General features: G+C 55.9%; 3 protein-coding genes across 9 annotated transcripts in view; 2 read left to right on the top strand and 1 right to left on the bottom strand.

The window, feature by feature from the left end:
* Positions 1 to 15,071, top strand: part of EIF4E (eukaryotic translation initiation factor 4E) — a 21,872-nt gene extending 6,801 nt beyond the window's left edge. For both annotated transcript variants that reach the window (XM_060186311.1, XM_060186312.1), the window contains exons 2-7: positions 2,352 to 2,458; positions 5,297 to 5,392; positions 7,216 to 7,279; positions 7,800 to 7,913; positions 9,667 to 9,806; positions 14,043 to 15,071. In XM_060186311.1, the coding sequence (XP_060042294.1) occupies positions 2,352 to 2,458; positions 5,297 to 5,392; positions 7,216 to 7,279; positions 7,800 to 7,913; positions 9,667 to 9,806; positions 14,043 to 14,157 (636 nt within the window). In that variant the 3' untranslated portion in view covers positions 14,158 to 15,071. The remainder of the gene's footprint in view (positions 1 to 2,351; positions 2,459 to 5,296; positions 5,393 to 7,215; positions 7,280 to 7,799; positions 7,914 to 9,666; positions 9,807 to 14,042) is intronic.
* A 10,884-nt stretch (positions 15,072 to 25,955) lies between these two features.
* On the top strand, positions 25,956 to 59,634 carry TSPAN5 (tetraspanin 5). Of its 4 annotated transcripts, XM_060186307.1 has the most exons (9): positions 25,956 to 26,186; positions 39,692 to 39,742; positions 40,063 to 40,209; positions 44,327 to 44,497; positions 48,570 to 48,650; positions 50,108 to 50,169; positions 55,234 to 55,281; positions 55,355 to 55,471; positions 58,183 to 59,634. In XM_060186307.1, the coding sequence occupies exons 1-8, from the start codon at positions 26,106 to 26,108 to the stop codon at positions 55,428 to 55,430; spliced, it is 717 nt and encodes a 238-aa protein (XP_060042290.1). In that variant the 5' UTR covers positions 25,956 to 26,105; the 3' UTR covers positions 55,431 to 55,471; positions 58,183 to 59,634. The 4 variants fall into 4 exon arrangements, with proteins under 4 accessions (XP_060042290.1, XP_007538514.1, XP_060042292.1 ...); XM_007538452.3 differs by lacking the exon at positions 48,570 to 48,650 and having other exon boundaries at positions 50,044 to 50,169; XM_060186309.1 differs by lacking the exons at positions 44,327 to 44,497; positions 48,570 to 48,650 and having other exon boundaries at positions 50,044 to 50,169.
* A 3,214-nt stretch (positions 59,635 to 62,848) lies between these two features.
* Positions 62,849 to 68,533, bottom strand: part of PLCXD1 (phosphatidylinositol specific phospholipase C X domain containing 1) — a 10,707-nt gene continuing 5,022 nt past the window's right edge. For all 3 annotated transcript variants that reach the window (XM_060186306.1, XM_007538458.3, XM_016194952.2), the window contains 5 exons: positions 67,065 to 67,197; positions 66,400 to 66,528; positions 65,469 to 65,624; positions 64,450 to 64,633; positions 62,849 to 63,641 (listed from right to left, as the gene is read on the bottom strand). In XM_060186306.1, coding sequence (XP_060042289.1) covers positions 63,403 to 63,641; positions 64,450 to 64,633; positions 65,469 to 65,624; positions 66,400 to 66,528; positions 67,065 to 67,197 — 841 coding nt within the window. In that variant the 3' untranslated portion in view covers positions 62,849 to 63,402. The remainder of the gene's footprint in view (positions 63,642 to 64,449; positions 64,634 to 65,468; positions 65,625 to 66,399; positions 66,529 to 67,064; positions 67,198 to 68,533) is intronic.

Here is a 68,533-nt window from a genome sequence, read left to right as displayed (position 1 = left end):
GGAGTAGGTAGCATAATGGCTATGCAAAGAGACTCTCCTGCCAGTGGCTCCAAAGTCTCAGTTTCAATCCCCGACACCACCACAAACGCTGAGCAGTGCTCTGGTTTAAAAAAAAAAAAGTTACTGAACTAGAAAAGCACTTTAATGTTTAACTTCGATCTTTGTGGTTATTTTGAAATGTTGAGTCTTGGTAGCATCCCGCCTAAGCATTAGCCCTGACGTTCTACTACTCACCTTGGCTGTTGTAGTCAGCAGCTCACACTTGTCACCTCATCTGTGGTGGGGATCAGCCATTTTCCTCAGTTTCCATATGGGAGGTGCTGGGGGGCCTTTGGTTCAAGAGGCCCCAGGAGTGTGAGCAGTGAGGAGGTCTGTGTGCCTGTCTCCCTAGCTGGGTGTCAGGCTGCCTGTGCCGGTTGGCCCGCACTAGGGGCACACGGTGTTGTCATCGTGCCCCGGGAATTGTCGGCATCTGCTTGTTTTGGAAGCAGTTAACTAAAAACCATTTTTGCTTTATTGAGAAAAATAGCTTGTGGGAGTCGGGCGGTAGCCCAGTGGGTTAAGCGCACGTGGCGCAAAGCGCAAGGACCGGCGTAAGGATCCTGGTTCGAGCCCCCGGCTCCCCACCTGCAGGGGAGTCGCTTCCCAGGCGGTGAAGCAGGTCTGCAGGTGTCTGTCTTTCTCTCCCCCTCTCTGTCCTCCCCTCCTCTCTCCATTTCTCTCTGTCCTATCCAACAGTGATGACATCAATAACAACACAACAATAATAACTACAACAATAAAACAAGAGCAACAAAAGGAAATAAATAAATAATTTTTTAAAAAAAGAAAAATAGCTTATGTGGTAGAAGAACTGAGACGCACCACATGCATGGAGTGAAATGCCCGCCCTCCCTCCGTCTCTAGAAGGTCATTTGTGGGAAAGTATGTAAAAGCTGAGAGCAGGAAACTGTTACACTGGGCTCGCTAACCTAACGGCTAAAAGCAACAATGTAGTGCTGAGACCTTTCTCAAGGTTTCAAATACTTAGCAACAGTGACTCCCCCAAGAAGACTGGCCGGGACCACAGGGACAGACGCTTGAGCGCTGGAAGCTTCGTCTTACAGTCTGGTGTGCCTGTACAATATTAAGCTCAGAGGCGGAAAGTCTTTAGTTGTTTGTCAGTTCAGTGTATCCGGTACCTGTGTGGCTCCCTGCTCCTAGCAGCCTTTTTTCTTGTTTGCTTTCTGGTGCTTGGCCACCCTGCCCTTCCCTGGTTTCCCTGCCGCCGGAATGACTGTGTGGAGACCACTACTTGTAAGCTCGGGGGCCGGGTAGCATTTGGGATCATCACTGCCTGAGACTCAAGCGGGGCCGTGTGGAGAAGGTGCCGCTGAAATGGTGTTTCGAGGCATCATTTTAGAATAAGTTAAAAAAAAAAACAGCCACTAAATGAATGCTGTGCTTCAAGTTTTAGTTACACAGCTCAAAATGTCATTGAAGGCTGTGCGATCAGCATCTTGTCACAGATGGAGCCTCCAGCGCTCAGCTGCTTGTCCAGGTAGAGCGGGGAGACGCCACAGCACGGAAGTGGACCGGACCCGGCAAGCTGCCTCGTGAAGTGCCCTCCTTGCGGTCTGCACCGTGGCCGCCGGTCTAGTGGCCGAGGGGAGGTGGACTGGGAGGCAGAGCTCCCGGCCCCGGGCAGGAGGAGTAGTGCTGAGCCCACCTGCCGGTCTCCCGAGCTCACACGATTCTGACCCTCGAGGCGGCTGGGGTTTGAACCAGCGTCGGGTTTCTGAGTGCTGATCTGAGCACTAGCGGCTTTGAAGGGTTTCGTAGTGAGTGTATGAGACACAGGCACAGAGTGACATGTAGTTAGTTAGCTGGAAGAGGAAGCGCCTCACCCGTCGGCCAGGCGTGTTTGCAGAAGCAGCACCGGGATGGAGCTTGGAGTCGTCTTCCCAGTCTGAGCGAGGCAGAGGGCCTCACCTGCCCGGTCCTTCGCGTGCGCCTTGCTGTGACTGCAGGCTGCCTGTTGGCGAGAACGCGCGGGAGGGGTTGGGACACCTCACCCCACAGGGAGGCGGCGGCATTTGCTCAGGGTGAACTCGGGGTGGAAGCTGCCGATCGCTTGGTCACTGGAGGGTAGGCAGACGTGCCCGTGAGAGCGCTCACCAGGTGGGGTGTCGCAGTTCCTGGCTCTGCTGGTGAAAGTGAAGGTCAGAGGTTGAATTGTGGCCTTTTTATTTAATGAAATGCTTCTGTACTTTTTCTCCTTGAAAAGGTGAAGGGTCAGCAATACTGGTTCAAGTTTATTAGATTGTTTCCATCATAGGGACCTACATTTTAAATGTGTTTTTCCCCACTAGGAAACCACCCCTACTCCTAACCCCCCACCTTCAGAAGAGGAGAAAATAGACTCTGCTCAGGAGCTTGCTAACCCAGAAAACTATATTAAACATCCACTACAGAACAGGTAAGCTGCCACATGGGGGCGCAGTGGTCTTGACTGCGTGCCGACGGTCTTGGCGCCAGCCTGGGAGGATGGGCTGGGGGTTCTTACAGGGAGAGGCCAAACACAGAGCTTTCTTGACCAAGGAGAGAGTCGAGTGTCGTGCTGAGAGACTAGAAAGCAGTTGTGTTCAGAGTGAGACAGGCGCCTGGGGGTGGTTTCGAGGAGGGAGGGAGGAGGTTGACGAGAGGCGGTTTGCGGGGTTTGCGGCCGGGTCTCCCTGGCTCAGGTGGAGAATATTGGACCCCACTGCTGCCGCCTCCGTGCCTCTGGGAGCCTTTGAGCTCCTCTTTTGCCTTTGCCATCAGTCTGCGTCTCCTCGCTGAGAGCACTTGCCCTTTACAACTGAGGTGCCTCTGCCTTTTCCTTGTGAGGCTAGAGGCGCCGGCCGGCCTGGCGGTGTGGGAGCTGGCTGAGCACCTCCCGCGGGGACAGTCCAGCCTGCGCACCCCGGCGGCCAGCTAGGCAGGAAGATCACATCACAGCTGAGTGTTGCCAAAGATTCAGCCTGTGAATCTGATTGATACTTCATTTTCAAATAGAAAATCAAGTGAAAATGCTTCAGCCCCAAACATTGCGCTTACTGAAATAGATTTTCCCCGTGGGAGGTAGGTTGAGCGGGTCCTCTGCCTATGCTAGTGCGGCCATGTGGAGAGCAACAGCTCGGCGGGCTGCAGGCGGCTCTCTGTCTCCTCCCCTCTCGGTTTCTCACTGTGTCCGTCCAATAATAGACGAAAAAGAAAAGAGTGGCTGGGGGGGGTGTGCGTGTCCAAGGGGATCTGCTGCATGACAGCGAGTCGGCGGTGCTGATGTCACCGTTAAACTGCCAGTCTCTCTGAGTTGTGAGACTCACGTCGGGACATGCGGTGCTTTTCCCTGTCTCTGCTAAAAGCGCAGATGCTGAGCGACAAGTTCACTGCCCGGTTTTCAGGACAGTGAACACGTCTGTTTGTAGCCACGTGTTGTCGGACAGTGGTGACAGTGCGTGTTGAGCGCAGTGCAGGGTGGCTAGTGGGCACGATAGATGCACTTTTCAGAGGAAGGGCCGGGCTTTGCCCACCTGCTTGAGGGTACAGCTCACCCACCACCCTGCCCTGCAGAGGGAAGCTCTCTCTCTTTCCTCTTCCCTCTGTCTCTGAGAAAAAAATGACTAAATAAGGGTCTAAGTGGTGGTGTGCCAGTTGGGTGCACACATCACCATGTACAAGGACCCCGGTTTGAACCCCTGCTCCCCACCTTTGGGGAGAAGCTTCACAGTTAAGGAAGCAGGCCCAACGGTGTCTTCTCTTCTCCCAGCCTCTCCTTTCCCTCTCAATTCCTCTCTATCCTGTGAAATAAGAGGAGGAGAAGAAATGGCCTCTGAGAGCAGTGAATGCTTTGTACAGGCACTGAGCCCCGGTGGTAACCCAGAGTAGCATGTAGAAATATAAAAAATGGTTTAAATCTTTTAAATGTGCACCAAGGTAAAAGACTCTGGTGTGTGTGTGTGTGTGTGTGTGTGTGTGTGTGTGTGTGTGTGTGTGTGTGTGTACACAGGTCCAAAAAGGATGGTAAAGGACCTAGTGAGGGTTGTGTTGTTATATGGAAAACTGGCAGATGTTATGCATGTAGAAACTATTGTTACTTACTGTCGAATGTAAGCATTAATTCCCCAATAAATAAATCTTGTAAATGAAGGAAGTAGAGAAAGCACACACCACTTAACCTTTTTTAGTTGTGAATAGAAAGCATGGGAAGCTTACCCTCTTGTCTTTTTTCTTCCTTTTTTTTTGCCTCCAGGGCTATTGCTGAGGCTTGAGGAATCCATTGCTTCTGAAGGCTATTTTTCTGTTGTTGAATAGTACAGAGAAATTGAGAAAGATAGACAGCTACAGACCTGCTTCACCCTCCTGCAGGTGGGGTGCAGGGGCTCTAATTGGGATCCTTGCACCAGCCCTTGCGCTTTGTGCCATGTGGGTGTGGGTGTTTGTTGGGTTTGTTTGTTTGTTTGTTTGTTTGCGCCTCCAGGGTTATTACTGGGGCTCAGTGCCTGCACTATGAATCCACTGCTCCTGGAGGCTATTTTTTCCCTTTAGTTGCCCTTGTTTATTGTTATTGCTGTCATTTGATAGGACAGAAATCGAGAGAGAAAGATAGACACCTGTGGGAGCTGGGCAGGGTGCAGTGGGTTAAACAACAGCGTAAGCGCAGGGACCGGCGTAAGGATCCTGGTTTGAGCCCCTGGCTCCCCACCTGCAGGGGAGTCGCTTCACAAGTGGTGAAGCAGGTCTGCAGGTGTCTGTCTTTCTCTCCCCCTCTCTGTCTTCCCCTCCTCTCTCCATTTCTCTCTGTCCTAGCCAACAACAATAACAACAATGATAAACAACAAAGGCAACAAAAGGGAATAAATAAATAAATAGATTTTTTTTAAAAGACACCTGCAGACCTGCTTCACCGCCTGTGAAGCTACTACCCCCCTGCAGGTGGGGAGCTGAGGACTCGAACCAGGATCCTCACGCTGGTCCTTGCGCTTGGCGCCACGTGCGCTGCCATGTGGGCTTTTAACCTGCTGTGCTACCGCCTGGCCCCATCTTGGCACCCTTTTTACTCAGTACAACAAGCTGGAAACTGGATTCTCCAAGTTGTAACGTGTCAATGCTGCTGCTTCCTCCTCCCTCATTTAAGATGAGCTGATTCTGCAGTATATGTTGGACCACGCTTGTTCATCCGTTGCTGAATGGAGACCTGGTTGCTTCTACCTTCTGTGTTATGTTCTTCTCTGGTGAATGGTCCTTGCTACTTTGACACTAAATTTACTTTCAGGTGGGCACTCTGGTTTTTCAAAAATGATAAAAGCAAAACTTGGCAAGCAAACCTTCGGCTGATCTCCAAGTTTGATACTGTTGAAGACTTCTGGGCGTAAGTAGCCATTTTCCTTCTATGCTGCAGTCACCGCAGAGGTGAGGTGAGCAGAGAGTAGATTGACGATTTGTAGGTAGTCTGTGTGCAGAGCGATTTGTAGGTAGTCTGTGTGACCCTGCTCTGCAGATTTTATTTTATTTTTATTTATTTATTTATTTATTTGCCTTAGCGCTGACACTGCTAATCCACTGCACCTCATGGACATTTTCTTTCTTTCTTTTTTATTGGATAAGTCAGAAATTGAGAGAGGAGGGGAAGACAGACACCTGCAGACCTGCTTCGCCACTTCTGAAGTGACCTTCCTGCGGGAGGGAGCCGGGGACTCAAACTGGGGTCTTGCGCTTTGCGCCGTGTGCTTAACCTGCCGCACCACTGCCCTGCCCGCTCTACAGATTCTTCACGGCACATCTGGGACTTTTACAAAAGATAGCTGGTTTTAATGAGTTTGCTGATTTTTTTTTTTTTTTTTTGGTTTATTTTTTTAATCAGAGCACTGTTCAGCTCTGGCTTATGGTGATGTGGGGGATTGAACCTGGGACTTTGGAGCCTCAGGCATGAGAGTCTGTTTGCATAACCACTATGCTATCTACCCTCCTCCAGAGCTTGCTAATTTCATTATCTTTTTTGTGGTCATCTTCAAGAATAGTTGAAATATTTGAGATTTTGCTTGAAATTAGTAAACTGTGGTCCGGGAGGTGGCACAGTGGATAAAGCATTGGACTCTCAAGCATGAGGTCCTGAGTTCAATCCCCGCCAGCACATGTACCAGAGTAATATCTGGTTCTTTTTCTCTCCTCCTTTCTTTCTCATGAATAAATAAAACATTTAAAAAAGAAGAAGAAGAAATTAGTAAACTGCTAGGTTTTGCCTAGAGACCTCTATGGCCTCCAGGTGAGCGGTGATGCTGGAGAATCCATGTGATGTGCTTGGGAAGAGCGGCCTCGGTTCGTGGCTCCCTCTGCCTCTCTCGGTTTCTTGCTTCATTTAAATTTTCCTGTGGGTGGTGCTCCAGAGGACACCAGACTCTGAGTCTCTACATGAGACAAGACATCCCCAAGCCTGCCTGAGTGCAGACAGTTGATCTCAATTTCTACAGAGTGGCACAGCAAACTGTCCCACCTCTTTCTCTTTTTATTTTCCCTTAATATATTTTAATGAGAAGGATACACAGAGAGGAGAGTCTTTTTGCAGAACCACTGTGCTATCTCCCCAACCTTTTTTTTTTTTTTTTTTTACGGTACACAGTTCAACTTAAGTTGATACTGGGGGTTGAACCTGAGACCTCAGGGCTTTGGACGTGAGTCTGGTGTGCTACCTGAGTACGGTCCTCAGCTTGGTTGTCAGTTTATAATTACCCCTTTTAAAAAATAAATAAAAATAAAGAGACTTCAGGGGGTCAATGTTCTGGGCCTCTATCTTTTGCTCATTTGAGAGAACCAGAGTTACTCTCTGCATGTGGGGGTGAGACTCGAACCCGGGACCTCCTGCTAGTGAGGTATTTGGGCGCTATTTATCCGCTCTGTTATTAGACACTTCCCAGGACAGTGATGTTGAGATTTAGATCAGAAAGTCAGTCTTGCATTCCCTTTACGACTTGGTTTGTGGGGTGGGGGGGGTAGGCTAGAGCACTGTCCTTAAAGTGTGAGGTGCGGATTCTAGAATTGACTGCTACTAAAGTCTGCTTGGCGCTGTCAGACGAGCTTCATGGAACGAGTCAGCGTGAACTGAGCCGCACTCATTCTCCTGTCTGAGCATCTCCACAGCACAGAGTTCTCACGCTACCCGTCAGTGTTTATAATGGTGCTTCTCTCTCTCCCCAGCCTCTATAACCACATCCAGCTGTCCAGTAACTTAATGCCTGGCTGTGACTACTCACTTTTCAAGGTAGGCTTCACCCAAGGTTTGGAGAAAGGGTGTCGCAAACTTGGGACTGTGCATGCCTTGATGGAGAACGGCTATTTCCTTCTTCTGGTCTTGATCTTTTAATGTGCTTCACCGTACTTACCGCAATAATAGGGCTCTCAGTGTTAGCCCAGAGTCATTCTGTGGCTACTTGAAGACTTTACCTCGTCTCTTGGAGACCTAAGGCCCAGGGTCTGCTGTGATGTCACCTGGCTGGGGGCCTGGGTCCTTGAGGGCTGGGCTGCACGTGGGGAATGATAGGAGCTCCAGAAAGGGCGTTGTTTTGCACGTGCTACCTAGATGTAGACACAGCCCCTTCTCTAAGGGTCTGCTGCTCAGATCCTCCAAGTTAAGTCAACGCGAGAGTTTCATGACTGTTGACGTACTTGTGACAGACACCGTGTTGCTGGCTGTGGGTCCTGCCCGTCACCCCTGGGTGGGGCCTCGAGGGCAGCCTAGCAGGTGGTCCTGCTCCCTCATCACTGAGGCTGCTTCTCCTCAGGACGGGATCGAGCCCATGTGGGAGGATGAGAAGAACAAGCGCGGAGGCCGCTGGCTAATCACGCTCAACAAGCAGCAGAGACGGAGCGACCTGGACCGCTTCTGGCTGGAGACAGTCAGTAGAACTCCGCTGCAGATCTGGGGGTGGGGGTGGGGCTGCGGGGGGGGCTCCATTACAGAGACCTGGGGACTCCAGGGGCTGCGGGGGGGGGGTCTCCATTACAGAGACCTGGGGGCTGCGGGGGGGTTCTCCATTACAGAGACCTGGGGGCTGCGGGGGGGTCTCCATTACAGAGACCTGGGGGCTGCGGGGGGGGTCTCCATTACAGAGACCTGGGGGCTGCGGGGGGGGGGGGTCTCCATTACAGAGACCTGGGGCCTGCGGGGGGGGTCTCCATTACAGAGACCTGGGGGCTGCGCGGGGAGGGGTCTCCATTACAGAGACCTGGGGGCTGCGGGGGGGGGGGTCTCCATTACAGAGACCTGGGGGCTGCGGGGGGGGGTCTCCATTACAGAGACCTGGGGGCTGCGGGGGGGGGGGGGTCTCCATTACAGGGACCTGGGGGCTGCGGGGGGGGTCTCCATTACAGAGACCTGGGGGCTGCGGGGGGGGGGTCTCCATTACAGAGACTTGGGGGCTGCGGGGGGGTCTCCATTACAGAGACCTGGGGGTTGCGGGGGGGGTCTCCATTACAGAGACCTGGGGGCTGCGGGGGGGTCTCCATTACAGAGACCTGGGGGCTGCGGGGGGGTCTCCATTACAGAGACCTGGGGGCTGCGGGGGGGTCTCCATTACAGAGACCTGGGGGCTGCGGGGGGGTCTCCATTACAGAGACCTGGGGGCTGCGGGGGGGTCTCCATTACAGAGACCTGGGGGCTGCGGGGGGGTCTCCATTACAGAGACTTGGGGGCTGCGGGGGGGTCTCCATTACAGAGACCTGGGGGTTGCGGGGGGGGTCTCCATTACAGAGACCTGGGGGCTGCGGGGGGGTCTCCATTACAGAGACCTGGGGGCTGCGGGGGGGTCTCCATTACAGAGACCTGGGGGTTGCGGGGGGGGTCTCCATTACAGAGACCTGGGGGCTGCGGGGGGGTCTCCATTACAGAGACCTGGGGGCTGCGGGGGGGTTCTCCATTACAGAGACCTGGGGGCTGCGGGGGGGGTCTCCATTACAGAGACCTGGGGGCTGCGGGGGGGTCTCCATTACAGAGACCTGGGGGCTGCGAGGGGGGGGTCTCCATTACAGAGACCTGGGGCCTGCGGGGGGGGGTCTCCATTACAGAGACCTGGGGGCTGCGGGGGGGGGTCTCCATTACAGAGACCTGGGGGCTGCGGGGGGGGGGTCTCCATTACAGAGACCTGGGGGCTGCGGGGGGGGGGGTCTCCATTACAGAGACCTGGGGCCTGCAGGGGGGGTCTCCATTACAGAGACCTGGGGGCTGCGGGGGGGTGTCTCCATTACAGGGACCTGGGGGCTGCGGGGGGGGTGTCTCCATTACAGAGACCTGGGGGCTGCAGGGGGGGTCTCCATTACAGAGACCTGGGGGCTGCGGGGGGGGGTGTCTCCATTACAGAGACCTGGGGGCTGCAGGGGGGGTCTCCATTACAGAGACCTGGGGGCTGCAGGGGGGGGTCTCCATTACAGAGACCTGGGGGCTGCGGGGGGGGGGGGTCTCCATTACAGAGACCTGGGGACAGGGCGTATGTAAAGCTGATGTCCTGGCAGGACAGAGCTCTGCATCGCAGTTAGGTGCTCACAGTCATCTGTTGGCTCTTAGATGGCTATGTCTGAACCTGTGGCTGCCAGGCCTTGGGTGCCCTGACCTGTGCTGCCCGTGCGCCCTCCTGACTCCCCCTGGTCTTGCAGCTGCTGTGCCTTATTGGAGAATCCTTTGATGACTACAGTGACGACGTGTGCGGAGCTGTTGTCAATGTCAGAGCGAAAGGTGACAAGATAGCGATCTGGACCACCGAGTGTGAGAACAGAGACGCCGTCACGCACATAGGGTGAGCTGAGGGCTCTGGTTTGCGTGTGGTCGCTCCCTCTGTCCGTAGGGCACTCACAGCTGGAACCCCTCTGCTGGTGTCAAGATCTTGTTCACTTTGCATTCCTGTACTCACTCTTCCCTGGCAAGGAATCATGATTTGCTAAACACCCCCCATCTAGAAGTGACTGTTTTTTCCCTACTTTAAGATTGTGCTGTGTCCTGGGAGGTGGCTCAGTGGATAAGATGCTGGGTTCACAAGCATGAGATCCCAAGTTCAGTCCCAGGCATCACATGTGGCCGGAATGATGCTTATGGGATATGGTGTGTGTGTGTGTGTAATTTTTTTAAATATTTATTTTCCCTTTTGTTGTCCGTGTTCATTTTTATTATTGTTGTAGTTGTTGTTGTTATTGATGTCGTTGTTGTTAGATAGGACAGAGAAGTGGAGGTGAAGAGGGAAAGACAGACACCTATATAGACCTGCTTCACTGCTTGTGAAGCGACTCCCCTGCAGGTGGGGAGCTGAGGGCTCAAACCGGGATCCTTCAGCAGGTCCTTGCGCTTTGCACCATGTGCACTTAACCCGCTGCTCTATTGCCTGGCCCCCTCAACTATCGTTTTTTTTTTTTTTTAATATTTATTTATTCCCTTTTGTTGCCCTTGTTTTATTATTGTAGTCATCATTATTATTATTGATGTCATCGTTGTTGGATAGGACAGAGAGGAATGGAGAGAGGAGGGAAGACGGGGAGAGAAAGACAGACACCTGCAGACCTGCTTCACCGCCTGTGAAGTGACTCCCCTGCAGGTGGAGATCCGGGGACTCGAACCAGGATCCTTATGCCGGTCCTTGTCCTTAGCTACTACATTTATTTTTGACATATTTTTGCTTTAATAAAACGGGAGAAGCCCAAAGCCGTGCTCAGCTCCGTCTGGATTGTGGTGGTGTTGGGACTCACTGTGAATATGGAACCCCAGGCATAAGGTCTGCTGCAGAATCCTCATGCTGTCAAGTACTGGTTACAGGTTTGAGCTGCTGCTTTCTAAAATGTTCAGCCTGAACCCTGCTATAAACACTTCTGCAGTACAGTATAGGGTCTTTTTTTTCCCGTTTTCTTTTTAATGTCTTTATTTATTGGATAGTCAGCCAGAAATCAAAAGTAGATGGAGAGATAGAGAGGAAGAGAGATGCCCTCACACCTGCGTCATCACTTACAAAACTTTCCCCCCTGCAGGTGGGGAGTAGGAACTGGAACTCAGGTCCTTTTGCATTTTAATATGTGTACTGGCGAAGCAAAGGACCAGTGTAAGGATCCCGGTTTGAGCCCCCCGGCTCCCCATCTGCAGAGGAGTCACTTCACAGGCGGTGAAGCAGGTCTGCAGGTGTCTGTCTTTCTCACCCCCTTTGCCTTCCCCTCCTCTCTCCATTGCTCTGTCCTATCTAACAATGATGACATCAATGACAGTAATAACTACAGTAACAATAAAAAAAGGGCAACAAAAGGGGAAAATAAATATTTTAAAAAATAGTATGTGTACTCAACCAGGTGCGTCACCACACCCGGCCCCAGTGTGGATGGTTCTAGGTGTTATCCTGTGTGGGGCTTCTGACATCTCTTACCTGATTTAAGTTTGGTTAGTATCAGACTTGTTAGTTGAGGGGGTTTCATATTTCTTTGAAAAGAATGAAAATAAATAGGAGTTTCTTTCCCCTGAGGTTTCAGTAGAGGTTGGTGTTTTTGTTTTGCTTTGCTTTGTTCTCCAGAGCAAATCTGGCTTCTGGTGGTGTGGGGGATTGAAACTGGGACTCTGGAGCCTCAGGCATGAGAGTCTTTGCGTAACCATATGCTGTCTACCCCTCCTGTGAGAGGTTTGTATCTGTCATTATTAAAAGGTTTTTTTTTTAATATTTACTTATTTATTCCCTTTTGTTGCCCTTGTTTTATTATTGTTGTTGTTATTGATGTCATCATTGTTGGATAGGACAGAGAGAAATGGAGAGAGGAGAGGAAGACAGAGGGGGAGAGAAAGACAGACACCTGCAGACCTGCTTCACCGCCTGTGAAGCGACTCCCCTGCAGGTGGGGAGCTGGGGGCTCAAACTGGGATCCTTAAGCCGGTCCTTGCTTTGCACCACCTGTGCTTAACCTGCTGCACTACCACCCGATTCCCTATTAAAAATTTTTGAGATCTTTAAAAAAAACATTGTCCTTCCAAGTTGCCTAGTTTCGTGCTCTAGTTTTCTTTAACGTTTTTGAAGGTTAGTATACTTGGAGGGAATGCATTTCTCATGTGACTCTGGTATCAGACACCTTATTCCAGCAGAGGTCGTGACATACGTTGCTGGGGGGGGGGGGGTCCTGACTGCGGGAGGCAGGGGAGCCACAAGCCTGGGGGTCTGGGTTCAGTCCTGGTGCGACTGCCTCGGGCTTGGGCCTCTCCTGTTTGACTGGTTCCTGCCCTCCTGGCTCAGTGGGGGCTATATATTTTATATTTGTTCCCTTTTGTTGCCCTTGTTTTATTGTTGTAGTTATTACTGTTGTTATTGATGTCATTGTTGTTGGATAGGACAGAGAGAAATGGAGAGAGGAGGGGAAGACAGAGAGGGGGAGAGAAAGACAGACACCTGCAGACCTGCTTCACCATCTGTGAAGCGACTCCCCTTCAGGTGGGGAGTCGGGGGCTTGAACCGGGATCCTTACGCCGGTCCTTGGGCTTTGCGCCATGTGAACCCGCTGTGCTACCGCTGGACTCCCCAGTGGGGACTTTAATGCCGGAGCCCTGGGACTGTCTGTCCCTCCCCTCACTCACTGCCTGAGAGAGGATGAGACAGTTGGCCCATGAGGCCCTGCCCCTTTCCCGGAAATGCTGTTTTTGCTTAGTACTATTTGAAATCTGCCTTTTGCTTTTTTTTATTTTTCTCAAGATGGCACCAGAGTGAGCTGAGTGCCTAACATCCTGCTGGGGCAGCCCTGCCCAGCTCCCCTCGGTCCTAGAGATGCCAGCTCTGCCCCCATCACGGATCATCATGCCTTGGTCTTGAAACAGACTTGCAGGGGCCAGGGAGTTAGGTAGAGCACATGTTACCAAGCCGTGGGGCCCCGGGTTCAAGCCCCCAATCGCCAAGTACATGAGGGCCTTCACGAGCAGTAGAGAAGGCTCTCCCACCCTACCCGTTTATTGCTATCTCTTACCAAGAAAGGAATGGGGGGGCTGCCAGTTTTGGGGTTGCTGTGTAGGAGCTGGGCCCCCACAGTGACCTCCGTGACACAAGGGGGAAAACCAGGTCTGCAGGCCTGTGAGGGCTGCACATGAGGCGCAGGCTCAGCCCTCTGGGGCACCAGTGGTGTGATCTCTCCAGTGCCGTGTGCCTGTCTTACCGCTCTGCTTTTATTTCAGAAAGTCGGCGTTGAAATATAGCAAAGAGGGGCTGGGTGGTGGCAAACCTGATGAGCACACATGTCGCAATGCGCAAGGACCCAGGTTCGAGGCCCCAGTCCCCACGTGCAGGGACTTTGCAAATGGTGAAGCAGTGTTGCAGGTGTCTCTCTACCTCTCCCTTCTCTACCACCCCCTTCCCCCTCAATTTCTGGCTGTCTCTGTCCAAAACTAAATAAAGGTATTTAAAAAAAAAAAAAAAGAAATACAGCAAAGAAATAGACTTGTATTTTATTTGAAAAATAGGTGATGGATCAATTTATAATGGATGTTCTTTTTAAAATTTTTTTATATGTTTTCCCTTTTACCCTTTTTTATTGTTGTAGTTGTTGTTGATGTCGTTGTTGTTGGATAGGACAGAGAGAAATGGAGAGAGGAGGGGGAGAGAAAGACGCCTGCAGACCTGCTTCACTGCCTGTGAAGCGACTCCCCTGCAGGTGGGAGGCCGGGGGCTCGAACCGGGATCCTTACGCCAGTCCTTGCGCTTTGCGCCACGTGCGCTTAATCCGCTGCGCTACCACCCGACTCCCTAACTTTGAAAATGTGAATTTCTGTGCAAAGATGTGACTTGTGTGTGCGGTGTTAGATGACAGGCTGCATTGCCGTGTAGCGTGGCGTGCAGAGGAAACATTGAACTCAGAGACCTGTGGCGTGTCTGCTGGAGACGGGTCCCCTCGGCTTGCTTGTGGGCATGTTAACAGTGAGGATCGAGTCTGACTTGCTGAGCCCGGGCTTACTGGGTGAGAGAGCATTTCTGGGTCTGTGCGGTGGAGTAACAGTTGGTGTCTCTCTCGCTCTCGCTCTCTCGCTCTCTCAGGAAGGTCTACAAGGAGAGGCTAGGACTCCCTCCAAAGATAGTGATTGGCTATCAGTCCCACGCAGATACGGCCACCAAGAGCGGCTCGACCACCAAGAACAGGTTTGTTGTTTAGGAAGACACGACGTCCTGGAGGAGACTGCGTGAAGCAATCACGACGTGGGAGCTGAACCAAAGCCTCTTGAGCAGAGTGGACTGCGCTCGACGCGACTTCCGTCCGTGATGCTAAGATCTAAGGAGTCCAGTCGCCTTTGCCTTGTACTTCTGTGTCCATGTCTGTTCTTTTCCCTCCTGCTAGTGTCCACCGTCCCCAGAGCCTGTGGCCGTGCTCCTGGCCCACAGTAACTGTTGAGTAGAACTTGCAGTACACATGGCCCCACCCACAATATTAAAAAGAACTTGGCTTTCTATACCTGACAGGAGAAAACGCTGTTTATGTCCCAGTGTGTGCAAGGAGCTTACTTGCTGGTCTGAGACACAGGATGCCAGTTGTTTCTAGCACTGTCCTTTGTGTCTGGCGGCATCTGCTTTGCTGTGCTCTTGAGGGCTGCTAGGTTTAATTTATTGTTTCTTGCTTGCTGACACAAGTGATTCTGGTTTCAGTTTTTCATTTGTTTTGCTTTTGTTTTTTCCTTTATGTAACTGGTGAAGGATCTAGGAGTATGATACAAAGGTGGAATAAACATTAATTTTGTGCATTCTTCAGTAATTTTTTTGTTTTGATTTTTTTTGTTTTTTTTTTTTTCTTTTTTGATAATACAAAGCTTTGCAAATTTATGCATTTCATTCAAATCAGTGATCTATGTGTGATTTCCTAAGCATCATTGTGGATTATAAAGATGTCGCACCATGATTACATTCCTAACTAGAGGCACTATGTGTGTTTTGTATCTTCACTCTGTATTTTAACACTTTGTATCCCTTAGGTCATTTGCTTTGGTTAAAAAACAGCTGAGTAGAAAGCGGTCCCATTCCTACAAGACAGTGTACAGAACTGTAAATAAAATGTGTACAGTGAATTGTCTTTTAGACACCTAGATTTGTCCTTTATTTCTCCCCCTCCGTGGAAGGAGTTTGTACTTGATGCAAGGAGCCTCTACCGTGGCTTCTGTAGTCTTTCCCGTCACAGCAATTTGGAACACGTCTGATGACTATGTTTACCACGGTTTTTAATTAACTGAATAGGTAGGATTATATATATGACATTAAGCTGCTGTAGCTGTCATTGTTCCTTTATAAAGAAAGGGTTAGTCCAGTCCTAGTGGATGATCAGCTCTACACATCACGCAGCACTGCTGCTGGCTGGAGGCCTGACGTACGCGTGGCAGCCGGGCAACCCGTTGGCGTGAGTGGCCGTCTCCGCAGAGTGGACACATGCGAAGACTAGGCGGGAGGATCCGTGCCCTTTGGGCCTCGCGTAGACTGGAGCTACGTCTTGCAGGTCTCACTTGGAAGCACATTGAACACATCTGTCTGAGAAAGTCTGTTCAGGTTCTGTGAGTGAAGACATCAGCTGTTGAGCAAATCTGTCTGAATGGCAGTGATGACTTAACCATTTTACAGCTGACATTTGATAAAACCCTGTGTAAAATAAAAGTGAAATTGCAGTACTGAATTCACTGATGGGTCTCAGACGCTCCTTGCTGGGTATTGGAAACGCCTGGTGCTAGGAGCTCAGAGCTGCCCAGCAGGTGCTGTCCAAGCCCCCTCTGTACTGGGGGCCCTATTCCGAGAGGCCGTCCACGCAGAAGGCAGGCTCAGCTTTGGGGCTTGCAGGAAGACTCCTAATGTCGGGGGGTTAGCGTCTCCGGGCAGCCACCAATCACACCTGCTTTAAACCGGAATCACAGCGTCTGGTCACCCCTGGTCGTTTGCCATGGCAGTGTTTCCCTTCAGATGGGGGCAGTGATGGACCCACTGGCCCTGAAGAAGAGTCATTGCTAACTAGTTTCAGAGCAGCATGGCACTGTGGGGTGTGACAGGTACTTAGAGATGTGGGGCCAGGTTGGGGTGCACCTGGTAGAGCGCACAAGGACCCAGGTTCAAGCCCCCACTCCCCTCTCAATCTCTGTCTCTATCCAAAATAGACAAAAACAACAAAATGGGGTTTGTATTTTATGCTGTCACCAGGGCTCAGCCTACGGGCTTCCACCACTCCCAGAGCAGAAGCTGGGAACGTCCCACTTGTGTGGTGGTGGTGGCTTGAACCCAGGTCCTTTGCAGGGCTCGTGGCATGCCCCTACTGAATGTTGACTGTCCTCCAGCCCTGAGGAGTAAAACAGCGGTTCCTGGGGCCTCGGCCTCAAGCAGTAGAGTCTTTTTCTTTGTAGTTTTCCACTTAATAAGAGGTGAAGAGGGAGCGCAGCGGAGTAAGCACAGGTGGCGCAAAGCGCAAGGGCTGGCTCAAGCATCCCGGTTTGAACCCCTGGCTCCCCACCTGCAGGGCTCCCCACCTGCAGGGGAGTCACTTCACAGGTGGTGAAGCAGGTCTGCAGGTGTCTGTCTTTCTCTCCCCCTCTCTGTCTTCCCCTCCTCTCTCCATTTCTCTCTGTCCTATCCCACAATGATGACATCAATAACAAAAACAAGGGCAACAAAAATTTTTTAATTAAAAAAAGGCAAAAGACCACAACACTGCTGTGTTCTGGCTAAAAGTGCTGGGGACGGAGCAGGCGGATATTGTGCAGAGCCACTGTGCTGTGTCCCCCACTGGTCTAGCCACTAGCTGTAGTCAGACTTCAGCTGTAGTGCAGACTCACAGGTGGCCATCCTGGTGCTGGGTGGCTCTGACTTACGATCAGCTGTGTCCCTCCGCGTGGCACTAGGCTGTGGTGTGAGCCCCCCAAGCTGGCCCTACCTGGCAGGGCCAGGGGGATAGCCCCTTTCTGTTGCACGGTGCAGACTGCCCCCACATACACCACATACACGGGGAGTTGAGGACATTGTGGGGGGGGGAGGGGCAGGAGTGCACACACAGGTGAGTGGGTCTTTTCATAACCAAATTGAGGTGTTTTTTTTTAGTTGTCAGGAATTTAAAATTTTTTAATATTTCCCTTTTGTTGTCCTTGTATTTTATTGTTGTAGTTATTGTTATTGATGTCATTGTTAGGACAGAGAGAAATGGAAAGAAGAGGGGGAGACAGACACCTGCAGACCTGCCTCACCGCCTGTGAAGCGAGTCCCCTGCAGGTGGGGAGTCGGGGCCTCAAACCGGGATCCTTGTGCTGGTCCTTGCGCTTTGTGCCACCTGCGCTTAACCTGCTGCGCTACCGCCCAACACACAATAATTTTAAATTTTATTCAGGAAAATTGAGAACATTCACGAGACATGAGGGGGAGAGAGAAAAATGGAGTTAATACATGATCTGGACAGAGCCCAAATTGAGTCGTTTTATTCTGTTCCCAATAAATGGCAAAGCCACATTGTCAACTAGACGAGCTGAGATTCTAAAGGAAGTTTGCATTTAGGGTAGGTGTTGTGACGATGCTTTGTTCTGTTTTTAAAATAAACGTTAATAACAAGCATCTCGGCTGCTGCTTCTGCCTGCTGGAGCCTTCGCTAAGCTGTGAAGTCAAAGCTACACGGATGCAGGTAGCTCAGGTCCACGTGAGGCACCTCGTGGTCACTGCGGTCTGGCTCTTCTCTCTTCTCGGGACAACACAGACAGACTACTGAAAACTTCCAAGTTGAGACTGACACACGTTAAAAGTCTTTTCCCCTTGTTTGTTTATTTAGTTTTTAGCGATTCACAGAAGTGGGGGTGAGGTGGCAGAGACAGCCTGGTCTCGTGGACACTGTCCTGGCACCAGCCTCCCCCTCCCTCCTTTCTTTTAGGAGAATGTGCATCTCCCTCCTGTTTTCACCCCAAGACAGAGAGAGACCAGAGCTTCCTGCCTACAAGGAGGGTGATTCACCTTTGAGCCTGTCCCTCCCCCAAAGTCACAATTTTTCAGGGAATGTGTTCCCCCCCCCCATGGCTGTTTATTTTCCTCTTTATACTTTTTTCTGTCTTCTTTTTTCTTTCTTTTTTTTTATTGGGTAGAGACTAATTGAGAGGGGTAGGGGGAGATAGGGAGAGAGAGAAATAGTCCCGGCACTGCTGCCTGCTGCACCATTCGCGAAGCTTCCCCCACAGCTGGGTCCAGTGATGAGAACACGGGCCCACACGCAGGTCAGTGTGCTTTGCCGGGAGCAGCATTGCCGGCCCCTTGCACACAGGACTTTCTTTTTCTTCATATATATATATGTATGTATGTATTTTTCCTTTTGTTGCCCTTGTTTTTCATTGTTGTATTGATGTCATTAGGAGAGGAGGGGAAGACAGGGGGAGAGAAAGACAGACACCTGCAGACCTGCTTCACCGCCTGTGAAGCGACTCCCCTGCAGGTGGGGAGCCGGGGGCTCGAACCGGGATCCTTCCGCCGGTCCTTGTGCTTTGCGCCACATGCGCCTAACCCGCTGCGCCACCGGCCGACTCCCAGGACTTTATTTTTCAGCTACCGCCAGGGTCATTGCTGGGATTCAGTGCCTACACAAGAAATCCAAGGCTCCTGGTGGCTTTGTTTTCTCTCTCTCTCTCTCAGCCTTTTATCCAGAGAAGTCCATAGAAAATAACATTAAGGGAGTCGGGCGGTGGCGCAGCGGGTTAAGCGCACGTGGCGCAAAGCGCAAGGTCCGGTGTAAGGATCCCGGTTCGAGCCCCCGGCTCCCCACCTGCAGGGGAGTCGCTTCACAGGCGGTGAAGCAGGTCTGCAGGTGTCTGTCTTTCTCTCCCCCTCTCTGTCTTCCCCTCCTCTCTCCATTTCTCTCTGTCCTATCCAACAACGACGACATCAGTAACAACAACAGCTACAACAAGGCGCCTGGCTCTATTTTTAGAGGCTGCCTGACGTTGGCTCTGACGCACCACCATGTGCTTTGTGCTGTGGCCTGATTCTGTCACTCTGCCGGAGGGTGTGAGGACGGGGGACCCACCCAGCTGCCAGGGCGGGTGCTGAGGGGACGCCAAGGAAATAAATAAAGGGAAATAATAAAAAAGGGAATGAATATTTTTTTTAAAAAGAAAATAACATGAAGCAGGAATAGATAGCATAATGGTTATGAAAAAAGACTCTCAAGCCGGAGGCTCCAAAGTCCCAGGTTCATATCCCCCGCACCACCATAAGCCAGAGTTGAGTAGTGCTCTGGTAAAAAAGAAAAGAAAAAAGAGAAGCCAGGTCCCAGATGCCAGCATGATATCAACCAGACTTCCCTGGACAGAGGACCCCACCAATGTGTCCTGGAGCCCCGCTTCCCCAGAGCCCTGCCCCACTAGGGAAAGAGAGAGGCAGGCTGGGAGTGTGGATCCACCTGTCAGCACCCATGTTCAGCAGGGAAGCAATGACAGAAGCCAGACCTTCCACCTTCTGCACCCCACAATGACCCTGGGTCCATGCTCCCAGAGGGATAGAGAACAGGAAAGCTATCAGGGGAGGGGATGGGATACCGAGTTCTGGTGGTGGGGATTGTGTGGAGTTGTACCCCTCTGATCCTATGGTTTTGTCAGTGTTTCCTTTTAATAAATAAAATTGTAAACCCTAAAAAAAGAAAGAAAAAAGAAGATCATGAAAATCTGTTTTCTTTCTGTATTCATTTTAAAAAATACATTTGTTAATGTAAGGGATAAGAGCAGAGAGAAGGAACCAGACATCACTCTGGTACATGTGTTGCCAGGGGTTGAACTCGGGACCTCATGCTTGAGAGTCCAGTGCTTTATCCACTGCGCCACCTCCCGGGCCCTTCTGTATTCTTTTTTTTTTTTTAAGTTTTTTTTTTTCCCCTCCGGGGTTATTGCTGGGCTCGGTGCCTGCACCATGAATCCACTGCTCCTGGAGGCCATTTCCCCCCCCTTTTGTTGCCCTTGTTGTAGCCTCACTGTGGTTATTATTATGGCTATTGTTGATGTTGTTCGTTGTTAGACAGGACAGAGAGAAATGGAGAGAGAAGGGGAAGACAGAGAGGGGGAGAGAAAGACAGACACCTGCAGACCTGCTTCACTGCTTGTGAAGCGACTCCCCTGCAGGTGGGGAGCCGGGGGCTCAAACCGGGATCCTTACGCTGGTCCTTGCGCTTTGCGCCACATGCGCTTAGCCCACTGTGCCACCGCCTGACCCCCTGTATTCAGTTTTAAATCTCATAGTTGACAAGACCTGTCCTTTAAAAATCTTCTCTTATTTTAACAGAGTCAGAGTTTGGGGGCTAAGGGAATGAAGTGTGAGAGAGACACCTGCAGCCCTTCTCCAGCACTCAGTAAGCACCCTCCTGCAGGAGGGGAGGGAGGCTCGAATCTGGGTTCTCCTCACCCGTGACTGTGCTGTGATTCTTGAAATGGTTCATTTCATTGATTTCATGTGTGCTCCTCTTGGGAGGCTGCAGGCATTTGGGGCTGTGTCGGGTGCAGGTGCTGGGTGCTGGGTGCTGGGTGCAGTACTCAGGCTGAGGGAGGCTTCTGGGGGGGGGGGCAGTTCTGGGTGGCAGAGCCCAGCTCCTGTGACGTCAGGTGTCCCTAGAGATGCACCTGGACCGTCAGTCCCCACACCCGGCGCCTGGCTCTATTTTTAGAGGCTGCCTGACGTTGGCTCTGACGCACCACCATGTGCTCTGCTGTGGCCTGATTCTGTCACTCGGCCGGGGGTGTGAGGATGGGGGACCCACCCGGCTGCCAGGGCGGGTGCTGAGGGGACGCCAAGTCCAGTGTGCAGGTGGCCCGGCTGCCCAACAGTGAGTGGGGCTCAGCAGTCTGTCCCTTCTCACGTCCCTCCCCCAGGGGCTTGTGGGAGGTGACAGCAGGGGAGGCCAGGCCCACGGGAGCTCTCTGTCTCTGTCACAACCTCTCAGGCTCTGCCTCTGTCTCTTTCTGCCTCTGTCTCTGACTAAGCACAAGGACCTACACAAGGATCTGGGTTCAAGTCCCCCCCCACCCCCGCCTGCAGGAGGGACACTTCACAAACTATGAAGCGGGTCTGCAGGTGTCTGTCTTTCTCTCTCCCTCTCTATCTCCCCCTCTTCTCTCAATTTCTCTCTGTCCTGTCCAATAAAATGACGTGGGGGAGGGGGAAAGGCCACCAGAAACAGTGGATTTGTAGCACTGGCACCCAACTCCTGTAACAACTCTGGAGGCAAACAAAACTAACCAAACAAACAAAAAGCCCCACAAATATCAGTGGGGGTAGACAGCATAATAGTTATGCAAAGAGATTCTCATGTCTGAGGCTGCAAAGCCCTAGGTTCAATCCCCAGCACCACTATCACCTAAACAGGGCTCTGGGAAACAAAACAAAACAAAACAAAACCCAGCTAGTAAAAGCATCATGGCGCCATGAACCTGAACAGACACACCCGGTGCGGCAGGATGCCTGGGATCTGAGCCAGGCAGTCTGAAAAGGGCTGAGGCTCATGAGATGTCCGTGAGCATGACATCCTAGGAAAAACCTTTTATTTGTTTTCCTCTTTGTTGCCCCTGTTGTTTTATTGTTGTAATTATTATTGTTCTTATTGATGTTGTTGGATAGGACAGAGAGAAATGGAGAGAGGAGGGGAAGGCAGACAGGGGGAGAGAAATATAAGACACCTGCAGACCTGCTTCACCACCTGTGAAGCGATTTCCCTGCAGGTGGAGAGCCGGGGGCTCAAACCCAAACTGGGATCCTTAAGCCGGGCCTTGTGTTTTGTGCCACGTGCGTTTAAGCCGCGGTGCTCCCACCTGATTCCCAGAGAAAAGCCTTTCAAAGGGACCTACATGGCCCAGCTGAGTGAGACCGAGTGAGTCTTTGTCAGCACTGTCAGGGAAGCCTTCTCACCAGTGTGCCTATGCAAAGCCAACTGTGGATTTCTCTCTCGCACTGAGAAGACAGGGTATTCTATTTTTTTTTTTTGCCTCCAGGGTTATTGCTGGGGCAATAGTTAACTGTATAGTTGACTGACTGTAAGCTCCATCAATTGGATCTGGGGCCCATAGTCAGTGCAGGAAGGAGCCTGTGTAACCTCTGCATCCCTGTAGGTCTGAGCTCACATTCTGTGCTCACGGCTAGAACACTCCAGGCTGCACTAATCTCAGGACCCATCTTCCTCAGGTAGTAGGTAGGATACGTTGCCCAACCTGCCTTCGGAGAGTGGAACATTCCCTACCATTGTTGATCCACATGGAGGGCCAGGTCCTGTAGGGGCCCACAGAGGGGTCCATTATGTTGTTCCTGATGGAGATGACCAGTGACAGTGGAGAGAGGGATCTGTGAGAGGTCTAGGCCCATCATATCCATGTGGGAATCCTAGGACTCCCTGACTAGGGCCCCAGGTGATGGGGTGGCCTGGTAGTGACTAAAGAGTCAGCATTAAAGTGTGCCAGTCTCTTGCCCTTATTCAGCTTTTGCAGTCCTTGCTTTGAGAAGGTTAGCTTTGCAGTGATTGAGGGACATGCAGTAGAAGGCAGGTAAGGAGGGTATCTAGGTCTAAGTAGAAACTATTTCTTTTTTTCTTTTTCTTTTCTTTTCTTTTCTTTTTTTTTTTACAGAGAGAAATCAAGAGAGGAGGAGGAAAGAAAGACACCTGCAGACCTGCTTCACTGCTTGTGAAGCGACTCCCGTGCAGGTGGGGAGCCAGGGGCTTGAACCCGGATCCTTACACAGGTCCTTGCGCTTTGCACCACGTGCGTTACCGCCGGACTCCCAGAAACTATTTCATTAGGTACCTTGTGGTGTCGTTTGGGGTCTTTCTACTTGCTTGCTACATTTACTGACTCACAGCAAACTATCGTGCACCTTTGCTTTAAGGTATATATGAATACGTGTATATATGCCCTATCTCACGGGCCCCGGTCTATGTCTAGTTTTGAGGTTTGTTAAGGGGTGTACCACCTGAACTGGAATTAAGGAGTCCTGTGAACAGGATGTAAATTTCCTAAAGGTCCAATAACTCTGGTCACTTCCAGTCACTCTCAAATTTTGTATCCCCTGAAATCAACCAACTTCCTTGTCAGTTATTTATAATTAAAACTGTAATCGTGATCACTTAAAGCTTTTGCCATTTACAGGAGTTACTTACTCCGCTGCTCAGTGATGGGAGGGATTGGCAGGAACAGACTGACAGGTGGTCCAGGCTCCAGAGGGGTCTGCGGCTGAGGCCTGACTAGGCCAGATGGACAGAGAGAAGACAGACTGCTAAGACACCAGGAGACCAACACCTTCTTTCTTTTTTTTTTTAAATTTAATTTTTTTAATTGGGGAATTAATGTTTTACATTCAACAGTAAATACAATAGTTTGTACATGCATAACGTTCCCCAGTTTTCCATATAACAATACAACCCCCACCAGGTCCTCTGTCATCCTTCTTGGACCTGTATTCTCCCCCCCACCACCCCAGAGTCTTTTACTTTGGTGCGATACGCCAATTCCAGTTCAGGTTCTACTTGTGTTTTCTCTTCTGATGTTGTTTTTCTTTTTTTTTTTTAAATATTTATTTTATTTATTTATTCCCTTTTGTTGCCCTTGTTGTTTTATTGTTGTAGTTATTATTGTTGTCATCGTTGTTGGATAGGACAGAGAGAAATGGAGAGAGGAGGAGGAAGACAGAGAGGGGGAGAGAAAGACAGACACCTGCAGACCTGCTTCACCGCCTGTGAAGCGACTCCCCTGCAGGTGGGGAGCCAGGGCTCGAACCGGGATCCTTACACTGGTCCTTGTGCTTTGCACCATCTGCGCTTAACCTGCTGCGCTACAGCCTGACTCCCTGATCATGTTTTTCGTCTTCTGCCTGAGGGTGAGATCATCCCATATTCATCCTTCTGTTTCTGACTTATTTCACTTCACATAAATTTTTCAAGGTCCATCCAAGATCGGCTGAAAACGGTGAAGTCACCATTTTTTACAGCTGAGTAGTCAACACCTTCTTTCTTTTTAAATTTTTGATAGTTTGTTTTCTTTTAAAATGTTTTATTTTTCCTCTAGTTTTTATTCATTAGTGGGTAGAGACAGAGAAATTGAGAGGGGGTGTGGAGAGAGAGACAGAGACAGAGAGACCCCTGCAGCCCTGATCCACCACTTGTGAAGCTTTCCCCCTGCAGGTGAGGACCAGGGGCTTGAACCTGGGTCCTTGCGCTCTGTAATGTGTTTGCTTAACCAGGTATGCCACTGCCTGGCCCCAAATATTTCATTTTAATGAGAGAGATACAGCGAAAAAGACACGCAAGACCAGAGCCCTGCTGAGCTCTGGCTGGCAGTGGTACAGGGGCTTGAACTGGAGCCTCAGAGTTCCAGACAGAAGAGAATTTTTTGCAGAGTCTTTGTGCTGTCTCCTCAGTCTTATTATTATTGTTACTGTTACTATTATTTTCCCAGACGCCCTGCTCAGTTCTGGCTGCTGGTGGTGCTGGGGCTTGAACCTGAAGCCTCAGGCATGAGGGTTTTTTTTTTTGCAGAACCCCTGCGCCATCCACCCAGCCTAAGGAGCCATCAGGGTGGTCACAGTCCTTCCAAGCCTGGAGCCAGGGTGTCATTCACTGCCGTTGCCAGCACACACCCAGAGGGGACATGGGGCTGATGGCTTCCTTCAGGCGGAGCTCAAGAGGGCTGCAGAGGGGGCCCAGGGCCTCCTAGCCTCCATCAGGGCAGGCAAGGCCTGGGTCCACTAAGAGGGATGGGGCGGGAAAAGGATGGCCCCCTCATCCATTTCCAGAGAAAACGCCCCCTTTTCCTAGACTTTCCTGCCTATCCCAGACCCCTGGCCAGCCTGGGTCCTCAGAGGGGGCCACAGACATCCCAGAAGACTGGTGGGGGGGGGGGGTCCCAGACACTCATAGCCCTTCAGCCAGCCGTAGCCTCAATTCTCTTGAGGGCCGGAACCTGGACCTGGGTTCTAAGGTCACTTTGGGCCACTTCCTGGGCTGCCCCTGGGACAGCATGCAGAGCTCATCTTGCTTTCTGCCCAGTTTGGTCACTGCTGGAGGAGATGAGTTTCCAGACTCCCAGCTGGAGGAGGTGAGTGCCCAAGGCTCCAGGCTAGCAAAGCGGGTTAAAAGCACAAGGACCAGGGCGTCAGGATCCTGGTTCAAGCCCCCGGCTCCCCACCTGCAGGGGAGTCGCTTCACAGGCGGTGAAGCAGGTCTGCAGGTGTCTGTCTTTCTCACGGCCCACAGGCTTCAGGAGTTGGTGCCCACTGTCACCAGGGATCCACTGTCACCAGGGACCCACTGTCACCAGGTTCCCACTGTCACCAGGGACCCACTGTCACCAGGGACCCACTGTCACCAGGGACACACTGTCACCAGGGACCCCTTGTCACCAGGGACCCACTGTCACCAGGGACCCACTGTCATCTCCCAGGTGGCCTGAGCAGTGGCCTGTCCTCCCAGAGGCCACCAGCCAGCTGCTCGGGCCTGGCGCCTCCCGCGGGGACACCCGCTGCCGCTGCAGGGTGGCCCAGGGTCCCCGCACTGGCTCCCCAGCTCCCTCCGCCAGTCTGGGCGCCTCACCCACACATGCTCGCTCGGGTGGAGGGTGGAGGAGGAGCTGGAGGAGGGCTTTTTGGCGGGTCCCCCCTCCTCAGCGGCCTCGCAGCCGCTCTCCCTCCCACCGGAGGGGTCCCCCACTGACAGTCCCAGTCTGTGTGTGGGTGGGGGGTGCTGCGGTGCCCGAGGTCTGGATTGGGGGCAGGGGGCGGAGCCGGGCCGGGAGGGGGCGGAGCCGGTCCGGGAGGGGGCGGAGCCGGTCCGGGAGGGGCGGGGTTTCCAGCGGCTGGTCTGGGGCGCAGGCGCTGGGCTCAGCGGCGGGCGCAGGCGCGGGTGCGAGCACTGGACACCCCGCTGGACACCCCGCTGCACACCCCGCTGCACACCCCGCTGCACACCCCGCTGCACACCCCAGCGGGCACCCTCCGGACCCTGCACGGAGCGCGGGCACTGGGCCTGGAACGTGGGGCCTGGCGGCGGACACGAGCACGGACAGTGGACACTGGACTCGAACCCGGGCGGGCGGCGGGCGACGGGCGCTGGACTCGGACCCGGACCCGGGCGGGGCCTGAGCGCGGACCATGTCCGGGAAGCACTACAAGGGCCCAGAGGTCAGCTGCTGCATCAAGTACTTCATCTTTGGCTTCAACGTCATCTTCTGGGTGAGTGGGCGCGGGTCCGAGCCCCCTGGGCCTCTTCTGCGCGCCCCCGTGCGCGCCACCCCTGAGCCCGCCCCTTTGTGTGCCGTGCAGGGTCTGGGGGCGCTTCATGGGGGCTCCTCGGGGTCTGGGGTCTGGGGGCGCTGCATGGGGGCTCCCTGGGGTCTGGGGGCGCTGCATGGGGGCTCCCCGGGGGTCTGGGGGCGCTGCATGGGGGCTCCCCGGGGTCTGGGGGCGCTGCATGGGGGCTCCCCGGGGTCTGGGGGCGCTGCATGGGGGCTCCTCGGGGTCTGGGGGCGCTGCATGGGGGGCTCCCCGGGGTCTGGGGGCGCTGCATGGGGGCCTCCCCGGGGTCTGGGGGCGTTGCATGGGGGCTCCCTGGGGTCTGGGGGCGCTGCATGGGGGCTCCCCGGGGTCTGGGGGCGCTGCATGGGGGCTCCTCGGGGTCTGGGGGCGCTGCATGGGGGGCTCCCCGGGGTCTGGGGGCGCTGCATGGGGGCCTCCCCGGGGTCTGGGGGCGTTGCATGGGGGCTCCCTGGGGTCTGGGGGCGCTGCATGGGGGCTCCCCGGGGTCTGGGGGCGCTGCATGGGGGCTCCTCGGGGTCTGGGGGCGCTTCATGGGGGCTCCCCGGGGTCTGGGGGCGCTTCATGGGGGCTCCCCGGGGCCTGGGGGCGCTTCATGGGAGCTCCCCGGGGTCTGGGGACGCTTCATGGGGGCTCCCCGGGGTCTGGGGGCGCTTCATGGGGGCTCCCCGGGGCCTGGGGGCGCTTCATGGGGGCTCCCCGGGGTCTGAGGGCGCTGGATGGGGGCTCCCCGGGGTCTGGGGGCGCTGCATGGGGGCTCCCCGGGGTCTGGGGGCGCTGCATGGGGGCTCCTCGGGGTCTGGGGGCGCTGCATGGGGGCTCCTCGGGGTCTGGGGGCGCTGCATGGGGGGCTCCCCGGGGTCTGGGGGCGCTGCATGGGGGCCTCCCCGGGGTCTGGGGGCGCTGCATGGGGGCCTCCCCGGGGTCTGGGGGCGCTGCATGGGGGCTCCCTGGGGTCTGGGGGCGCTGCATGGGGGCTCCCCGGGGTCTGGGGTCGCTGCATGGGGGCTCCTCGGGGTCTGGGGGCGCTTCATGGGGGCTCCCCGGGGTCTGGGGGCGCTTCATGGGGGCTCCCCGGGGCCTGGGGGCGCTTCATGGGAGCTCCCCGGGGTCTGGGGACGCTTCATGGGGGCTCCCCGGGGTCTGGGGGCGCTGCATGGGGGCTCCCCGGGGTCTGGGGGCGCTGCATGTGGGCTCCTCGGGGTCTGGGGGCGCTACATGGTGGCTCCCCGGGGTCTGGGGTCGCTGCATGGGGGCTCCCCGGGGTCTGGGGGCGCTTCATGGGGGCTCCCCGGGGTCTGGGGGTGCTACATGGGGGCTCCTGGAGGTCGGGGGTGCTGCATGGGGGCTCCCTGATGTCTGGGGGTGCTGCATGGGGGCTCCCTGAGGTCTGGGATGCTGCCTTCCGGGGCTCCTCTGGGTCTGGGGGCGCTGCCTTGGGGCACTGGGTGCACAGAGAGAGGTGACCCCGCAGCTTATCTGTCTCTTGTGGGGTCTTGATAAGTCCCCAAGTGGCACCTTCTCTTGAGAAATGCAGGGGGCCTGGCCCAGATGGGGATGGGTATTGGGGTCCCCTTGGGGAACTAGCTAGGATGGAGACCTTGGTGGTGAGGTGTCCGTGGAGGTGTCCATCAGGAATGGGGGCCTGGTGTTGGGAACCCCACGGTAGTGCCAACCATGGTGGGACCCCAGTGTTGGGGACCCCAGCAAAGACGGCCAGGATGGGACCCAGGTATTGGAGACCCAGGTGTTAGGGATCCTGGTGTTGGGGGCCCCAGCAGAACCAGCCAGGATGGGGTCCCTAGAGTCGGGGTCCCTGGTGTTGGGGGCCCCAGCAGAACTGGCCAGGATGGGGTCCCCAGAGTCGGGGTCCCTGGTGTTGGGGGCCCCAGCAGAACCGGCCAGGATGGGGTTTTGATATTGGGAACCCCTGGGCACAGCCTCTGGGATGAAGGGGCCCAGCGCGTGATTCCTGTTGTCATCTCCCCAGGTCTCAGATGTGAGCAGCTAGTGTCACAGTGGGGGAGGCTGGTTCTCACCAGAGCCCCCTTACCCTGGGGGGCTGGCGGTCCTGGCTGCTGGGAAGGTTGGTGGTCAGCGTTCCCCGCTGCCAGCTGTCCCCTCTGCCGCTGCCAGTCCCCTGTCTTTGCCGCGTGTGTTTACTAGGACCTGCAGGCTTTGTGCCAGCCCGCTGCTGCCCAGGGCCTGTGCCGGTGGCCAGCACTGTCCGTGCTGTTGCTGCTGCTGTGGTGGCTCCTCTTAGAGCAGAGCTGCTCTCTGTCCTCTTGTCCCTGAGCCGCAGCAGCTCAGAGGGGACTCAGCGTGTCCCAGGCAGCTTTGATTTTCTAGGCCTTTAGATGGACAGGCCTGGGGACAGGGCTAGGGACAGAGGGTGATAGGGCTGGGGACAGACTGGGGACAGGACTGGGATAGGACTGGGGACACAGCTTGGACAGGACTAGGGACAGGACTGGGGGCAGGGCTGGGGCAGGGCTGGGATAAGACTGGGGACAGGATTGGGGACAGGGCTGGGATAAGACCAGGGACAAGACTGGGGACAGGGCTTGGATAAGACCGGGGACAGGACTGGGGACAGGGCTGGGAGAGGACAGTGTACTAGGCTGTGACAGGACTATGGAGCCTGGCTGCTGGCTGGGGGCAGGCTGGTGACAGACTGAGCACAGCAAGGCCCTGTGATTGTTGGCCCCAGGGCTTGTGTGAACTCTGGCGCAGAGGCTGCGGCCTACAGTTGTGAGGGCACCGTGTAGCCCGCCATGCGGCTCTGTGGATTTGAGTTTGGTAGTCGAGGCCTGTGCAGTGACCAGACCTCACCACTCCCTGTTCATGTAGTGCCGGCTGGAGGGAAGGTGAGCGCTGGGCTGAGTTCCCACTGGTGCTGTGGCAACTCTGTGTGGTGTTGCAGCCCCAGACCTGAGTGCCAGTTCTCCCACGAGGACCCGTCTCCCAACCCTCTTGCTGCACCCCTCCTGGGGTGGTGGGCAGAGGCTTTCCTTCGATCCAGACCCCCCTCACTTTGCCCCAGAACCTATCCTCCTCCCCCCCGCCCACATAGCCCCAGTCAGAACCAGTGTTGCTGGTGCTCAGTAGGAGGGCAGGCATGTGACACGCCACCCAGAGGGAGCTGGGGGCCAGGGGCTGGGAGCTGGGGGCCGGGGGCCGGGGGCTGGGGACCAGGAGCTGGGGGTCCGGCATTGGGTCTTCACCCTGGGAGCCTGTCCCCAAGCCCTGCTGTGTCCACTGGTCACCTTGGGAGGAGGGAGGCCTGGCCCTGGGGAGGAGGGAGGCCTTGGTCCTGGGGAGGAGGGAGGCCTTGGTCCTGGGGAGGAGGGTGGCCTTGGTCCTGGGGAGGAGGGAGGCCTTGGTCATGGGGAGGAGGGAGGCCTTGGTCCTGGGGAGGAGGGAGGCCTTGGTCATGGGGAGGAGGGAGGCCTTGGTCCTGGGGAGGAGGGAGGCCTTGGTCATGGGGAGGAGGGAGGCCTGTCCTGGGGAGGAGGGAGGCCTTTGTCCTGGGGAGGAGGGAGGCCTTTGTCCTGGGGAGGAGGGAGGCCTTGGTCCTGGGGAGGAGGGAGGCCTGGCATGGGGAGGAGGGAGGCCTTGGTCCTGGGGAGGAGGGAGGCCTTGGTCCTGGGAAGGAGGGAGGCCTGGCATGGGGAGGAGGGAGGCCTTGGTGCTGGGGAGGAGGGAGGCCTGTCCTGGGGAGGAGGGAGGCCTTGGTTCTGGGGAGGAGAGAGGCCTGGCATGGGGAGGAGGGAGGCCTTGGTCCTGGGGAGGAGGGAGGCCTTGGTCCTGGGGAGGAGGGAGGCCTTGGTCATGGGGAGGAGGGAGGCCTTGGTCCTGGGGAGGAGGGAGGCCTTGGTCCTGGGGAGGAGGGCGGCCTGGCATGGGGAGGAGGGAGGCCTTGGTCCTGGGGAGGAGGGAGGCCTGTCCTGTGGAGGAGGGAGGCCTTGGTCCTGGGGAGGAGGGAGGCCTTGGTCCTGGGAAGGAGGGAGGCCTGGCATGGGGAGGAGGGAGGCCTTGGTGCTGGGGAGGAGGGAGGCCTGTCCTGGGGAGGAGGGAGGCCTTGGTTCTGGGGAGGAGAGAGGCCTGGCATGGGGAGGAGGGAGGCCTTGGTGCTGGGGAGGAGGGAGGCCTTGGTCATGGGGAGGAGGGAGGCCTTGGTCCTGGGGAGGAGGGAGGCCTTGGTCCTGGGGAGGAGGGAGGCCTTGGTCCTGGGGAGGAGGGAGGCCTTTGTCCTGGGGAGGAGGGAGGCCTGTCCTGGGGAGGAGGGAGGCCTGTCCTGGGGAGGAGGGAGGCCTGTCTTGGGGAGGAGGGAGGCCTTGATCCTGGGGAGGAGGGAGGCCTTGGTCCTGGGGAGGAGGGAGGCCTTGGTCATGGGGAGGAGGGAGGCCTTGTTCCTGGGGAGGAGGGAGGCCTTGGTCCTGGGGAGGAGGGAGGCCTTGGCATGGGGAGGAGGGAGGCCTTTGTCCTGGGGAGGAGGGAGGCCTGTCCTGGGGAGGAGGGAGGCCGGTCCTGGGGAGGAGGGAGGCCTGTCTTGGGGAGGAGGGAGGCCTTGGTCCTGGGAGGAGGGAGGCCTTGGTTCTGGGGAGGAGAGGGGCCTGGCATGGGGAGGAGGGAGGCCTTGGTCCTGGGAGGAGGGAGGCCTTGGTCCTGGGAGGAGGGAGGCCTTGGTTCTGGGGAGGAGGGAGGCCTTGGTCCTGGGGAGGAGGGAGGCCTTGGTCCTGGCTCTGGGATGAAGGAGAAGCCCCCAGCCTGGTTCTGTGGCCAGCCGCTGGTGTGGAGGAGCTGGCTGGGTGAACGTGAAGCCTAGACCCTAGAGTGGAAGCACACACTGGAGCTGTTTAAATAAAGCCTGATGGGCCGATGATGTTTCAGGAGGCCTCATCTGCTCTCGGCCATCTTGTGTGGTGCGGGGGCTGGAACCAGCCACCGTCATCTGTTCCCTGAGGCTCTTCAGGGGTCTGGGTGCGAGCGTTCTGGCCACACTGGGAGGTCCGTCGGGGCTGACCACTGTCCCTGTGCCTCCCCAGACCCACAGGAGACTTGCTGATTTCTGGGGGTGCAATTGAGTCCCCATTCTGGTGAATGGGTGTGAGGGCCACTGCTGTGACCTGTACCCTGGAGCTGAGCCCACCAGCTTGTGGTGTGGAGGGTCCTTGAGTCTGGTGGTCAGCTGGTGGCCAGTGACCGCACTGCCCTACCTCCAGTAGAACGGCTCGGCCCGGCAGGGGACATGGCCAGGGACACGACAGGCCTCCTGGGCCCAGGCTGAGGGGTGCACTGGGACCCCACTGGGGGCCATGGGCAGCTGGGAGATGGCCTCTTTCTCGCCACCATTGTAGGGTTTCCCTGTGGCTTTGGGTGGTCAGGATGTGTAAGTTCCCTCCCTGCCTCTGGGCCTTTGAGTGTCCCCCAGAGACAGAGCAGGACAGTACAGCTGTGCGCTATGACACCAGGGTGGGACCTGGGCCAAATGGCAGGGCAGGCACTACACCTGCTGAGCTGTCTCTGGTCGAGCTCCTTTGGGTGCTGGAGGCACCGCCTGCTCCTCCTGATTGCTCTAAGCATCGTGGTGTCTCTGGGTGGGGGCTGTCCTGGCCGGCAGCAGGAACCACTTCTGGCCTGTGCCTGGACGGATGGGACACAGGCGTGGGGATTCCTGCACGTGGGGGCCGCGTCCACATTCAGAGGCCAAGGCTCCAGTTCTGGTCTGTTGGGCATCTGCCTCCACGGCGGCCATACGGGCCTCTGAGCTGCCTCTCACCAGGACAAGAGGGGAGGAGCATCAGGGTGACAGCCCGAGGGGGCAGCGAGGCCAGACAGGAGGCACCTGTCCTCCCCGGTCGGTGGCACTGTCCCCGGCGGGCTGTGACGCAGTCTGTATTTTCACAGAGCTTCCTTGTCACCGCGTCTTTCTTCCAAGCATCTGAGTGTCTCAGCAGCATGTTGTGACATCTTGTGACAGAGGAAGACACGGGAGCCTGACCGTGGAGTGACTTGAGGTGTGGAAGGATTTGTCACTGCTTGGAGCCTTCTTTGCATAGCTGTGGTGCTAGCTTGTCCTTTCAAGTTTATTTTAGAAGACGCTTGCTATTCTAAAATGAAATACCAAGTCATAATTCACATCTGTTGATGGCTGGGAAGCGATGCAGTGTTTGTGCTTCCATTAAGACCACCCACAGACACGAATGCAGGGGAGGACACGGTCAGGTCGTGGCTGTGTGGTCTGTGAGTGGCAGTGGGGGCGCAGGGCCTTCCGATGGCATTTCCTTCCAGACTCTCAGGTCACCACACTGAGTCACTCCCCGACTGCGACTGTGTGGGGACCGGGTCTCTGGGTGTCTGCCCACGGCTGCTTCTGGAGGACGTGGAAGTGTTTTCCTGTACCACACCTTCCTTGGGGTTCCGTGTGGTCCCAGCCAGTGGCCTAGACTCCAGATCTTGGGGCCTCTCTAGCTGCCTGGCTTCTTAGGAGGTGTGGCCTGGCCCAGGGGTGGCTTTACTGTTCTGTTCCGGTCCAGTCAGAGCCTGCATGGGGCCTCCTGGGCACCCCTGTCTTGTCCCCTCCCAGACATCCCTGCCCTGTCCCCTCCCGGGCACCCCTGCCCTGTCCCCTCCCAGACACCCCTGGGACTCGCCTGTTGCCTAACACTGAAATGAGCCTTTCACTGTGGCAGGGGAACCACACAGGAGAAGTTCTGGAATCAGCCTAGATTTTATGAAACTACAAGGCTCTCTGCCTTTTCCTTCCTTTTTATTTTATTTATTTTTTATTTATTTTATTTATTTATTCCCTTTTGTTGCCCTTGTTGTTTTATTTTTGTAGTTATTATTGTTGTTGTCGTTGTTGGATAGGACAGAGAGAAACGGAGAGAGGAGGGGAAGACAGAGAGGGGGAGAGAAAGATAGACACCTGCAGACCTGCTACACCGCCTGTGAAGCGACTCCCCTGCAGGTGGGGAGCCGGGGTTCGAACCGGGATCCTTATGCCGGTCCTTGTGCTTTGCGCCACCTGCGCTTAACCCGCTGCACTACAGCCCGACTCCCTGCCTTTTCCTTCCTAAATAGGGTCATTAAAATTCAGGGATAAGCAGACTTTTATCAGTTTCCTTCCCCTCACTGACCACTGCTAAGAACAGCTTTGAAAATAGGCCTTGTGGTCCAGGAGGTGGTGCAGTGGATAAAACATTGAATTCTCAACCATGAGGTCCTGAGTTTGACCCCGGCAGTACATGTACCAGAGTGATGTCTGGCTCCCTCTCCTCCTATGTTTCTCATGGATAAATAAATAAGTAAATAAATAAAAGAAAATAAGCCTTGAGGGGGCCAGGTGGTGGCGCACCTGGCTGAGTGCACACATTACAGTGCACAAGACCCTGTGTTCAAGCCCCCGGTCTCCACCTGCAGGGAGGAAGCTTCACAAATGGTGAAGCAGGGCTGCAGGTGTCTCTCCATCTCTCTGTCTCCCTGTTCCCTGTCAACTTCTGTCCCTATCCAACAATAAATTAATAAAAAGGTTAAGAGAAAGAAATAAAACAAGCGTTCAAGTGTGCAGGCACTTCAGAGCTGCTCTCCCCTGGGTGAGGCTGGGTTGGAGCGGATGGGAGGTGGCGGGTGGGTGTGCAGGCGTCCATCTGGGGAGGGGTGGTGGGGGCAGCTTGGCCAGGCAGAGCTGCTGCTCAGGCTGCAGAGGCCCCGGTTCAGTTCAGGCCAGTACCACCCTGTGCTGCCCCAGGCCTCCCTCTGAGGTAGCAAACATCTAAGAAAAATAAAAAGCACCTGGCCCTGGGGGCCAGGAGGGTGCAGGGGGTCCCCTAGGGTGGGTGTAGCCCCATGGGGTGCAGAGCTGCTTTCTGGGGGGGGTCTCTGGACAATGGGGACACCCTTGGTCTGCACCAAGATATTAGCCTGTGACTTTCATGCACAGATGCATTTAGAAAAATTATTATTGGGGGTCGGCGGTGGCGCAGCGGGTTAAGCGCAGGCGGCGCAAAGCACAAGGGCCGGCAAGAGGATCCCGGTTCGAGCCCCCGGCTCCCCACCTGCAGGGGAGTCGCTTCCCAGGCGGTGAAGCAGGTCTGCAGGTGTCTGTCTTTCTCTCTCCCTCTCTGTCTTCCCCTCCTCTCTCCATTTCTCTCTGTCCTGTCCAACAATGACGACATCAATAACAAGAATAATAACTACAACACCAATGCAAAAAAAAACAAGGGCAACAAAAGGGAAAATAAATAAATATAAAAAATTATTATCCTTATTTTTTTATTGGATAGAGACAGCCAGAAATGGAGTGAGGAGGGGAGATAGAGAGGGAGAGAGACAGAGAGACACCTGCAGCCCTGCCTCACCACTTGTGAAGCTTTCCCCCTGCAGGTGGGGACTGAGTGCTTGAACCTGGGTCCTTGTGCCCTGTGACATAGACACGTGTGTTTTAAGTAAACCTTCAATGAGTTTGTTAAGATGTGAGACCTCTTGTACTGGAAGTCATTTACGGGCCCAGTTTGTTCCTCACACATTTAAAGGTCCGTCACACATAATCTCAACAGAATTGAGGAGAAAGCAAGATTTTCAGGAATTTAAAACTTTATTCAGGAAAATGGAGAACATTTACATGTAAAGGGGATGGATGAGAAAAATGAGAGCTCATATGTTGGCAGAAAGAGAGGGAGAGGGAGAGGGAGGGAGAGAGACAGGGAGAGAGGGGGGTGAGGGAGGGAGATGAGGGAAAGAGGGAAGGTGGGAGAGGGAGGGAGAGAGAAAGGGGGAGAAGGAGGGCGAGAGGCAGGGGGGAAAGATAAAGGGGGGAGGGGGGAGAGGGAGAGAGAGCCAGCCAGCCCACAGGCCTGTTTATAAACATCCAGGCCCCACCTACACCTTTCTAAGCTGCACCTGTTATCAGGTCTATTTCCTGTGCAGCAAATAGCCCCTCCACCCAGGAACACCTGTGTGCTAGGGAGTGAGTCCTGGTGTGTTTGTGTCCCCTAGCAACTTCCTGCCATTTCTTGGGGAAGGAGGCCTGGTGTGGCGCAGCAGTGTTTGTGTCCCCTAGCAACTTCCTGCCATTTCTGACCACAACACTTTGTCTCCATAGAGGGGGACTGCCTTCTGGGCTCAGGGGAGGAGGATTCCCTTGGGGGAGGCACCTGCCCCCACCAACCTGCATTCTTCCCTCAGCCTCTGCAGTCACAGAGCTGCTCGAAGCAGGCGTTAAAAAATGTGTCTTGGATTTCCAGTTCCCCAGAGCCCTGCCCCACTAGGGAAAGAGAGAGGCAGGCTGGGAGTATGGATCCACCTGCCAACACCCATGTTCAGCGGGGAAGCAATGACAGAAGCCAGACCTTCCACCTTCTGCAACCCACAATGACCCTGGGTCCATACTCCCAGAGGGATAAAGAATAGGGAAGCTATCAGGGGAGGGGATGGGATACGGAGTTTTGGTGGTGGGGATTGTGTGGAGTTGTACCCCTGTTATCCTATGGTTTTGTCAGTGTTTCCTTTTTATAAATAAAAAAAATTATTTTTTATTATCAGCTACTTTAATAAGATCCTTGGATTGTGACTTCACACCAACATGCAGTGTGTGTGAGTGATGGCTCTCTCTTCAGCCCCCCACCCATCATCCCCCCAGAGCTCATGGGGCAGGGCAGGTTTTTAAATTTTATTTTTTATTTTTTAAAGTATTTATTTATTTATTTATTTATTTATTTATTTCCTTTTGTTGCCCTTGTTTTATTGTTGTAGTTATTATTGTTGTTGATGTCGTTGTTGGACAGGACACAGAGAAATGGAGAGAGGAGGGGAAGACAGAGGGGGAGAGAAAGACAAGACACCTGCAGACCTGCTTCACCGCCTGTGAAGTGACTCCCCTGTGTGTGTGGGGGGGCTCAAACGGGATCCTTCCGCTGGGTCCTTGCACTTCATGCCACGTGCGCTTACCCTTGGTGCTACCGCCTGACCCCCAAGCAGCTCAGTTTTTTTCAGTGAGCCGTTTGCTGTGGGCCATTGTCCTCCACATATTTCGTGTTTTCCACATATTCCACGTGCAAGAGGCCCCCTGGTCGTCCACGCTGTCTCTGAACTGCCCACAGTGTCTCCCAGTCTGCCCCCAAGTTTTGTCTGTGTAAAGTGTGCAGCTGTGAACACAGGGGTGCAGCTGGCTTTGCGGCGAGTGTTTTCATGCTCTTTGGTGTGTTTGAAGCAGGCTTATGTATATATCTGTTTATTCTTGGACAAAGACAGAAATTGAGAGGGGAGAAGGAGATAAAGAGGGAGAGAGACAACTGTCTCCCTCGCCTCTTAATTTCTCTCTGTCTCTATCCAATAATAAATAAATAGATAATTAAAAAAAAGAGGGAGAGAGACAAGGGGGCCAAGTGGTGGCGCACCTGGTTAAGCGCTCACATTACAGTGTGTCAGGACTTAGGTTCAAGCCCCTGGTCCCCACCTGCAGGGGGAATGCTTCACGTGGAGAAGCAGGGCTGCAGGTGTCTGTCTCTCTCCCTCTCTATCACCCTCTAACCTGTCAATTTCTGTCTCTAATTAATGATAGATAAAAATATTTATAAATTTTTATTATCTTTATTTATTGGATAGGCAGCCAGAAATTGAGAGGGAAGTGGATGATAGAGAGGGAGAGAGACAGAGAGACATCTGCAGCCCTGCTTCACCACTTGCAAAGCTTTCTCCATGCAGGTGGGGACTGGGGGCTCGAACCCGGGTCCTTGCTCGCTGTAACGTGCACTCAACCAGGTGCACCACCACCTGGCCCGAAAAAATATTTATTTATTTTTATTTTAAAAAATATTTATTATTTTTATTTATTCCCTTTTATTGCCCTTGTTGTTGTTTTATTGTTGTTGTAGTTATTGTTGTTGTTATTGATGTCATCGCTGTTGGATGAGACAGAGAAATGGAGAGAGGAGGGAAAGACAGAAAGGGGGAGAGAAAGACACCTGCAGACCTTGAACTGGGATCCTTACGCCGGTCCTTGCGCTTTGCGCCATGTGTGCTTAACCCGCTGCACTACCGCCTGACTCCCTCAGAAATATTCATTGAAGGGAGTCAGGCGGTAGTGCAGCATATTAAGTGCAGGTGGCGCAAAGCGCAAGGACCGGCGAAAGGATCCTGGTTCGAGCCCCCGGCTCCCCACCTGCAGGGGGGTCACTTCACAGGCGGTGAAGCAGGTCTGCAGGTGTCTGTCTTTCTCTCCCCCTCTCTGTCTTCCCCTCCTCTCTCCATTTCTCTCTGTCCTATCTAACAATGACGGCATCAATAACAACAATAATAACTACAACAATAAAAAACAACAGGGGCAACAAAAAAGGGAATAAACAAATATTTAAAAATATTAAAAAATATTTATTAAAAAAAAGAAAGGAGAGGTATAGAGATACCTGTGTGTGTGTTGGAGGGGGATTGAATTAGGGACTTTGAAGCCTCAGGCATGAGAGTCTCTTTGCACACCCATTATGCCATCTGCCTCCACCCTCTCTTCCTGCTCTGGGCTCAGGGGCTGGGTGAAGTTGAGGATCCGACTTTGCCACCACTCCCAAACCCACACCCCTGGGCTAGAGAGCCAGTCAGCTGCTTCCTTGCTGCTTCTGCTCACGGATCTCCTGCCTTAGTATCAGCAGTGCAGGATGGAGCAGGGGAGCTGGCTTAATGCCCGACAGATTCTAGCTGAGTCCAGGCCTGTGTTTCTGTTTGCCATGAGGTTCTGTGGATACAGCCCTTTGGGGAGTCAGCTCTCTGCACCCTCCTAGCTAAGGCATCTGGTGAAACATAAAGGGAATGAGGGGCCAGGGGTGGTGCACTTGGTTAAGCGCTCACATCTCAGTGTGCAAGGATCCAGGTTCAAGTCCCCTGACTCCCACCTGCAGGGGGACAGCTTCTCAAGTGGTGAAGCAGGACTGCAGGTGTCTCTCTGTTTCTCTCCCTCTCTAGCTCCCCCTCCTGTTCTCAATTTCTCTCTGTCTCTATTCAGTAATAAATAAAAATTTAAAAAAAATTTACTTCTGAGTGTCTAGGGATTAAAAAAAAAAAACTTGGGGGCCGGGCGGTGGCGCAGCGGGTTAAGCGCATGTGGTGCAAAGAGCAAGGACCAGCATTAAGATCCCGGTTCGAGCCCCGGCTCCCCACCTGCAGGGGAGTCGCTTCCCAGGCGGTGAAGCAGGTCTGCAGGTGTCTGTCTTTCTCTCCCCCTCTCTGTCTTCCTCTCCTCTCTCCATGTCTCTCTGTCCTATCCAACAATGACAACAACAATGAAAGTAACAACAGCAATAAACAACAAGGAAGGGCAACAAAAAGGGAAAAGGTGGCCTCCAGGAGCAGTGGATTCATGGTGGTGCAGGCACTGAGCCCCAACAATAACCCTGGAGGCAAAGAAAAAAACAAAACACAACAACTTAAAGGAAGTGAAGTGCTTGGAGAGACCATTGTCTGTGCAGCCAGTCCCTCTGGGGTGTGCCTCTGCTTGCCTGGAAGCATGGGTGGGGGCAGGTGCACCCACTGTCTTCTCTGGATGGGTCAGACACAGGCCGTCCTGTCCTGCTGGGCAGGTGCAGGCATGGGCAGTGTGTCCCGCGGCTTGGCTCCTGGATGCTAGAGCTGGCTGGCCATCTCCCTCACCTTTCCTGGCCCTGCAGTGAGGAGGTATTTTGTTTATTTATTTATTTCTTGAATATTTATTTCTTCATTTTCCCTTTTGTTGCCCTTGTTGTTATATTGTTATAGTTATTATTGTCGTTGTTGGATAGGACGGAGAGAAATGGAGAGAGGAGGGGAAGATAGAGAGGGGGAGAGAAAGACAGACACCTGCAGACCTGCTTCACCGCCTGTGAAGTGACTCCCCTGCAGGTGGGGAGCTGGTGTGTGTGCGGGGCTTGAACCTCGATCCTTACAGCAGTCCTTGCTCTTTGCACCTCGTATGCTTAACCTGCTGCGCTGCTGCCTGACCGCCAGCAAGGAGGTATTGAACTAAATTTGGAGTCCGAGTTTTCATATCAGTAGATCCAGAGTCTCCTGGACCTGTTACCATGGACATGGCCTCATGGATGTGCTGCCACAGAGACACAGCCTCATGGGTTGGTTGCCATAGAGACCCATTCCTCATGGACCTATTTCCATAGAGACACAGTCTTATGGATGTGTTGCCATAGAGACCTGTGGCCTCACAGACCTGTTGCCATAGAGAGGGAGAGACAGAGACACCTGCCACCCTACTCCGTCACCCATGAAACTTCCCCCTGCAGGGTTCGAACCTGGGTCTTTGTGCGCACACAGCCCTGCTTTCTGTCTTATAAAGATGATGATTTTTCCAAATACTGTCAGCAAAGAGACGGAAGAATTGGTGGGAAACATTTGGAGAGTTGGTGGTATCTGCCTTTTAACCACTGCTGTCTCTCTTTCAGTTTCTGGGAATCACATTCCTTGGCATTGGACTGTGGGCGTGGAGTGAGAAGGTGAGCAGAGACTGGGTCCCCCTCCCTACGGCCGCAGAAGCAGAGGCTCCTGACCAAGGGCTGTGCCTGTCCAGGCTCCCTGGGAAGGGGGCACCCTGAGGGCGTATCAGCCTGGCTCAAAGGGTTCCCTGCTGCCCGCGGGCTGACCGGCTCCCACACTGTCTCAGGACTCAGCCCCCCAGAGCAGCCCCTGGCGAGACCCCACCTGCTGCCCGCGGGCTGACCGGCTCCCACACTGTCTCAGGACTCAGCCCCCCAGAGCAGCCCCTGGCGAGACCCCACCTGCTGCCCGCGGGCTGACCGGCTCCCTCTCTCTGCAGGGCGTCCTCTCTAACATCTCCTCCATCACCGACCTGGGTGGATTCGACCCTGTGTGGCTGTTCCTTGTGGTTGGCGGAGTGATGTTCATCTTGGGGTTTGCGGGCTGCATTGGGGCCCTGCGAGAAAACACCTTCCTGCTCAAGTTTGTGAGTGCAGCCCTGGGCTGGGGGCGCGGGGGCCACGGGGCCTGGCACAGGGCCCCTTGGTGTGGGCGGCCCTGGCTGACTGTTGGCAGAGTGGCTGTGGCAGGAGGTGCTGCAGGGCGCAGCGAAGAGCTGGCTTCTGCCAGGGGCTACTCGGCGCCTGCCTGTGGGGGTCCGGTGGTGTTTGAGGTTGGGACATGTGGCCAGCAGGCACCTGCCCTCTGGGGACCCCAGGGCCTGAACCTGCAGCGACCATAAGGCCTCACACCAATGAGGCCGCCTGAGGGGCTGGGTGACTTAGCTCTCAGTACCACAAAGATTTGAAGTGGGACCGGCAGGGCGGGTGGTGGGTCACCTGGTAGAGCGCACATGTTACCATGCACAAGGACCCGGGTTCAAATCCCCGTCCCCACCCGCAGGGGGGAAGCTTTCGCGGCAGTTCAGCAGGGCTGCAGGGGTCTCGACTCCTCTCTGTCTCTCCTTTCCCCCCTCTGTCTCTCCGTGTCTGTCATCCTCTATCAAAAAGAAATTGACAGGAAAAAAAACTGGCCACTGGGAATGGTGGAGCAGCGCTGGCACTAAGCCCCAGCAATCACCCCGGTGGCTTAAAAAAAGTTGGGGGGAGTTGGGCGGTAGTGCAGCGGGTTAAGCGCATGTGGCGCAAAGTCAAGGACCGGCGTAAGGATCCCGGTTCGAGCCCCCGGCTCCCCACCTGCAGGGGGCTCGCTTCACAGGCGGTGAAGCAGGTCTGCAGGTGTCTGTCTATCTCTCCCCCTCTCTGTCTTCCCCTCCTCTCTCCATTTCTCTCTGTCCTAGCCAACAACAATAGCAATAACAACAATAACAACAACAAGGCAAAAAAAAAAAAAAAAGGCAACAAAAATGGGGAAAATGGCCTCCAGCAGCAGTCGTTTCATAGTGCTGGCACAGAGTGACAGTGATAACCCTGGAGGAAAAATAAAAAGAAAGAAAAGAAAAGAAAAGAAAAACACTGGGAATCGGATGGTAGCACATCAGGTTAAGTGCATGTGGTGCAAAGCGCAAGGACCGGCGTAAAGATCTCAGTTCGAGCCCCCGGCTCCCCACGTGCAGGGGAGTCGCTTCACAGGCGGTGAAGCAGGTCTGCAGGTGTCTGTCTCTCCCCCTCTCTGTCTTCCCCTCCTCTCTCCATTCCTCTCTGTCCTATCCAATAACAATGACATCAATAACAATAGCAATAATAACTACAACAACAATAAAAAACAACAAGGGCAACAAAAGGGATAATAAAAAAATAAATAAACAAATATTTTTAAAAAAGAAAGAAGGGAGTCGGGCGGTAGTGCAGTGGGTTAAGCACACATGGTGCAAAGTGCAAGGACCGGTGTAAGGATCCCAGTTTGAGCCGCCGGCTCCTCACCTGCAGGGGAGTCGCTTCATGGGCAGTGAAGCAGGTCTGCAGGTGTCTGTCTTTCTCTCCCCCGCCTCTGTATTTCTCTCTGTCCTATCCAACGATGACATCAAGAACAACAACAGTAATAACTACAACAACAATAAAAAGACAACAAGGGCAACAAAAGGGAAAATAAATAAAATTTAAAAAAATAAAAAAGCAAGAAAGAAAACACTTCTTCTAGCGTTTGCCCTTCTTCCGCAGCCAGTCAACAGCGTCAGGTTGAGCCTGATGTCAAGTTTCGAGACCTCCTTTGAATCTGGAGAGGTGGCAGTGGTTGACTATGTGGGTCATAGTCTGTCTGGAGCCGCAGGGGCAGTTCGGGTCATCTCTGGCTCCCCAGCGATGGAACATAGCGGCGCACCGGCCATGGCCTGTTCGATAGCGATTGAGGAGGGCCCGATCATAACGTGCTAGGTCAAAGCCGGGTGGACGCTCGCAGGGGTCTGTGATGAGGTGTTTGTTCTTTACCTCAGCTGACTGCCAACTCTGTTTCCAAGAGTCTGGAACAGAGAAGTTCAGTGTAGGCGTAGGGGACCAGATTGGATGACGAGACGTCAAGCGTTGGACAGGGTGGGCGAAGATATCTGCATATATTGGCAGGTCCGGTCGAGCGTAGACGTGGGAAATGAACTTAGATGATGCTGCATCCCGGCGAATATCTGGCGGGGCGATGTTGCTAAGAACTGGCAGCCATGGAACCGGGGTGGAACGGATGGTTCCAGAAATGATCCTCATGGAGGAATATAATTTGGAATCGACCAAGTGGACATGGGGGCTACGGAACCATACTGGGGCACAGTATTCTGCAGTGGAATAGCATAATGCCAGAGATGATGATCGTAGTGTGGAAGCGTTCGCGCCCCATGAGGAGCTGGCCAGTCTTGCAATGATGTGATTCCTCGCGCCCACCTTTGCTGCAGAAAACACTAAGCAGAACCTGGACTGGAGTGGATGTCTTGCACCAAAGTCAAAGACTATGGGGTGTGAGGGAGGCTTCAGGGCCTGGAACATGATGGCAGAGGAGGACCTTGTGGGGGGTGAATTGTCATGTGGAAAACTGAGAAATGTTACGCATGTACAAACTACTGTATTTTACTGTCGACCATAAATCATTAATCCCCCAATAAAGGAAAAAAATGGGGGGGAGCCTTGGACCCACAGAAATGCCCCTGAGCTTTTCCTCATGACTGTCCCCCTAAGCACCTGAATGGCGACCTGTCCCAGATTTTTTTTTTTTGCTTCCAGGGTTATTGCTGGGGCTCGGTGCCTGCACTATGAATCCACTGCTCCTGGAGGCTATTTCCCCCCTTTTGTTGCCCTTGTTGTTTATCATTGCTATTATCGTTGTTGTTAATGCAATTGTTGTTAGATAGGACAGAGAGAAATCGAGAGAGGAAGGGAAAACAGAGGGGGAGAGAAAGACAGACACCTGCAGACCTGCTTCACTGCTTGTGAAGGGACCCACCTGAAGGTGGGGAGCTGGGGGCTTGAACCGGGATCCTTACGCTGGTCCTTGCACTTTGCACCATGTGCACTTAGTCTGCTGCACTACTGCCTGGCCCCCAGGAATCACCATTTTTAATAGCTGAGTAGTATCCAGACCACAACTCGCTCAGCCACTCATCTGTTGTTGGACACCTGGGTTGCTTCCAGGCTTTGGCTGTTACACACTGTGCTGCTGTGAACACAGGATGGGTGTGTTTGGTTCCAGAAGCTCTGTCCATCCAAGCTTGTCACCAGTTCTGGCTGATAAATGGACCATCAGGGCCCATAAACATTTTGTGTTATGCTATGTTCTTTTTTGTTTTATTTTATTTTTTACTAGACCCCTGCTGAGCTCTGGCTCATGGCAGTGCTGGGGATTGGACCCCTGGAGCCTCAGGCAGAGTCTTCCTGTAGAACCATTCTGCTTTTTCCTGAGCACTATTCTTATCATTTATTACTGTTATTATTTTACCCAGCTCTGGCTGATGGTGTTGCTGGGGACTGAACCTGGGACCTCAGAGCCTCATGGAGAAGAGTCTGTTTGTAGAAGCATTATGCTGTCTCCCCAGCTTTATTATTACTTATTATTTCTATATCAGAGTCCTGCTGAGCTCTGGCCGGTGGTGGTGTTGGGGATGGAAACTGGGGTATCAGAGCCTCAGGCAGGAGAGTCTTTTTCGTTGTAATATATGAATTATTCACTTAATAATAGAAATAGGTGAAGGATGGGTGGATATAGATAGATATAGGAAGGAGGTGGGTGGGGAGGGAGAAGGAGGGAGAAGACCGAGCCCTCCTCAGTCCTGGCTGCTGCTGCTGGTGGCTCTGGGGATGTGACCTGTGCTCACTGGGGCCTCAGACCTCCAGGCTGTGCTCCAACAGGCTGGTCTCTCTCCTTGGCCCTCAAAATTGATTACAAAATGATTGCTTAGGGCTGGAAAGACATCACACTGGTGCTGCAAACAATTCTCCTGCTTCCAGAAAAGATCAAGGAACGTTTGTGGAAACTCATTTTATGGCACTCGTTATTTGTTTTTCCCAAAGCCCTGCTCAGCTCTGGCTGATGGTGGTGTTGGGAATTGAACCTGGGGCCTCGGAGCCTCAGGCAGGAGAACTGTTTGCAGAGTGATTCGCGGATGAGGGGGAGGCCTGCCGTTTTGGGAGGGTCTGCTGACGTGGCTGTTCTCTGCCTGGTCTCAGTTCTCCGTGTTCCTGGGCATCATTTTCTTCCTGGAGCTCACGGCAGGGATCCTGGCCTTTGTCTTCAAAGACTGGATCAAAGACCAGCTGTACTTCTTCATAAACAACAACATCCGGGCCTACAGGGACGACATTGACTTGCAGAACCTCATAGACTTCACACAGGAGTATGTAAGTCTGCTCTGTGTGCGGCCCACCCACAGCACCCTGCAGCCCCTCGCAGCCCCCTCCCACAACCCCACACCCCTCACAGGCCCCCACAGCTCCCCATGGCCCCCCACAAGCCCTCACAGTCCCCTACAGCCCCTCACAGCCCCCTGCAGGCCCCCATAGCTCCCCACATCCCCTATAGCCCCTCACAGCCCCCCACATCCCCTATAGCCCCTCACAGCCCCCCATAAGCCCCACAGTCCCCTATAGCCCCTTACAGCCCCTCACAGCCACCCACAAGCCTCACAGCCCCCTATAGCCCCTCACAGCCCCCCACATCCTCTACAGCCCCTCACAGCCCCCCACAAGCCCCACAGTCCCCTACAGCCCCTCACAGCCCCCCCACAACCCCACAGCCCCCCACATCCTCTACAGCCCCTCACAGCCACCCACAAGCCCCACAGTCCCCTACAGCCCCTCACAGCCCCCCCACAACCCCCACAGCCCCCCACATCCTCTACAGCCCCTCACAGCCACCCACAAGCCCCACAGCCCCCTACAGTCATTCACAAGCCCCCACAGTCCCCCACAGCCCCACAGCATCCCACAAACTCCATAGTCCCTCACAGGCCCCCACAGCCCCCCCACAACCCCCACAGCCTCCCACAAACTCCTTAGCCCCTCACAGGCCCCCGAAGTCCCCCATAGCTCCCCCCACATCCCCTACAACCCTTCATAGCCACCCACAAGCACCCACAGTCCCCCACAGCCCCCCACAAACTCCATAGCCCCTCACAGACCCCTGCAGTCCCCCACAGCCCCCACAAACTCCATAGCCCACTACAACCCCCACAGCCCCCCACAAACTCCATAGCCTCTCACAGGCCCCCACAGCCCCCCCAAACTCCATAGCCCCCTCACAGGCCCCTGCAGTCCCCCACAGCCCCCCACAAACTCCATAGCCCCTCACAGGCCCCTGCAGTCCCCCACAGCCCCCCACAAACTCCATAGCCCACTACAACCCCCACAGCCCCCCACAAACTCCATAGCCTCTCACAGGCCCCCACAGCCCCCCACAAACTCCATAGCCTCTCACAGGCCCCCATAGTCCCCCAACCCCCCACAGCCCCTCACAGGCCCCCACAGCCCCCCATGGCTCCCCATAGGCCCCACAGCCCCCTGCAGGCCCCCTGCAGCTCCCCCCCAGTCCCCTACAGCCACCCATAGCTCTACACAGACTCCACAGCCCCCTTGCAGCCTCCACAGCCCCCTGCAGGCCCCCACAGTCCCCCCTGCAGCCCCCCACAGGCCCCCATATCCCCCCGTGGCCCCTCACAGGTACCCCACAGTCCGTCCACCTTGGTGTGTGGCTGCTGCTGCCCGAGAGGCTATGGGTGTCAGGTCTGTGCCTGTGAGGAGGGTAGGCCCCATGTCCACTTCTCCATTCCAGCAGAGCTGAGGGGCGAGGGTGAGACTGGGGCCAGGGCCACAACTCTAGTCCTATGTGAGTGCTGAGCACAGGGCCTGTGGGCCAGAAGCCGGTGCAGAGTGGGGCTCCCTTGCCCTGCCCCTCATGGTCCCCCCATGCCCCCCACTCCACGGCCGGCCATGACCCTCAATCCCCGATCTCCCCACATAGTCAGAGAGAAATAGAAAGGAGAAGGAAAAGAGAGGGAGAGAGACAGAAACTCCTGTAGCCCTGTTCCCCCGCTTGGGAAACTTCTCCTGCAGATGGGGAGCGGGGGCTTGAACCTGGGTCTTGGAGCCCTGTAACATGCGTTGTATAACAGTGTGAGCCCTGCCTGGCTGCTCCTGCCACTCTCTGTCCGTCACAGTGTGGAGTCTTCAGCTGCTGTGGGTTCTGGAAACCTCGAGGTGGCCAACCCTGATGTGCGCTCAAGCTCACTAAGTGTGCTAAAGAGAACGTCTGTCCAGTCGGCTGAGAGCTTGTCAGTGCATGAAGTGTTGGACCCTGAAGTATGAGGTCCTGAGTTCAATCCCCAGGTGTGCATGTGCGAGAGTGAGGCTCTGGTCCTCTCCCTCTTCTCTGATATTAATCAGTGAATAAAATCTTAAAGGCAATCTCAAGAACAGACAACCACAACAAGGGCAACAAAATGGGGGAAAATGGCCTCCAGGAGCAGTGGATTCGTAGTGCAGGCACTGAGCCCCAGCAATAACCCTGGAGGCAAAAAACAACAACAACAACAAAGGAGGAGAAGAAGAAGAGTAGACTAGTCCACTGGGGTGCTGGGAAATTGATGGCTTTGGAGGGGTCACAGAGAGGGGTGTTGTTAGGGCATCTCTCCTGTGTGGAACCATACGCCTCAGTTTTTTTTGTGGTTTTTTTTTTTTTTTTTTTTTTTTTTTTTTGCCTCCAGGGTTATTGCTGGAGCTCGCTGCCTGCACTATGAATCCACTGCTCCTGGAGGCTCATTTCCCTCAATTTGTTGCCCTTGTTGTTGTTACTGTTATTGTTGTCATTGCTGTTGGACAGGACAGAGAGAAATGGAGAGAGGAGGGGAAGACAGAGAGGGGGAGAGAAAGACAGACACCTGCAGACCTGCTTCACCGCCTGTGAAGCGACTGCCCTGTAGGTAGGTGCCTGGCTAGCTTCGCGGGTGGGAGATGGCCAGGGAGTTGTGGCTGAGCTGGGAACGCAGTTCAATCTTCATTGATAAGTGAGGATGCAGTGCAATCAATCTAATCTCTCTTCATTAGAAAATTCTGTCCTTTATCTCTCCTGAGGCGGAAGTGTCAGGTCGGAAGAGGATGTAGGCTAGGGGGTGGGGAGAAGGAAAAAGCACATGCGGAAGTATCTAGCTTGCATCTAACCAGTGGGGATTAAACCAGTGCCCTGCAGGCATGGCTGTTCTCAGTTAAAGCAGTGATTATGTAAATAGACCACAGAAGAGGACTTAGAAGCAGAATTAGAAGCAGACTAACAGGTAGGGAGCTGGGGTCCTTGCCGACCTGCGCTTAACCCGCTGTGTGCTACCACCCGGCCCCCACTCCTCAGATCTTTTTTTTTTTTTTTTTTTTGCCTCCAGGGTTACTGCTGGGGCTCAGTGCCTGCACCATGAATCCACTGCTCCTGGAGGCCATTTTTTTCCCCTTTTGTTGCCTTTGTTGTTGTAGCCTTGTTGTAGTTATTGTTGTTGTTGTTGATGTCTTTGTTGTTGGATAGGGCAGAGAGAAATGGAGAGAGGAGGGGAAGACAGAGGGGCAGAGAAAGACACCGACAGACCTGCTTCATTGCCTGTGAAGCGACTCCCCTGCAGGTGGGGAGCCAGGGGCTCGAACCTGGATCCTTACTCCGGTCCTTGCACTTTGCGCCACGTATGGTTAACCTGCTGCGCTACCCCTAACTTCTCACATCTTATAATGTGGAAAACCAGTGTTTAAACCAACACACTGGCAGTGGAGAGCTACTGGCAGTGGAAGAGGCAGACAGCAGAGCAGAATTGGGCGGGGGCTGAGCTCAGGGTCTTGGGGCCCAGGCTCCAGTGAGACCCTCACCTTGAGAGCCTTTATTGGCTTGGACAGAGAGAACATGAGAGAGGACGGGGATATAGAGAGGGAGACAAACACAGACACCTGAAGACTTGCTTTGCCACTGGTGAAGCTTTCCCTCTGCAGGTCATGAATGGAATCTGGTGATGATTGCACTTGGTGATAATCTGTTTAGGTCTGAAGGTCAAAATCTTACAAGGTGAGGCCGTCCGCCTCCTGCCCCTCAGTCTCCACCATTGTGTCTGTTCTTCTGCAAGGTGTTTAACCAAGTGCACCACCTCTGGGCCTCCTGGTCCCCTGGGTCCCTGGTCCGCCACTTGCTATATTTTAACGAGGTGACTGGATGTTTTACTTGGAACTGTAAGTAAATAGAGTTGCTTTAAAATGCCAGAGGAGGGGGTAATGTGCACGTTACAATGTAGGAGGACCCAGGTTCAACCCCCTGGTCCCTACCTGCAGGGCAAGCTTCATGAGTGGTGAAGCAGGGCTACAGGTATGTCCCTTTCCTCTTGATGTTGCTCTGTCTGTATCTAAATATTAAATAAATAAATAAATAAATAAATAAAATCTGAAATTTCAGAGGTCAGCTGCTCTAACGTACATGTTACAGTGCACAAGGACCCGGCTACAAGTCCCCAGTACCCACCTGCAGGGAGAAAAGGTCTGTGAGTGGTGTCTCTCTTCCTCTCTATCACCCCCACCCCTCTTGACTTTTGACAGTTTTTTTAAAAATTATTTATTCCCTTTTGTTGCCCTTGTTGTTTTATTGTTGTAGTTATTGATGTCATCGTTGTTAGATAGGACAGAGAGAAATGGAGAGAGGAGGGGAAGACAGAGAGGGGGAGAGAAAGACAGACACCTGCAGACCTGCTTCACGGCCAGTGAAGCGACTCCCCTGCAGGTGGGGAGCCCGGGGCTCCAACTGGGTTCCTTACTCTGGTCCTTGTGCTTTGCGACACATGTGCTTAACCCATTGTGCTACCGCCCGACTCCCGACTTTTGACAGTTTCTATCCCATCAATAAAGATAACAAAAAACGTAAATAAAAACAAAATTTCAGTGTGGAATTGAGCCTCTCTGCAGCCCTGGTCTCTGGCCAATTGTAGAAGGGTGCACAAGGCCTCTCAGAGCCCCTGCAGCCATGACCTGCCTGCTGTATTTGATGAGGCTCCTCAAGACTGCTTAGGAGGCGGGGGGGGGGGGGGGGGGGCAGCATTCTGGGTGAGAGGCTGGGGCTGGACCTTGGGGCCTGTCTGCAGAGCCTGGTGTCTGGCCCACTGCACCGCTTCCTGGGCTGCCCAATAAAGTGATTTTAAATCTGTTCAGGTCTGAAGGTCAAAATCTTTTTTTTTTTTTTTAATATTTATTCCCTTTTGTTGCCCTTGTTTTATTGTTGTAGTTATTGTTGTTATTGATGTCGTCGCTGTTGGATAGGACAGAGAGAAATGGAGAGAGGAGGGGAAGACAGAGAGGGGGAGAGAAAGACAGACACCTGCAGACCTGCTTCACCGCCTGTGAAGCGACTGCCCTGCAGGTGGGGAGTGGGGGGCTCGAACTGGGATCCTGACACCAGTCCTTGCGCTTTGCGCCACGTGCGCTTAACCCGCTGCGCCACCACCCGACTCCCTGAAGGTCAAAATCTTACAAGGTGAGGCCGTCCGCCTCCTGCCCCTCAGTTTCCACCATTGTGTCTGTTCTTCTGCAAAGTTTCTGCCCAGAGTTCCTAGCCCAGCATGTGCTTGGGGGCAGAGAAGGGCATCCCTTCTTTTCTTTTGTTGTCTGTTTATTTGTTTGTTTATTTATTGGTACCCCGTTGCTCTGCCTTTCCCTAGTGCCTGCTGGGTCCTGGGCCTCCTGGGCCCCTGAGGCCTGGTCTTCCTGACTCTGGTCTCCTGGTTCCCCGATCACCTGGGCCTCCTGGTTCCCTGGTCACCTGGGCCCCATGCCCCCACCCCTGCACCCCACTTTTGCACAGTCACTCAGGGCCTGGGGGCGGCACAGCCTAATGGTGAGTGTGGCTCCAGTGTGTCCTAACTCTCTCCTGTTTGCTCTAGTGGCAGTGCTGTGGGGCTTTTGGAGCTGATGATTGGAACCTAAATATTTACTTCAATTGCACAGATTCCAATGCCAGTCGAGAGCGCTGCGGCGTGCCCTTCTCCTGCTGCACTAAAGACCCCGCGGTGAGAGACCAGCACCTGCCCCCACGCTGCTCCCAGCCCCTCCACCTGCCCTGCTCCCCACACCCAGCTCCCAGCCCCTCCACCTGCCCTGCTCCCCAAACCCTGCTCCCAGCCCCTCCAACTGCCCCTGCTCCCCACACCCTGCTCCCAGTCCCTACACCTGCCCCTGCTCCCCAAACCCTGCTCCCAGCCCCTCCAACTGCCCCTGCTCCCCACACCCTGCTCCCCTGCCTCTGCACCTGCCCCTGCTCCCCACACCCAGCTCCCCTGAAATCCACCTGCCCCTGCACACCACACCCTGCTCCCAGCCCCTCCACCTGCCCCTGCTCCCCAACCCTGCTCCCCTGCCCCTCCACCTGCCAGTGCTCCCCACACCCTGCTCCCCTAGTAGCCCTGACCCCTGCTCCGCTAGTAGCCCTGACCCCTGCTCCCCTAGTAGCCCTGACCCCTGCTCCCCTAGTAGCCCTGACCCCTGCTCCCCAAGTAGCCCTGACCTTGGCTCCCCGAGGAGCCCTGACCCCTGCTCCCCTAGTAGCCCTGACCCCGGCTCCCCTAGGAGCCCTGACCCCTGCTCCCCTAGTAGCCCTGACCCTGCTCCCCTAGTAGCCCTGACTCCGACTCCCCTAGTAGCCCTGACTCCTGCTCCCCTAGTAGCCCTGACCTTGGCTCCCCGAGGAGCCCTGACCCCTGCTCCCCTAGTAGCCCTGACCCCGGCTCCCCTAGGAGCCCTGACCCCTGCTCCCCTAGTAGCCCTGACCCTGCTCCCCTAGTAGCCCTGACTCCGACTCCCCTAGTAGCCCTGACTCCTGCTCCCCTAGTAGCCCTGACCCTGCTCCCCTAGTAGCCCTGACCTTGGCTCCCCGAGGAGCCCTGACCCCTGCTCCCCTAGTAGCCCTGACCCCTGCTCCCGTAGTAGCCCTGACCCTGCTCCCCTAGTAGCCCTGACTCCGACTCCCCTAGTAGCCCTGACTCCTGCTCCCCTAGTAGCCCTGACCCTGCTCCCCTGGTAGCCCTGACCCCTGATCCCCTAGTAGCCCTGACCCCGGCTCCCCTAGGAGCCCTGACCCCTGCTCCCCTAGTAGCCCTGACCCTGCTCCCCTAGTAGCCCTGACTCCGACTCCCCTAGTAGCCCTGACTGCTGCTCCCCTAGTAGCCCTGACCCTGCTCCCCTAGTAGCCCTGACCCCTGCTCCCCTAGTAGCACTGACCCCTGCTCCCCTAGTAGCCCTGACCCTGCTCCCCTAGTAGCCCTGACCCCTGCTACCCTAGGAGCCCTGACCCCTGCTCCCCTAGGAGCCCTGACCCCTGCTCCCCTAGTAGCCCTGACCCCTGATACCCTATTAGCCCTGACCCTGCTCCCCTAGTAGCCCTGACCCCTGCTCCCCTAGTAGCCCTGACCCCTGCTCCCCTAGGAGCCCTGACCCCTGCTCCCCTAGGAGCCCTGACCCCTGCTCCCCTGGGAGTCCTGACCCCTGCTCCCATAGTAGCCCTGACCCCTGATACCCTATTAGCCCTGACCCTGCTCCCCTAGTAGCCCTGACCCCTGCTCCCCTAGTAGCACTGACGCCTGCTCACCTAGTAGCCCTGACCCTGCTCCCCTAGTAGCCCTGACCCCTGCTCCCCTAGGAGCCCTGACCCCTGCTCCCCTAGGAGCCCTGACCCCTGCTCCCCTAGTAGCCCTGACCCCTGATACCCTATTAGCCCTGACCCTGCTCCCCTAGTAGCCCTGACCCCTGCTCCCCTAGTAGCCCTGACCCCTGCTCCCCTAGGAGCCCTGACCCCTGCTCCCCTAGGAGCCCTGACCCCTGCTCCCCTGGGAGCCCTGACCCCTGCTCCCCTAGGAGCCCTGACCCCTGCTCCCCTAGGAACCCTGAACCCTGCAACCCTAGGAGCCCTGACCCCTGCTCCCCTAGGAACCCTGACCCCTGCTCCCCTAGGAGCCCTGACCCCTGCTTTCCAGAGCCTCTATGCCCATCTCCTGCTGCAATAAAGACCTGTGGTGAGCGCCCCTCTGGCCCTCTGCTCCCCCCAACCCCCACTGCTACCCTTCCCCCCTCCCCCTGCACCTTCCCCTCCCCCTGCCACCCAGGGCTGTGGTGCACCCCACCCTCCTCCTGCTGCACTAAATCCCTGTGATCAGCACCCCTGCACCACTCGGCTCTGGGGAAGGTGCCCACTGGGCCATCCACCTCCCTCCATGGGTGGGTCTCTCCTGGGCCAGTGGCCCTCCCCAGATGCCCACTGTCCCCCCTTGGTCTGGGGCCACACTGTGAGTCTGGGGTGCCAAGGGACAAGAGGGACCCATATGGAGCGGCCAGGCTACCCGGTGGCAGCCACGCAGCCTCACGGAGGACGAGGGTCACTGCCAATTAGCCTCCGCCATCAGGGTTTGGAGTGAACCCTGCCAGCTTCACTCGGAGTCAGGATCCCTCCAGGCTCAGTGTAGACACCCTCAGCAGGCTCTGACAGGGCTCAGGATCCCTCCAGGCTCAGTGTAGACACCCTCAGCAGGCTCTGACAGGGCTCAGGATCCCTCCAAGCTCAATGTAGACACCCTTAGCAGGCTCTGACAGGGCTCAGGACTCAGGACTCAGGATCCCTCCAGGCTCAGTGTAGACGCCCTCAGCAGGCTCTGACAGGGTTCCAGGCTCAGGATCCCTCAAGGCTCAGTGTAGACACCCTCAGCAGGCTCTGACAGGATTCCAGGCTCAGGATCCCTCCAGGCTCAGTGTAGACACCCTCAGCAGGCTCTGACAGGGCTTAGGATCCCTCCAGGCTCAGTGTAGATGCCCTCAGCAGGCTCTGACAGGGCTCAGGATCCATCCCGGCTCAGTGTAGACACCCTCAGCAGGCTCTGACAGGGCTCTGGGGTCAGGATCCATCCCGGCTCAGTGTAGACACCCTCAGCAGGCTGTGATAGGGCTCAGGGCTCAGGATCCATCCAGGCCTACTGTAGACACCCTCAGCAGGCTCTGACAGGGCTCAGGGCTCAGGATCCCTCTAGGCTCAGTGTAGACACCCTCAGCAGGCTCTGACAGGGCTCAGGATCCCCCCAGGCTCAGTGTAGACACCCTCAACAGGCTCTGACAGGGCTCAGGATCCCTCCAGGCTCAGTGTAGACACCCTCAGCAGGCTCTGACAGGGCTCAGGATCCCTCCAGGCTCAGTGTAGACACCCTCAGCAGGCTGACAGGGCTTAGGATCCCCCCAGGCTCAGTGTAGACACCCTCAGCAGGCTCTGACAGGGCTCAGGATCCCCCCAGGCTCAGTGTAGACACCCTCAGCAGGCTGTGATAGGGCTCAGGGCTCAGGATCCATCCAGGCCTACTGTAGACACTCTCAGCAGGTTCTGACAGGGCTCAGGGCTCAGGATCCCTCTAGGCTCAGTGTAGACACCCTCAGCAGGCTCTGACAGGGCTCAGGATCCCCCCAGGCTCAGTGTAGACACCCTCAGCAGGCTCTGACAGGGCTCAGGATCCCTCCAGGCTCAGTGTAGACACCCTCAGCAGGCTCTGACAGGGCTCAGGATCCCTCCAGGCTCAGTGTAGACACCCTCAGCAGGCTGACAGGGCTCAGGATCCCCCCAGGCTCAGTGTAGACACCCTCAGCAGGCTCTGACAGGGCTCAGGATCCCCCCAGGCTCAGTGTAGACACACTCAGCAGGCTCTGACAAGGCTCAGGGCTCAGGATCTCTCCAGGCTCAATGTAGACACTCTCAGCAGGCTCTGACAGGGCTCAGGACTCAGGATCCCTCCAGGCTCAGTGTAGACGCCCTCAGCAGGCTCTGACAGGGCTCAGGGCTCAGGATCCCTCCAGGCCTAGTGTAGACACCCTCAGCAGGTTCTGACAGTGCTCTGGGGTCAGGATCTATCCCGGCTCAGTGTAGACACCCTCAGCAGGCTCTGACAGGGCTTGGGGGGTCAAGATCCCTCTGGCCTCAGTGTAGACACCCTCAGCAGGCTCTGATAGGGCTCCAGGGGTCAGGATCCATCCCGGCTCAGTGTAGATGCCCTCAGCAGGCTCTGACAGGGTTCTGGGGCTCAGGATCCATCCTGGCTCAGTGTAGACGCCCTCAGCAGGCTCTGACAGGGTTCTGGGGGTCAGGATCCATCCTGGCTCAGTGTAGACGCCCTCAGCAGGCTCTGACAGGGCTCAGTGTAGATGCCCTCAGCAGGCTCTTGACAGGGCTCCAGGGGTCAGGATCCCTCCGGCCTCAGTGTAGACACCCTCAGCAGGCTCTGACAGCGCTCCGGGGTCAGGATCCCCTCTAGCAGGCTCTCAGTGTAAACACCCTCAGCAGGCTCTGACAGGGCTCGGGGGTCAGGATCCCTCCCGGCTCAGTGTAGACACCCTCAACAGGCTCTGATAGGGCTCAGGGAGTCAGGATCCATTCTAGCAGCCCCTCAGTGTAGACACCCTCAGCAGGCTCTGATAAGGCTCAGGGATCAGGATCCTTTCTGGCAGGCCCTTTGTAGACCCTCTCCAGCAACACTTAGTGGGGAACCCCTTCACCCCACAGACTCCACACAGGCCACATGGTTGCCAGGGAAGAGACCCGGATGTGGCAGTGACAGTGGCTGTGCCTGCTGGTGTCACCCAGAAACCACAAGGGCATGTTGCAGCTGGACATGGTGGCCCTCCTGGCCAGGCCCCCGTCCAGTCTGGTGGGCAACCCATCTCTGGGGAGGGGTTCCGACCAGTGACCCTGAACAGAGGTTCTGAGTGGCAGATCCTCCCTGACTTCCCGGGCCCTGTGATGGGCAGCTGTGTATGTGAGGCATGTGCGAGGTGTGTTTGAGGCATGTGTGAGACATGTGCCATGTGTGAGACATGTGTGAAATATGCACGAGGCATGTGCTGTGTGTCAGACGTGTGGATGGCGTGTGTAAGGCATGTGGGAGGTATGTGTGTGGGATATGTGAGGTGTGTGTGAGACGTGTGGACTGTGCACGAGGCATGTGGGAGGTGTGTGAGGCATGTGTGAGGCGTGTGTGAGGCGTGTGTGAGGCGTGTGCTGTGTGTGCAAGGAAGGGCAGGAGCTGCTCTGACGCCCTGTCTCCCCCCAGGAGGATGTCATCAACACGCAGTGCGGCTACGACACACGGCAGAGACCAGTAAGTGAGGTTCTGTGTGCGCCGTGGTGGGCGGGAGCCCTGGACGTGGGCTGACCACTGTGCTCTCCCCAAGGAGGTGGACCAGCAGGCCGTCATCCACACCAAGGGCTGCGTGCCGCAGTTTGAGAAATGGCTGCGAGACAACCTGACCATCGTGGCTGGCATTTTCATCGGGGTGGCCCTGCTGCAGGTAGGCTGTGCGGAGAGACCTGGTGGGTGCAGGTGCTGGGCCCCAGGGTCGTGGCAGACATGGGCACAGCCTCGGACCCCACCCCCTGAGCAGGCAGGGCGTCTCCGCGCAGACGTGGATGGAGGGGAGGGTGCACGGGCTATGGACTGCAGTCGCGGGTGCAGAGCTGGCTGGGCCCGGGGCCAACATCGGATTAGCCTCCCCGGTACTGAGGGGACGGGCCATGCCACCAGGATGTCCCCTTGTGGGCATCTACCTCCTGTCAGTGCTGCTCTGGGCAGGGCAGCCGAGGTTGAGGAGATGACAAGGCTGTTGTCAGGTGACGGGGAGATGGTCTGCACCCACTGCCGGGTCAATGTGAGGTGAGGTCAGGTCTGCCCACAGTGCACCTCCTCTCAGAATTCCACCTTTATGAAAAAAATGGCCTCGTGATCCTAGGTTTACACAGAGGTGTGGGGAACAAGGTGTGAAGGGGGTGGGTGGGTGTGGGGAGCCCCAGCTGCGTGTGGGGAGCCCCAGGTGCGTGTGGAGAGCCCCAGGTGGGCGTGGAGAGCCCCAGGTGCATGTGGGAAGCCCCAGGAGGGTATAGAGAGCCCCAGGAGGGTGTGGAGAGCCCCAGATGCGTGTAGGGAGCCCCAGTAGGGTGTGGAGAGCCCCAGGTGTGTGTGGGGAGCTCCACGTGGGTGTGGGGAGCTCCAGGTGCGTGTAGGGAGCCCCAGGTAGGCGTGGGGATCCCAGCTGCGTGTGGGGAGCTCCACGTGGGTATGGGGAGCCCCAGGTGCATGTGGGGAGCCCCAGGTGGGTGTGGGGAGCCCCAGGTACGTGTGGGGAGCCCCAGGTGCGTGTAGGGAGCCCCAGGTGCATGTGGGGAGTCCCCATATGGGTGTGGGGAGCCCCAGGTGGGTGTGGGGAGCCCCAGGTGGGTGTGGGGAGTCCCATGTGGTCATGGGGAGCCCCACGTTTGTGGGTGTGGGGAGTCCCCAGGTGGATGTGGGGAGCACCAGGTGGATGTGGGGAGCACCAGATGGATGTGGGGAGCACCAGGTGGGTGTGGGGAGCCCCAGGTGGGTGTGGGGATGAGCTGTGCCAATACAATGTACCCTTTTTATATTTATTTTTATTTATTACTACTATTTTATATTTATTTAATTTATTTTTCTTTTCTTTTTTATAAGAAATTTTTATAATCTTTATTTATTAGATAAATACAGCCAGAAATTTAGAGGGAAGGGGATATATATATATATATATATATAGAGAGAGAGAGAGAGAGACAGACAGACAGACAGACACCTGCAGCCCTTCACCACTTGCAAAGCTTCACCACTTGCAAAGCTTTCCCCTGCAGGTGGGGACTGGGGGCTTGAACTTGGTTCCTTGCACATTGTAGCATGTGCGCTCAACCAGGTGTGCTACCACCTGGCCCCTTTTCTTTTCTTTTTAACAATTATATTTTATTTATTTATTGGATAAAGACAGAAAGAAATTGAATGGTGGGGGTAGGGAGAGAGAGAGGGAGAGGCAGACACCTGCAGCCCTGCTCCACCACTTATGAAGCTTCCCCCCTGCAAGTGGGGGAGCTGGGACTTGAACCTGGGTCCTTGTGCACTGTGATGTGTGCTCAACCAGATGTACCACTGCCCAGCCCCAGGCCTCCTTTAAATACACTAGAAACTACTAAATAGAAACTTGCTGACTTTTGAAGACGTGTTTGTTAACGAGCAAGGGCGGGAGAGGGGACGGGGAATGTCTGGGCCTGCGACATGGAGAGGACTCAGACCAGTGCTTTGCCCACCGCACCAGCTCCAGGCCGCCCGGCTGTGGTCTTCACAGGATGGGTGTGGGGGCTGAGTGGCCGCACCTGGTGGAGAGCATGTCACCAGGTGTGACAGCCTGGACTCTGCAGGCGTCGGGCTGCAGTGCTGTTGGATTTCTCTTTCTGTCTCTCTGTCTCTGACTGTCAGAGAAATGGCCACCTGGACCGGTGGGCTGGTGCTGGCACTGGGGGGAAGTAAATTTTAGCAGTGGGCAGATGGCTCAGCTGGCAGAGTGCAGGACTTGTGCCTGTGGCTCTTGGGTCTCTCCCGGGCTTCATGTGCACTGGGGAGCATCTCTGGCCCTCTGCTCTTCTCTCTTTCACATAAGGTAAAGTATAAAGTTGTTTAAAAAGCAGAAACAAGGGGGTCAGGCGGTAGCACAGCGGGTTAAGCGCACGCGGCATGAAGTGTAAGGACAGGCATAAGGATCCCGGTTTGAGCCCCCGGCTCCCCACCTGCAGGGCAGTCGCTTCACAGGCGGTGAAGCAGGTCTGCAGGTGTGTGTCTTTCTCTCCCCCTCTCTGTCTTCCCCTCCTCTCTCCATTTCTCTCTGTCCTATCCAACAACGACAACATCAACAACAATAATAACTACAACAAAACAAGGGCAACAACAAATAATAATAAATTTTTGAAAAGCAGAAACAAGGGGCCCGGTGGTGGCACACCTGGTTAAGCATACGTGTTACAATGTGCAAGGACCTGGGTTTGAGTCCCTGGTCCCCACCTGTAGGGGGAAAACTTTGCAAGTTGAAGCAGGTCTCTTTTCTCTCTCTCTGTCTCCTCCTTCCCTCTTGATTTCTGGATGTCTCTATCCGATAAATACAGATAATATAAAATAAATAAAAAGCAGAAAGTAGGAATGCCAACTCTGACTCTACCCTTCCTCCCTCAGATCTTCGGGATCTGCCTTGCCCAGAACCTGGTCAGTGACATTGAGGCCGTGAGGGCCAGCTGGTAGTGCGGCCACCCAGCCCTGGACAGAGGCCCCACGCGCCCTCCTCCACACCGCGTGGACCTGCCCACCCAGCCCGCCATGTGGGGCCCCAAGGAGCTTGGCCAGAAGGCAGCATGGAGCACCTGGACGTGGTGGAGTCTGTGGACGCTGGGTGCTCACCACGGGCGGCGCAGGGCAAAGCATTTGGGGACTGTCTTGTCACCTGGACAATGGCTGGACGATGGTGGGGGCGGCAGCCTCAGGGAGCCCTCCTCAAGCACTGTGCCCCCCAGCCAGCCCCTCCGGCCACGTCCACGGCATCCTGCAGGAAGCTTTGGGCTTGTGGACTCAGTGTGGCCTCCTGTGTCCAGGTGTGGACAGCGGGCACAGGCCGTGCGGTCCTGCGGGACGGGGGGCCTTGCCTGCTTTGCCATCCTTGTGCTGCCCCTCCCCAGGCAGGAGTCTGTCCCCCCCAATTCTCAGTGTCTTCCCCACTCAGCCTTGGCTTCCTGGGGCCTCCCAGCATGACCACCGGGCCCCAGGCACGAATCCTACCACGTCACCGTCCCGTCCCCCCCCAGCCGGGACACGTGTGACCATCCCCCAGACTGTGACATGCATGATGGCATTCTTCCCAGACTGTGACACATGTGTGACCGTTCCCTCAACCGTGACATGTGACCATCCCCCAGACTGTGACATGTGTGACCGTCCCCCCAGACTGTGACACACATATTGGCATCTTTCCAGACCGTGACTTGTGTGATGGCGCCCTGCCCAGGGGTTGACGGCACAGGCTGTGGTGTGTCCTCTCTGGCTGCACCAGGCAGCAGGGCCCCACACGGTCACCCACCTTGTAGGCTCTGGCCTCCCGTCCCCCCAGGCCTGGCTGACTGTCAGTGGTGGTTGCTGCTTCTCCAGGGCCGGTGGCCATCTCAGGATACAGGTGTGTGAGGTCAGAACCCTGCCTGCCGGGCAGACAAAGCTGTGCGGAGTCGCTGAGCAGCCTGGATTCAGGGGTGCCCAGCCCCCTATTTGGGGGGGGCAGGTGTGAGTGTTGGGGCCTGGGAGGTACCACCCTGCATGGTGGTCAGCTCCCTTGGGAAGCCCTTGAGTGCCTCTCAGGGCTGGGCTGTGTGTTTGGGCCTCCTGCCTCTGGGGGTCTGGGGCCTGGACTTCCTTCCCTGCTGGGTGGTCATGGGTGCCCTCTCTTCCTGGAGCTGCCTGCCCTTTGGGTGTCATCCCTGGCAGAGGCATTCCCTCTGGGGACTGTCCTGTGGCCGTCAGCAGGCTCCCTCCCTCCCTCCCTCCCGCCTCTGGGCCAGGCCTGAGCTCTGGACTCTGAGCACCTGCACTTTCCGTGCTGCAGGGTCGGGGGGCTGTCGTGAATAAAGGTGGTTCTGCCTTGCGGCTGTCGGTCCTCTTCCTCACTGATGCCGGGAGCACCCTGGGCCCCAGGTCCGAGTGGGAATTCACAAAGTGAGAGAGCAGGGTAGCCGAGCTTCCTGGGGGGTGGACCACAGCCAGAGCCCAGCCCTGGGCAGAGCAGAGCTGGGGTGTGGAGGCTGCTTGGGGGGTGATGACCACCCTCTGGGGAGTGGACTGAGAGCCCAGCCCCGGGTTGAGCAGATATGAGAGCCACAGAGGTTCAGAGTTGGGGTTTGATGGCCCCCTGCAGCATGGGCCATGACCAGAATGTATAACATTTCTCAGTTTTCTTGAAAACATTTTTATTATTTGAAGTTTTGTTTAACAAGACAGACCAGGGTACCACTCCCCCATCACCGGCTCAGATACTGAACCTGGGACCCGACAGGCAGCTGGACTCAGTGGGCAGCCCCTGGCCTGCAGCTGCCCCTCCGGGCAGGAGTGTCCTCCCAGAGAAATGCCAGCGTCAATGTCTTTCACTGCCCCCTACACCGCAGAAGACTCCAGTCTGTAATGCGCGGGCCCTGACGCCCAGTCGTGGGGTTCGAGAAAGGAAGCAGTTTGCTTTAGCTTGCTGGAGACGTGAGGTAAAATGCTGCTTGACTCTAAAGGGCTGGTCAGTGCAAGGGCCATTGACTGCACAACTGGAGGCCTCTCTGCCTTTGGGGTTTGCTCCCTCGGGAAGGGGCTGCCCAAACACTGGGGTGGCCACGAATGCCAGGGCCCTCAGGTGTTAAGGAAACTTGTTAGGAAGGATTCTGGGCAGGTGCATTGGGAAGCAACCCCCCCTGCCCCACCCAGCGTCTCTGTAGGGGGCAGGGGGTCCCCCCTCCAGCTCCCTCTTTGCTCGCAGTGCCCTGTGCCAGATCTCTGCTCCCTACACCTGCTGTCCTTTCTGCCCCTGGGTGTCTGGCTGCATCCTCTTACTGCCTTCCTGGCCCTTGTCCCCCCCCCCCCCATGCTGGGGGGGGAGAGGGGAAGAGAGAGAGCGTAAGGGAGAGAGGGGGAGATAGGAATAGGGGAGAAGGGAGAGAGGCAGGGTGAGGGAAAGGGGGAGATAGGGATGGGGAGAGGGAGACAGAGAGACAGTGAGAGAGAGAGCTGGGTGGTGGTGTACCAGGTTAAGTGCACATAATATGAAAAGCCAAGGACCAGCCCCCTGGTTCCCACCTGCAGGGGGAAGCTTCTCAAGTGGTGAAACAGGCTGCAGGGGTCTCCGTCTCCCTCTCTAACTCCCCCTCCTCTTTCAGATTTCTTTCTGTCCTATCCAATGAAATGGAAAAAATGCCCGCCAGGAGCAGTGGACTTGTAGAGTCCTGGAGGTAAAAATAGAAAGAGAGAGAGGTCCCAGCTCAGAGAGAGAGAGAGAGAAAGAGGGGGGGGGTCCCGGCTCAGAGAGAGAGAGAGAGAGAGAGAGGTCCCGGCTCAGAGAGAGGCGCCCCAGCTCAGAGAGAGAGATGTCCCATTTGAGAGAGAGAGAGAGGTCCCAGCTCAGAGAGAGAGATGTCCCATTTGAGAGAGAGAGAGGTCCCAGCTCAGAGAGAGAGATGTCCCATTTGAGAGAGAGAGAGGTCCCAGCTCAGAGAGAGAGATGTCCCATTTGAGAGAGAGAGAGAGGTCCCAGCTCAGAGAGAGAGATGTCCCATTTGAGAGAGAGAGAGGTCCCAGCTCAGAGAGATGTCCCATTTGAGAGAGAGAGAGAGAGGTCCCAGCTCAGAGAGAGATGTCCCACTTGAGAGAGAGAGAGAGAGGTCCCAGCTCAGAGAGAGAGGTCCCAGCTCAGAGAGAGAGATGTCCCAGTTGAGAGAGAGAGAGGTCCCAGCTCAGAGAGAGATGTCCCATTTGAGAGAGAGAGAGAGAGGTCCCAGCTCAGAGAGAGAGGTCCCAGCTCAGAGAGAGAGATGTCCCAGTTGAGAGAGAGAGAGAGAGGTCCCAGCTCAGAGAGAGAGATGTTCCATTTGAGAGAGAGAGAGAGGTCCCAGCTCAGAGAGAGAGATGTCCCATTTGAGAGAGAGGTCCCAGCTCAGAGAGAGAGGTCCCAGCTCAGAGAGAGAGATGTCCCATTTGAGAGAGAGAGAGGTCCCAGCTCAGAGAGAGAGATGTCCCATGAGAGAGAGAGAGAGAGAGGTCCCAGCTCAGAGAGAGATGTCCCATTTGAGAGAGAGAGAGAGAGGTCCCAGCTCAGAGAGAGAGGTCCCAGCTCAGAGAGAGAGATGTCCCAGTTGAGAGAGAGAGAGGTCCCAGCTCAGAGAGAGAGATGTCCCATTTGAGAGAGAGAGAGGTCCCAGCTCAGAGAGAGAGGTCCCAGCTCAGAGAGAGAGAGGTCCCAGTTGAGAGAGAGAGAGAGAGAGGTCCCAGCTCAGAGAGAGAGGTCCCAGCTCAGAGAGAGAGATGTCCCATTTGAGAGAGAGAGAGAGAGAGGTCCCAGCTCAGAGAGAGAGGTGCCCCAGCTCAGAGAGAGAGAGAGAGAGAGGTCCCAGCTCAGAGAGAGCGATGTCCCAGTTGAGAGAGCGAGAGAGAGAGAGGTGCCCTAGCACCAGGGAAGGAGCTTTCTGGAGGAGAACCGGCTTGCAGGAGCCTGCTCCTTATTTGGGGGCTGCACCCTGACACTCTGCTGTCTCATCAGCACAAACTGCCCTAATGCTCTCATGTGGGGCCTGGGCTTGAACCCAGGGCCTCGCCCATGCAGGGCATATGCTGTACAACGGACTGCCTCTCTGGCCTATTGATTTCTTCCCTTATTTTGCCCCCAGCGTTACTGCTGGGGCTCGTGCCGGCACTATGAATCCACTGCTCCTGGCGGCCATTTTTTTCTCTTCTTTCCCATTTAGTATTGGATAGAACAGAGAGAAACTGAGAGAAGCGGAGGAGCTAGAGAGGGGGAGAGACAGACACCTGCAGCCCTGCTTCACCACTTGCAAAGCTTTCCCCCCTGCAGGTGGGGACTAGGGGCTTGAACCTGGGTCCTTGTGCCCTGTAACGTGTGCTCAACCAGGTGCTCCCCTGCCCCAACTCATAAGTGAAATTTTATTAAGCAAATAGCTTAATTCAGGCAGCAATGTTTTAAGTAGCAGGTTCCAAGGTTTCTGGCATGACCTGTGGGCTGGGTAAATCACCTCAGACCCCTCAGGGCAATGGGAGAGGAGCCCAGAGGCAGATGCGGCCCGGGCAGGGCTTCACTGAGTGCGACCCCAAACAAGACTCAGGATTTTTTATTTTTGAGTAGATTAATGGTTTATAGTAAATACAGTTGTTCGAATGTGTATAAAATTTCTCAGTTTTCTGCAAAACACTCCCCTTTCCAGCCTAGCTCCTCCTCCACCATCAGGGCCCAGGACCTGAAAGCCCCCCTCACCCCAGAGTCCTTTACTTTGGTGCAAGACACCAGACCCAGTGCAAGTTCTGCTTGGTGTTTCCCCTTCTGTTCTGATGTCTCCCCTTCTGTCTGTGAGTGAGATCACCCCATCTTCATCCTTCTCTTTCTGGCTGCTCTCACTTCACATGGTTCCTTCCAGCTCTATCCCACATGAGGTGAAGAAGGCGACTTCATCCTTCTTCACTGCTGAGTAGTATTCCATGGTGTATACAGACCACAACTTGCTCAGCCACTCGTCTGTTGTTGGGCACCTGGCTGGCTTCCAGGTTCAGGCTGTTCTAAATCATGCTGCCGAGAGCACAGGTGCACACACGTCTCTCTCTCGGGATGGGGGTGGGTGTGCTCAGCTCCCCAGACGTGGGGCGGGTGCGGGGTCAGCACTGCAGCAGCTTACGGTTGAGCCCGACCACGTCGCTGACGAAGCTGGTGGCCCCGATGAAGTCCCCGGCGATGATGTTGGTGCAGCGGGAGGCTGGCCCCGGGCACTGCGCCCTCACCCAGGCGCCCAGGAAGGGCAGGCCGGGCAGTGTCACTGACCGCAGAGACTGGCCCGGGTGGGCCAGCACGTACTCCAGCGTCTCTGTCAGGTTGGTGCCCGCCACAAACAGTCCCCCTGTAACATGGGCGGGGTCAGGGTGGGGCTGGGGGCCAGGAGGGGGCTGGGGGTCAGGGTGGGGCTGGGGACCAGGAGGGGGCTGGGGGTCAGGGAGGGCCTGAGGGCCAGGAGGGGCTCGGAGTCATGGGAAGCTGGAAGTCAGGGTGGTTCTGGGAGTCAGTGAGGGGCTGAGGGTCATGGAGGGTCTGGGCGTCAGGTGTGGGGCTGGGGTCAGTGTGGTTCTCTGGTTCAGGGTAGGGCTTGGGGTCAGGGGGAGCTGGAAGTCAGGGAAGGGCTGGAGTTCAGGTGTGGGGCTGGGGGCCAGGGAGTGGCGGGGGGTCAGGTGTGGGGCTGGAGGTCATGGAGGGTCTGTGGGTCAAGGAGGGGCTGGGCGTCAGGTGTGGGGCTGGAGGCCATGGAGGGTCTGGGGGCCAGGGAGGGGCTGGGGGTCAGGTGTGGGGTAATGGTCAGGGTGTTTCTGGTGGTCAGAAAGGGTCTGGGGGTTATGGAGGGGTAGGGGCTCATGGTGGGGTAGTGGTCAGGGACACCTGGCTCGCTGTGCTGGGCAGGGCGGACGGGCTGAGTCTGGGGGTCCAGCTCAGTGGGCATGGAGGGATAGAGCTGGGCCAGGCCACATGGGAGCTGAGTGCTGCACTGACGCAGGACCTGCACTCCAGCCACTCACTGAGGCTCGAGCACACGGGCGGGGGGCAGACCCCTCTACACGGAGAGCCCCTGCGCTCACAGACTCGGGCCGCACCCCTGCATGCACCTGCAGCCCCCACGCGCCTCCTCCCACAACGCCACACCTGTGGGCCCCTCGCACCTGGGCGCCCGCAGCTCTTCATCCGCTCCAGGTAGCACACCAGGTCTTGGGGCTTCACCTTGTCGCCCCACCAATAGGGGATCCCCGGCCAGAGCTCGGGGTGCCGGCTCACCGTCTCCTCATCCTCGTAAGACAGCAGCACCTGCTGGCCCCGTGCCCACAGCTGCCTCAGCGAGGGGACCTCCTGCAGGAAGGGCAGGGGCTAGGCTTAGGGTGAGGGGTTAGGGCGAGGGGTTAGGGGCGAGGGGTTAGAATTAGAGGTTAGGGGTTAAGGGCGAGGGGTAGGAGTTATTGGTTAGGGGCTAGAGTTAGTGATTAGGGTTTAGGGTCAGGGTGAGAGATTAGGGGTTAGAGTGGTGAGGGGGGTTTGGGGCTTGGTAACAGGCAAGAATAGGCCCTGAGAGAGGTCAGGGATCAGCGTCTGGGATGGGCTGTCAGAGTCCCTGGATTGGGGGCATGGACACACTGTCTCAGGGTCTCTCACCTCCACACACTGTCTCAGGGTCTCTCACCCCACACTGTCTCAGGGTCTCTCACCCCCACACACTGTCTCAGGGTCTCTCTCCCACATACACTGTCTCAGGGTCTCTCCCCCACACACTGTCTCAGGGTCTCTCCCCCACACACTGTCTCAGGGTCTCTCACCCCCACACTGTCTCAGGGTCTCTCACCCCCACACACTGTCTCAGGGTCTCCCACACACTGTCTCAGGGTCTCTCACCCCCACATACTGTCTCAGGGTCTCTCACCCCCACACTGTCTCAGGGTCTCTCACCCCCACACACTGTCTCAGGGTCTCTCACCCCCACACACTGTCTCAGGGTCTCTCACCCCCACACTGTCTCAGGGTCTCTCACCCCCACACTGTCTCAGGGTCTCTCACCCCCACACACTGTCTCAGGGTCTCTCACCCCCACACACTGTCTCAGGGTCTCTCCCCCACACACTGTCTCAGGGTCTCTCACCCCCACACTGTCTCAGGGTCTCTCTCCCACATACACTGTCTCAGGGTCTCTCACCCCCCGAGGACACAGCATGTCCCCAAAGATGTTGCGGATGCAGGTGACCAGGTACTCGTGCAGAGTCTGGCTCAGGCCCTGGAAGTTCCTGCAGGCCAAGATGACCACCTCCCTGGGGTGCTGCTCCAGCCACTCTGCGATCTCTGTCAGCGTGTCCTATCGGGGCGTGTGTACGTTGTGGGGACACTCCTTGTCCTCCGTGTGGGGCCCTCCCCCGTGCTGGAGGTCAGCCCCCGTCCTGGGCAGTGTCGCTGCTCCTTGTCCTTGGACACCGTCCCCTCGCCCTGTGCGGGCTGCACCCCACCCCCGCCCCTGCACATGGGCTGCCCTTGTGGCCTCTGCCGGGCTCCACGGCGCCCGGGACTCCGCCGTGCACACACGGGCGCTTGCTGTGGCCACACGCGTGCGTGCTGGGGCGGCACCTCCGTCATGCGTGTGTGAGCTCCGTGCCCTCCCTGTCTCACATGCGTGCTCAGGGCTGTCCACGTGCAGTGCAGCCACCTTCCTGTTCCTCAGGCGTGCGGGCTGCTCGGTGTGCTTCCCCGTCACGTGAGCACACGCATGTCGCGCTCCCCTGTGCAGCCCCACCGGGCTGAGACCCACTGACAGCCAGACACCTCAGGGTGGGGCCTGAGGGCTGGAGCAGAACCCACGCTGTCTGTGTGCTGCCAAGATGAGATTCCTCCGCTTAGCCCCCGACCCTCCTCCCTCAGCAGAGATGGGTCCCCAACCTCTGACCCCTGACCCACCTCCCCAGCAGAGAGAGGGCTCCTGACCTCTGACCCCTGACCCACTTCCCCCAGCACAGCTGTGTCCCCTGACCTCTGACCCCTGACTCACCTCCCCCAGCCACAGCCGTGTCGCTCTGATTCCTGACCCCCCCCAGCACACAAGAGTCCCCCTGCTCCCTGCCCCCTGCCGCCTGACCCACCTCCACGAGGGCGGTGGTGTACACCACGTGCAGGAAGTGCAGGTTCCTGTCGGTCCCGTCCCGCATGTGGGCGACGCGCAGGTCCAGGTACCGCACCCCTGCGGACAGCTGCGCTGTGACGTCCAGGTCCTGAGGGAGGGTCAGCGCCTGTGGTGTGGCACCTGCCCGGGGGACGCCTGGCCAGCTGACGCCTCGGCGGCGCTGCCCCCTGAGCCCCTCCCGGCCGGCCGGGCACCCCGAGGGCGGGCGGCAACAGGCAGCCCTGAGCTCATAGCCGCCCCTGGACGTCGCTCGTCTCCGCAGAGACCGCCAGCCAGAGACTCCGAGAGCCGCGGGAGGGGCTCTGGTGGTGGCAGGAACCCCGAGGCCTCTGCTGTCGCCTCTCCCGTCGCTCTGGACCTGGGACGCCCGGCGGGCTGATGGCTGGGGAGCGTCCACTGTCATGCGGACAGGCGTGTCCCATCCACACCCCAGGCCGGGCGAGCAGACATGATGGAGGAAGACAGAGCTGCCCGCGGGGGCAGCAAGGTGCCAGGAGGTAGAACAGAAACTAACGTCCCGCCCGGGGACCCCAGTCCCGGCTCTGCAGCGGTGGCCTCTACACCTGCCCGGCTGGGGGCTCCACTATGCATCTGTCTGCCCCAGACCACGGCCTGCAGCCTCACCTGGGTGATGGCCCACTTGAGCACTACAGGGCGGGTGACACAGGGCAGCAGCTTGGTCAGGAGCCGCAGCAGCCAGGACTGGTCAGGGGCGACGGGCGACTTCCGGTTCAGGCAGTAGGTCATTGTGTCATGGCTGCCTGGGGACACGCGGTGGAGGCCAGCCGTGAGGCTGGCAGTCCGTCCTCTGTGCTAGAGGAGCAGATAGACTCACAGACACACAGTCACAGAGACACAGTCACAGAGACACACAGAGAGGCACAGTCACAGAGACACAGCCACAGAGACACAGTCACAGAGACACAGTCACAGAGACACACAGAGAGGCACAGTCACAGAGACACAGTCGGAGACACAGCCACAGAGACACACAGTCACAGAGACACAGCCACAGAGACACAGTCACAGAGACACAGTCACAGAGACACACAGTCACAGAGACACAGTCACAGAGGCACAGTCACAGACACACAGTCACAGAGACACACAGTCACAGAGACACAGCCACAGAGACACACAGTCACAGAGACACAGTCACAGAGACACAGTCACAGAGGCACAGTCACAGAGACACAGTCAGAGAGACACAGAGAGGCACAGTCACAGAGACACAGTCACAGAGACACAGTCACAGACACACAGTCACAGACACACAGTCACAGAGACACAGCCACAGAGACACAGTCACAGAGACACAGTCACAGAGACACACAGTCACAGAGACACACAGAGAGGCACAGTCACAGAGGCACAGTCACAGAGACACAGCCACAGAGACACAGTCACAGAGACACAGTCACAGAGACACACAGTCACAGAGACACACAGAGAGGCACAGTCACAGAGACACAGTCACAGAGATGCACAATCACAGAGACACAGTCAGAGAGACACACAGAGAGGCACAGTCACAGAGACACAGTCACAGAGACACACAGTCACAGAGACACAGTCACAGAGACACAGTCACAGAGACACACAGTCACAGAGACACAGTCACAGAGCGCACAGTCACAGAGACACACAGTCACAGAGACATAGTCACAGAGACACAGTCACAGACACACACAGAGAGACACACAGTCACAGAGACACAGTCACAGAGACACAGTCACAGAGACACAGTCACAGAGACACAGTCATAGAGAGACAGTCACAGAGACACACAGTCACAGACACACAGTCACAGAGAGACAGTCACAGAGACACAGTCACAGAGACACACAGTCACAGAGACACACAGTCACAGAGACACAGTCACAGAGACACACAGAGAGGCACAGTCACAGACACAGTCACAGAGACAGTCACAGAGACACACAGTCACAGAGACACACAGTCAGAGACACAGTCACAGAGACACAGTCACAGAGTCACACAGTCACAGAGACACAGCCACAGAGACACAGCCACAGAGACACAGTCACAGAGACACACAGTCACAGAGACACACAGAGAGGCACAGTCATAGA

Source organism: Erinaceus europaeus, chromosome 2 (assembly GCF_950295315.1).
Source record: "Erinaceus europaeus chromosome 2, mEriEur2.1, whole genome shotgun sequence".
Lineage (NCBI taxonomy): Eukaryota > Metazoa > Chordata > Mammalia > Eulipotyphla > Erinaceidae > Erinaceus > Erinaceus europaeus.
This window is presented reverse-complemented; position numbering and strand designations above follow the sequence as displayed.

Coding starts and splice junctions, on each gene's coding strand:
- TSPAN5 (XM_007538452.3), top strand. CDS start 26,106: ATGTCCGGGAAGCACTACAAGGGCCCAGAGGTCAGCTGCTGCATCAAG. Junction 26,187..39,691: donor GCTTCAACGTCATCTTCTGG/GTGAGTGGGCGC, acceptor TCTCTCTTTCAG/TTTCTGGGAATCACATTCCT. Junction 50,170..55,233: donor GCTGCACTAAAGACCCCGCG/GTGAGAGACCAG, acceptor GTCTCCCCCCAG/GAGGATGTCATCAACACGCA.